A 72,089-nucleotide genomic window follows, 5' to 3' on the forward strand; every position below is an offset into this window, starting at 1 on the left:
GGTTGGTCTTCCAGTTGTACTGTTTCTTTTGTATACATGTGTGTATGTCTATGTAATTTTAGATAATTATAGAGAATAGATTTTGGAGAAGTAATAAGAAAGTAACCAGATTTTCTTTGTAATGAAAAGGAAAATGGTTAACTTTAATTGAAATTTTAGTTGAGCAGTAAAACTGTATAAAGAATTTAACCTGCTAAGGGAAAAGATGTATTGTGTTTTGCAGACTGAAAGAGTTCTTTCCTGAGTAACCCGGTGTTGGTATTTACTGCAGAAATAGATTCATTTTGGTAGGCCCCTGTAGCCAGCTACCTGCAGAGAAGGAAATCCTACTAGAGAGAATTCTAAATCGAATACTTAAATATCATTTCATTTGGGTGAAGCATTCACATATGATATTCTTTTATGTTCAGCATAATTATAAACATTTAGTTTGGATACACTTTCCAAAAGACTAAAGTAATTATTAACATTAACAAGAGAATTGTATATTCCTCATTTAAAATTTTTAGCCTATTCAAATCTAAGAAGTCCATTGTGAAATATGTGAAAATGAGATATGAAATGAATAAGAAAAGAAAATACAGCAGAATGTACCAGATTTTTTATGTGTTGGATGTACATCTATCTGTTAGCTTTTAGTGGCAGACAGAGTGCAGTCTACATAATTCTATTCATAGTAGATACCTATGCATCATATATTCACAGATAAATATTTCTGTGAAACAGAAAGCTAGGAAAATACAACACGGCACATATGCTGAATTATGTTTAAGCAAGTGTGAGTTATATAGTTAAAATGATCTCTTCAAGGGGCTTCTTACGACTCTCTCACTGGGTAGCCTAAGGATTAATTAAAGTTCCTAGGCTCTTTCAATCTGAGAAACACTATATAAGTGCCATGCATTATCATGGTAAAACGAGAATGAGGCATAAGTGATTTGCAGCCTCTTTGACATGTGTGTCTAGCCTGATTCGCAGTTTTTTCTAACAAAGTTTTATGGATTGGAAAGTGCTTATCAGATTTGAAGATGAAATTCGCTCTACTAAAATTTTGCTAATCTGCCAAAGCAATCTTTGTTCTCTATATATGCAGAGTCATGTTTCTCAAAATAGAAGAAAACTTGAGATATGATTTCAAAGGTAATATAACAAAGTATAATTTTGACATCAGTTATCACTTGTCTATTATTGTTTCATCGACTCAACTATTGCTCTCTTAATTAATACACCTGAAGTCTAGTTAATTTGAATAAGGTAGTCATCCCATTTTTATACTTTCAAAGACAGTCAGGAGACTTTTTACTGTTTCTATGAAGCTTATGTAGATTTTATTAGCATACTTAAATTATGTATCACTGCAATAATGTCAATTCTATAATGTAATATATTTTTCCTTTAATAATGTTTTTTGTTTTTATTTCCATCTTTATTACAGATTCAGAGAGTGCATGTGCAGGCTTGTTACATAGGTATATAGCATGATGCTGACATTTAGTCTTCTATTGATCCCTTCACCTAGACAGGGAACCTTGTCCCCAGTAGGAAGATTTTCAGCCCCTGCCCCTCTCCCTTTGTCTCCTCTCTGGAGTCCCCAGAGTCTAATGCTCCTATCTTTATTTCTGTGTGACCCAAGTTTTAGCTCCTATTCATAAGTGAGAATATTCAATATTTGATTTTCTGTTTCCTCATTAGTTTGCTTAGGTTAATGACCTCCAGCTGCATCCATGTTCCTGCAAAGGACATGATTTTGATCTTTTTATGGCTGTGTACTATTCCAGGGTTCATATGTACCACATTTTCCTTATCCTTTCCACTGTGGATGGCCTCCTAGGTTGACTCCATGTCTTCACTATGGTGATGAATATGAGAATTCATGTGTCTTTTTGGTAGCTTTAATGTTTTATTTTCCTTTGAGCATATACCGAGTAATAGGATTGCTGGGTGGAATGGAAGTTCTATTGTTAGTTCTTTTAGAAATCCCCAAAACGCTTTCCACAGTGACTGAACATTCTCATCACCAGTGTATAAGAGTTCCTTTTGCCCTGCCGCCTTGCCCATATTCTTCTTATTATTATTATTTTGGCTTTTTAATAATAATAGTCATTCTGACTGGGTATGAGATAGTATCTTGTTGTGATTTTGATTTTGATTTCTCTGATGATCAGTGATGTTGAGCACTTTTCTTATGTTTCTTGGCCACTAGTATGTCTTAAGAAGATATTTTAAATAAACATAAAATTATTTCCTCTACTGATATGTGCAATTCTGCCTATATCCTTCCTTCTTCTCCTACTACACGATTATGGATAATGAGTCAAAAAATGTGATGTGCTGGTAATATATTTTATTTCATACTTGTAACATGTTTTTCTTTGAAAAATACCACATGTTCTAATTTTTATTTTTTTTCAATTCCTTGGAAGTGGCAATGGGGACAGGGAAATTTTAAAGCAATTACTTCACACGGTGATTCCAACATAAACAGTATATTGTTCACTATAAAGTTAGTTTGTTTTTGAGTAAAATTTAAAAAAAAAATAAACAAATACAAAATAATATAACAAACACCAATTTAACCCCACTTAAAACTATCAGCTATTAATACATTCCATGTTCTATTTACATTACTTCTGGTTGTAATTGGAATATATGCCCTCAAGTTCATTTCTTTTCTTCCATTTTCAGAGGCACCATTATCATGAACTTGATATTACCTTCATGTGTTTTAAATTGATCACAATATTCATTTCTAAATAATGCTGTTGTTTTATAACATTTTAATGTTTACGTGAATAAGCTGTGTATTATTTCGCATATTTTTTTTTCTGTTAACATTCCTGTTGAGAGCTGCCATTATTGATGGCATAGTTCTCAGTCTACTGAATTCTCATATTCCATGATGTGTTTATTGAAATGCTACAATAAAAAACCTTCCCTATGCCTCCCGGTACACATGTGTGAGAGTTTCTAATGAATATATATGAAGAATGGCTGGACTGCATGTGTGTACAGTTTAACTCTGAAGGGATAAAACATTCTCATTAGCTTCCTGGACTACCATTCTATTACTATTGTTGATTCAGGCTAATCGGCTTAGTATATATCTTAGATTTTTCTTAGATTTTTCATTTTTAATGAAGTATTATTGTGAGTTACATTGATTAGAACCAGCATGTGTGTGTTAAATATTCATTCTGTTTAATAATTAGAACTATTGTCAGGCCTCTATCAGTATGTGAGAAAAATAAAATGGTAACAGAATTATGACTTTAGAAGGAGGATAAATCTGAAAATCAACTTTATTTTCCTGACACAGTTCACACAAAATACAGATACTGCTACTTTTCCAAGGGCAGCATGCAGCAGAGTGAGTGATAATAAATAAATATGCACGGAGTCAACAGTGGCTGGGGATGAGTAGTTTCTTCCAATCTTGCCTTTTAATGAGAGAAGTATTTGACGTATTTTTTCCTCTTTCCATGTGGTCCACTTACATGACACCCCCAGGTCATCATATGGTAGGGCTGGGGAAAATGAAGGAAATAATAGGCTAGACATATGTAAAGTATGTGCTGGAGATAGAAGCTTAGCACACAGAGAGTAGATGATTCATCTGGCCACAGTGGTATTGTCATCTCTCATATACCTACAACTACCTATTTATGGGCTATTTGCTAATGACTATTTTTAAAAAAATCTGTTTCAGCAGCAATGACATAAAAATGAAAGTAGATATTTAACTAAAAACTACTGAATTTCCCTTTCAATCAAATTATGGGTGGAAAAGTGCCAATAAACACATGGTGTAATCATAAAGTCTTGGAATCCATGTGAGGACCACAGGCTAAAAGTGATATCCTGAAATCCAGAGGGCTGAGGGGTAAAAGCAGCTGCTATTTCAAAAGGTAATAGTTAGTTACATTAAGAAATCTATGCCTGAAGATGAAATTTTCACAGGTTTAATATGTGAATCTGGAAAAATTAAGCATGTAATTCTGAGATGCCTGGCTTTTTATTTACATCATATTACTATCTTTTAAAATCAATTGCACACATTTTTAATTCTAATTTTTCTGCACTTAAGAAACATGCATCAGTAATTGTTAGTATGTTATCTCCATTAGCTACAGAAGATTCCAAAAGAATTGAATATGCCATTTAGATGTTTCAAACAGAAAATTAAATATAAAATGGTTTTAATTTTTAATCAATCATTGGAAACAAAGTAAAGCTGTTGAAATTTTATTGTGCCAGAAATAAAACATTGAACAATGTGTGATAAATGATTTTTAATGTTCAGATAAAAAGCTAAACATTGGTGACAAATTTTATTGGTGACAAGAAGAATCAGCTTTGGAAAAGCTTGCAAGTAACTGTATTTAAAAATCAATATAAAATTAAAAGAAATGCATTTTCCAGAAAATAACTATGAATAATTATTGTTAAGAAACAGATTAATTCATATAAATTGTTCCAGAATCGTTATTCTGCCTACTATTTCTCATATTTAAATAATAAATGTAAATAAGTTATTTTTCTGTTTTGCTTCAAGATATGTAATTGTGGTTTTACATTTAGGAGGGGATTTCATTTTCTAAAATAGTTTGAGGATAACTATTTTGTAGATCTATCAATACAGTAAAAACAATTTGCCTATAAGGGAATAATATATTAAATAATAAATGATTTTGTATAACAAAAGATTTCAGGATCTTTTGTCATAAAAAAAGTTTCCATTGGAAAAATAAAGGTTTTAGTAACCTGAATTTGACTAAATATCATTAGATAGTCCTGTGGATTGATGGGAAAAAATGTCCATTCCTTACATTCTTGACTACCCTCAGTAGTTATTATTTTAATAGTTGACAAGCTAATGAACAAAAGTTGGAACGTAAGGTGGTTTTGATTTATATCTCCAGATTACTAATAAGCTCAAGTATCTAGTCATTTTTTGTTGGTCATTTGACTTTCTTCTTTTCTAGAAAGGATCTATTTACCTGCACTGCTTTCTTCTACTAGATTGTATATATTTTTTTCTAGTATATTTGTACGAGTTATTTTGATTATTTTAGATACTGATATTTTTATTTATATTTTTCTTAGTGATGTTCTGGAGTTTTATAAACACCCAAGATAATTTTTAAAATTTATGATCTGAAGATTTTCAAAAAGCTAACTGAGAAGTCATCTGTGGCCATAATGCTAACTAACTTCAAATGAAAAAACAATTGTGCCACTTTAGCAAAACATACTTTAAAGATACTAATTAGAAAGTACTGAAGTGCTCAATTCTACCTTTTTAATAAAACGTGCATTTAAATAGTCATTTCAACAAAATCCTTGACCCTTACAGTAAGAACCAATAATCAAATGTTGATGACCTAGCTCCTGCACGGTTTTCTAAATATTTCACAATTGTCATTTTGGTAATAATCACTTAGCATACTTGTTAGAATTACTCCAGGTCTCATTTCAAATGATTGAACCAGGATTTTGAAGGAAAATAGCTAGAAATATCTGTGTATATATTTTGTTTTATGACCCACGTAATTATTTGTGGATGTTTGTGAAACTCTGGTCTGACACAAAAGAGAAAGTTAAACAACAACAACAACAACAACAACAACAAATAAAACCAAAAACAGAACAACAACAACAACCACCCCACCCCCCCACGAAAAAAAATAAGCTACACATAAATAATATTAAGCCAGGAATCAGGAATAAATACCTTATCTTTTCCTAACTCCAGTCTTCTCAAGTCATATGGCCCTATCTTCTTTTTCATTCTTCGTAAATACTACTCCAACTCTCTAGCACTTCACAGTAGTAATTAACCTGCTAGTTTGCAATTTAGCAAAATATATGAAACCTATTTTTGAACATTTTCTTTGGATACTATTTCTAGCTATACACCATGTGTCAGTTGATGCTATGTATGGCTATAAAATAGCAGTATTTAACAAAAATATTTAACCACTGGGCAAAATTACCTTCTGTAAATGATCCACTGCTACCAAGATTACATCAACAATTTGGAGACTGTTCTGATATTTTGAATTTCATGTATTCATGGAAGATTGGAAAGTGACTTCAGATGTCATTGTCTATAATGATAAGAGTTAACACTCGTGTCAACTTCCAAATTTTTCTGTGTTAAAGCAGGTGTGCAGGTATTGGATGAACAGGTATGCCACTGAAGCATAACTGTGGTTACACTTGTAAAAGTTTTAGCGAAATTGCACATAACAACATCTCCACAGAAAACTTAGATTTTGGCTCAGCTAGGAGGTGTTGAAGAAAACGACATTCTTTATTGTTAATGATTCATCAGCTGGTTCTTTTTTTTTTTTTTTTTTTTTTTTTTTTTTTTTTTTTTTTTTTTTGTGAGACAGAGTCTCGCTCTGTCCCCCAGGCTGGAGTGCAGTGGCATGGTCTCGGTTCACTGCAAGCTCTGCCTCCGGGGTTCGTGCCATTCTCCTGCCTCAGCCTCCAGAGCATCAGATGGTTCTTAAAGCTAGATAGCACAATACTGTGGAAACAGGTAGTTTTGTAATCTAGAATTAGACTTTAAGATAAGTTAATGATTTTGAGAGCCAAATTTCAGATGTATGAAGTGGGGTCTAAGATATCTAGTACCTGTGTGTGTAGTTATAAAGATCACATAATAACAATTCATTCTATTTGCCTTGTACTTTTCTGTAAAACAAAGACATCATTTAATTGTGTTATTTAATATAACTTCGTGTGGGTATTTTTAAGGAACATTTATCTCGTAATCAATAAAATAGTAATACTGGTAGAGAATGGTACTTTACTCCAACATTGACATTGCAGAGCTCCAGCTGTTCTGTAAAGAAACTGATATGAATTGAAAAAAAAAGAGTGGATGATTGAAGGTTACTTAAGGGCCAGTCTTTATTTACTAAGACTACATAATTAACGGAGAGGACACAGAACTTGTGAAGGGTGGGAAGCACATGATGAAGAGTCATTGAAAAAAGCCTGCCTCAAGGATCATCCTGTACATTTCTAGCTTGAAATATAGGATACTTGGTGCTGTGAATTTCTGAAATAGTGGAATACTATAGGAAGAAACATGTTTTGGGGATGAAATGGAGGTCTGGTTTTGGTATGTGGAGATGTAAGGCATGCAGTTGGATATGACAAATCTGAAGATCAGAACAAAGATTTGGCCTGAAGTTGGGAATTTCTTACTGGTTAGCATAGAAAGAGTATTTTAGCCTTGACAAAACCCAAGAGAATCCATGACTGAGATGTGAACAACTTCAACACCTGTAGATTTAATAAAGATGTCAACAAAATACACACCAAGTTCATTTTAAAATTAATAGGAAAAGACAAACTACTTAGAGCTATTCAGGCAACTAGCATTTAGCTAGCTATTAGGAAGCAAATTTGGGAAAAAATAAAATGTATAAAGAATATTTGATCAGGTTTCCAAATATACAAAATAAAAACCACTTAGAAGACAATACGAAAAATTATATTATGTTAATGGTACTATTTAATGCTAATAGACAAAAATGAAAGTTATTCTGAATTAAATCAATAGACAGTATATTTTCTATCATTTTCTTTCTTTTCTTCTCAATTTATTTGTTTGTTGTTTTAACTCACTAATCAATGCCTCCTCTTAATCCCATTACTTTTTACTTAACATTGCATTTGTTTTTCATATGTGCAATATTACACTGCCCAATACAGAAGAAATACAGAATTTGGGCTGTTATATCAGAAACATCTTTGCTTTTCAGATTTGGGCTTCTGGAGTGTGGTTAATTTAACTATTATCATCAGGCCTTGATTTTTCTGATTTCTGTAATCACTTCTCCAAAATAATGTCTGAAACTGATGACTACAATAAAATTAAAATTATGCTGACTTTTAAGATAATTATGTTTATGTAAATTTCACGCTTCTTTTTTTTTGGGTGGGGTGGTGGAGACAAAGTTTTGCTCTTGTGACACAGGCTGGAGTGCAGTGGTCAGATCTTGGCTCACTGTGACCTCTGCCTCCTGGGTTCAACCGATTCTCCTGCCTCAGCCTCCCAAGTAGCTAGGATTGTAGGCACCTGCCACCATGCCCAGTTAATTTTTGAATATTTAGTAGAGATGGGGTTTCACCATGTTGACCAGGCTGGTCTTTAATTTCTGACATCTGGTAATGCACCAGCCTTGGCCTCCCAAAGTGTGGGGATTACAGGTGTGAGCCACCCAGCCCGGCCTTCAAATTATATTTTCATACCCACTCACTTCCACAATTTTTTGGAACTATCTGTATGTTCTCCTTGGGGGTGGGGTAGGGGGGAATAGTATCAGAGTTATTGAAGAATTTGTGAAAGAGAGAAAGACAATACTACACAAGGTTTAACCTATTCACAATACTATAATTAGTGAATAAAAACATTACTTTTTAAATTCTATTGAGAAAATATATTACTTTAATAACTCTAAAATATATGTACATGAAAAAATAGAACAAGGTTCAAATACATAAACAAATAAATGAGGCCAGGAATGGTGGCTCATGCCTGTAAGCCCAGCATTTTGGCAGGCAAAAGTAGGTGGATCACTTGAGATCAGGAGTTGGAGACCAGCCTGGCAAATATGGTGAAATCCAGTCTTGATGAAAAATACAAAAATTAGCTGGACATGGTGGCATGCACCTGTAATTCCAGCTCCTTTTAAGGCTGAGGCAGGGAACTGTTTGAAGCTCGGAGGCAGAGGTTGAGGTGAACCAAGACCCTGACACTTCAGTCCAGCCTGGGTGACAGAGCAAGACTCCTTCTCAAAACACACACATACTCCACCAAAGCAAACAAATGAAAATAAAAATTTTGTGCTAAAAAATGTACTCATAGTCAAACTCACATATCTAACAGAAAAAAAAAGTACTCTAAAACAAAGTTTCCACAAGAGGCAAATAAGAAAACAAATTTATCACCTTGCATATAACAAATAATAAACTGAAGAGACCCACAGAGGAAAAAATTTTAAATTTACAAGTAAGTACTCTAAAAGAAGCTGAAAGTCACTCAAAACTTTTCTGGATTCTATGTCTCCACACTGCAAACATGATCACAAAAATGGCCAAGAGTAGATCAAAATGTATCTTAAAACTCAATAAACACGTCAAGTCTCACATAAGAACTGTAATGGAAAATGGACATGTCTGCAGTATTTCCACACAAATCTAAACAAACGGTATTTCTTTGTACTAATTGTTTCACTATTCTAAGAAAATAACTTCCATATTAATATTAGGGGATGTAACAAAGCAGGTCTTCATCATGATAAGTAACATGGGGTGTCTACACCACTACTCAGGTAGTGAGTGCATACCGAAAGTCCCAGCCATTTTGCAATCTCTTCACATTTCCTCCCCTGTTAGCCCAGTGTCTCACAGGGCCCAGTGGTACTCCAGATTCCCTGTGTAGTGGCCTTTCTTGTCTGGGGGAGCAGGGTAGTGTGAGTGATGATGGCACAGGGCAGAAAGTATGGCAGGGAAACCTGGGGTCATTGTAACAGAACATGATGGGCCTGGGACAGCCCATCAGGGAGGATGCAGAGATGGACCTTGGGACGACATCTGCATGGAGGGTGAGAGAGCCCTAGTTGAGCCCAAACTGAGCCCTAAGTGGCAGCTGGCCTCACACCTCAGCTGGTGAGGGATGATGAGACATCTACGCCTTGAGCCTTGCTTCTCACTCACTGACCTTAGACACTTACTCCTCTTAGGCAGCTTAAGATGCCCCAATCCTAAAATGTGGGTGTTACAGTTCCCTGATGGCTATTTCTCCACCAGCCCTTGGATGACCTGGGATTGCTCATTGCAGTCACCTACCTAAGGCTTGGGTTCTCCATGTGGGGCACAACTCCAAGAATCAAAGGCCTCTCAGTTAACAGACCTAGACTGCTTACCTAGCATCCTCTCTATTTACTCTCTAATGGCTTCTCTATTCACTCTCTAATGGCCTCCTTCCCTTGGGAAGTACTGCAGGGGATTGAGCCACAGGCTCTGGCTGATGATCTGGGGGACTGCAGAAGTGGGTACAGGTTAGATCAGGTCATGGCTCAAAGTCAATTCCCCAGAGGTCAAGGAACAACCAGCAAGAGCCTTTCCCATGATGTCCCACTGTGGCACCCACCTCAGCAATCCTGCCAGAACCTAGGCAGTCATGGTCAGCCAACCAGCTGAACAAGCTCAGCTGGCAGCTCTACTGCCTACACCCGGAGGCTTGACCTTCATGATCTGCATGAATCATGAATCCACTGGACTGCAGTGGAATGAGACATCCTGTATCCTGGAGACAGAGAAGTCAGTCAGGAAGGTTCAAGCCAGGCTGACCCTCCCACACACCAGTTCCCCTACCATGCTGGGAAGGCACTCCTTATCAAGGACCCAACACAATACTCCTGAATGGTCATGTCATTGTGGAAGTAAAAGTTGTGATGAAAGGAAAACTTCATCCTGCTGCCGGTACCTGGGATGGCTGAGTTCCTCCCCCTACCTGGTCAAGAAGGAGAAAGAGGATGTACTCAAAGGACCATTTCATGTAGCTGGGGTGAAGTGACCTGCTAGCTGGGGTGAAGCATGCATTTCTCCGTCCCAACTCTCCCACTGGGACGCCCCCAGGTCCCAGGGGTACCTCAACCTGACCCAGACACTGGACCCATCCCACAGACCCAGGCTTCTTAGCCTGACCTGCATATCCACCGTGTAGCTTAGCAGGACTTCATATCATTTGTAATCCTGACCAACATCTGGATGTGCCACACAATCTGCCTCTGCTCAAGGAGCTGCCAGATGATTGGTGGGCATGCAAGGAAACACCCTGCAACTTTGCAAGAGCATGCAGAGTGTGGGGCAGGGTATCCCCCAGGCCTTTGGCCTGGCACCCTCCCTTCCAGGTCCTCTGTCTCTATCTTGCATGGGGGGCACCCTCATGGCTGTGGTGGTCTTGGCAGTGGGTGGAGGCAGGCCCAGACAACCTGCTGTGACTAGGGGCTGGCTCAGAAGTGGGAAGGTGGTTGGGGGCGGGGTGTTGTGCTGTGAGGCGGCTACTTGCTCAGGGTTCCTGAGCTACAGGAGGCCCTCATGTGCTGGATGCTGGACAGGCTGTGCTGCTGTCCAGGTGTCCAGTCTCTCCTTCTCCTGGTCTCCTTCAGGGGTGGGCATATCCACCAGAGGGAATCACTGCAGGTAGAAGTAGCTACAGGGCTGTGACTGACTCTCCCCATAGAGGTTGAGTCATTTCAGTGGGGGTTATATATGCTCAGGCCCTAAACATCTTTCGGTGCAGCGATGGCAAAGGGAAGAAATTGTGTCTGGGGAGATGGTGCCTGTTCCTGAGAACAGCAGCCCCCTGCACAGTGAACCCGTCTTGAGCAACTTGTGTTTCTGGGGTAAGCCTGGTGGACATAGGCATGGGGAGCAGGGAAGTTTCATGGCTGGCATGGACATGCAGACTCCCCTTCCTCATGGGAGTTTCCCAGTGAAACGTGTCCTTCAACTTTCTGCTGTTATGAAGGGTCCTTTGCGCTGCTATTCTCCCTTGTGAGTGCTGTGCTTGGCTTCCTGTCCCTAGCACGTGCCCTCAGGGCACCTGCAATTAAGCTGTCCTCCTATATGCATGAGCCTGTTCTCGGTTCCCCTCATTGTCCCCCATGCCCTGAATCCTGGCTGACCCCCGGTGCCTACCACCTTGTTTCCCCCAACCCTGCTCCAGGGAGCTTGGCATCCACCCTCTGCTGCCTGCCATCCCGAATTGGCACCTGCAAGGATATGGCTCTGGCCCAGAAGCCGGGAATGCCCTACAGCCTGGGACATTCATATAGCCCAGCTCCAAGTGAAGGAGGTCGAGAGTCAGTTGCTGGCCGGTGTGTACTGGGGCTGTGCCTGCAGGTCCTCCTACTGCCACTCCACGTTGGCATCCTCCTTGGCCACCACCTCCATCTCTGCCACGTCATTCCCCACTAGCATGCCTCTTCCCCCAGGGTTGTCTCCCTGCTCTGTGCACAGGCTGCCCTCTTCTGCACAGCCTCCAGCCTTAACTTGGTGCCCTCCTTGAGACTCCCACAGAGCAAAGTCTGTGCAGGCCACCCCACGCCCCCAGCACCCCTCGCCTCTGGGGGCAGCTCCTGGACAGGCCCGCGGGCCTTGTCCTGCTGAGAACCACGTCCCACACGTACGTGGATACAGGGTTCCTGGGGAGCCCCCAGGACCCATAGCCTGTCACCTCGCCAGGGGGCACAGATACCCGGCAGGATTAGCTGCGCACAGTAGCCCTGGAGTCGGAGGCCGAGGCCATGGTCTCCACAGCTCCGCCAGCAGGCACCACGGCCACCGCTGTGCTTGCGAGAGCCTCTGCGCCAGCAAGGCAGTGCACATGGATCGCCGGATTGGCGACCATGGTGGTTGGACTCCCGTGTGCCCACGGCACAGGACGAGAGGCCCTTTGTAATGCCACCATGAGTACAGCATGCTCAGGGAGGAAGCATGGAACTCGGAGTCTGCATTTGCCTAGACCTGAGAGGATCCTTGCAGGGTTTCAGCTTCTGGTGCAGACAAATTCCACCTCAGCAACGTACCAGTAGACTTTAGTCCCACGCACCCGCCCTGTCCCACTCCCCGCCAAGCCACTGCCGCCGCCCTCGCCCCAGCAGGTAGCGCTGGTCCCTCTCTCTCCCCTTTGGATCTGCAGTATTCCGTACCATCAGCCTAACCTGCGTAACGAAGTGAGATGTTTTCATGTGTTCCCTGTGGGTTAATGTCTTGCCACACTCAAGATGTCAGTTAGGGTGTAGGTCTTCCATGCCCACAATTCCAAAGGGCTCACAGTGTACGTATGACTGAATCCACCACCACCTGGCATAAGGCAGACGCAGCTTCTCAGAGGAGCAACAGAGAGAGGATGCAGCTACACAGGCCAGCCAGGAGTGGCGCGCCTCCGGAGATGCCTACAGCCTTCGCAATAATTGGCCGGCGCCCACCGCCCTCCCTATGATTGGCCGGTGGAGGTAGGCGGGATTTCCGGCCGCGGCTTAGGCGTGCTTCTCACGCCGGCCAGCTTTCCTGCAGTTCCTGCAGTTGGCACTGTGGTGTCCCGAAGTCGGAAGCATACGACCTGAGGGCCGGGCGAACCTCAGGCTGTTTGTCCTATTGAAAAGTTCCTGTATTTTCTGTTTCTCTGGACAGGTTGGTCTCTGGGCAACAATTGAAAGCAAAGGTTTGAGATTTTGTCTATAAAAGGGGATGGGTTTTCTATGTGTGGGTGTTGAATTATAGGAGGAGGCAGTGGGGAGAGAACACCTCAGTGCTATTAAGAAACTCATTTTTATTAAACTCACTGATTTTTCTTGAGGATTCTACCTTAACTGCCTAATGTGTCCGACGAGCTGTGGGAGATGGTGCTAAGGCGCCATTGTTTTCATGGGCATGTTTTATTAAAGCGGTTTTTCTCTGTGAATGTGGTCATAATTCAAAATACAGGCAATATACTTAACCCCTAAGGTTAAAAACTTACACTTTTAGTTAGCACATGTCACATGTCTGATTTGCTTGGAAGGAATTATCAAATTTTGACATAAATTGTGTTACTTTAGTGTATGTAGAAATATGGTGACATAAATAACCTCAGTTTAAATGTCCCTCTGTAAAGCCTGTAATTGTCTCCCTCCTTGCATGACAGTATTTGAAACATGTTTCATGTATCTCCGGCACCGTAAATAATTTAAACCGAATAAGTGGGTGTAATCGAGATAAATGGAGTTAGATAGGTAACTGGGACAAAATGGAGGAGCTTAAGTTTTTCAGTTAACCTGACACACTGACTTACTGTTATAATCCTACCATTTGGGAAGCGGAGGTAGGAGGATGGCTTGAGGTGAGGAGTTGGAGACCAGCCTGGGTAACATAATGGGCTCCTTTAGTCTATTGCCATTTTCGCATCAGGGACCGGTTTAGTGGAAGACAATTTTTCCTCAGACAAGGGTTGCGCAGGGGAAGAAGAGGGCGAAGTGGACGCATTTGGGAGGAGGGGCTGGCGGCAGGGCCCCAAGCGGCACGTGGTGGGACTGGGCTTCCGGTAGGGGCAGTGTGACAGAGGACAGGTGGGGCAGCAGGGCTGCCATGGGGACAGGGTGGGGCAGCGGGGGAATAGGGAGGATGGTTTCCGGTTAAAACTGTACCACCTCAGGTCATCCTCAGGTGTTACATTCTCTACAGACAGGTGTTACAGGGCACCCTCAGGCATTATGTTCAGGCCACAGATAGGTACGGGTTGAAGGCCAGGGTTTGGGGATCTTTTACTTATTGTGTATTTCAAATCACCAAAAGATGGTAAAATATTTAAAATGTTCTCCCCCAAGAACATTTGGATTTGCTTGATTTAGTCTTTTATCCAGATACCATGCTGGGCGTGGTGGTTCACCCTTGAAATCCCATCACTTTGGTAGTCCCAAGCTGGCAGATCACTTGAGCCCAGGATTTGGAGACCAGCTTGGGCAATATGGGGAAACCCGTGTCTATTTAAAACAACACAAAAAATTGCCCAGCCCTGGTAGAAAGCCCCTCTAGTAACAGCTACTTGGGAAGCTGAGATGTGAGAAGATCAGTTGAGGCTGGGTGGAGGAGGCTGCACTGAGCAGTGCACTGATACACATCTCAAGTGTGGGAGATATACATCTCAAGAAAGAAAATATACAAACATCACACTGTACCTCATAAATATATAGTTTTCAAATAACACTATTTAAATGGGGGCATTCTTTATATTGCAACTTAGGAAAATTATGATAGCTTTTCTTATCTAATTTTTAGAAATGAGAATTTATCGGGTACATACTAAAATGCAGCATTTGTCCATGAAATTAGTGACCCTTTTGCTCTGTGTGTTACAAATTTTACATATTTGAAGTAAGAAATGCTAGAAAGATGTCAGCCTTGGGAAGGGTTTTACTTGGGTTTTCAATATAGTGTGTAATAAAATTTTATCTTTTTAGCTTATTTATTTTTATCTAAATATAGATAATTTTTTACCATTTGCAGCACAATGGTAGAAGTAGATTGTCCTGGCAAGCTTTACATTGGTGGCCTCAATAGAGAAACCAACGAAAAGATGCTTAAAGCAGTATTTGTGAAACATGGTCCCATATCAGAAGGTAACTCTTAAAGCCGTGTGTGTGTGTGTGTGTGTGTGTGTGTGTGTGTAATTTCATATGTATATTTCAATATGTATGTTTAAAATATGTATGTTTAAATATATATGTATGTTTTGAAAAAATATACTTTTTTCAAAGTTCGTTGTATACCGACATTAAAATGCCTTATTAGTTTTAAACTCTTATTTTGAATTATCTGTTTGATATCTGGAAAATTCTCATAGTACGAGGTTAAGGGTCTGTGGTAAGGATAGCCTACTACTTAGAAAGGAATATGAGGAAAACTAAATATGTTGTGGAGTTAGGGAACAAACTGGAATAAAATAGGCTGACTATAGGGTTGACTTAGTATTAAGAATCATAGTAATGATGTAGAATGCAATTATTTTTTGGTTTGATGTAACTTTCAGATGGTTAGCACCTTGGTGAGTCCATTATATGAATGTAAAAGCTGTTCATATACTTTAGTTCTTTTGATAAAGGATCGAACCAGCAAATCCAGAGGTTTTGCATTTATTACTTTTGAGAACCCTGCAGATGCTAAGAATGCTGCCAAAGATATGAATGGAAAGGTAAGAGTCCCTTATTAATAATATTCTAACTCTGTTCTTCAATTAACAGTATGTATAGGTCTTTCTAATATTACTAAACTTTTGAAGATAATAGAAAGTCATATGAAGCCATCCTCTTCTTTATGTCATATACATGCAAGTGTAGTTTGGAAGGGTATTGGAATTAACATTATATAAATTAATATATAATTTTTCTATGTTTGTATTTCAGTATGAGTGTAAATAGATTTTGAAAGGTTTTGAAGGGCTTTAAAAGTTGGAAGGAACCTTCATGTAAATGAAAGTAATAAGTCAACATTTATTAAATGCTATTAATGGAATTACTTCCAATTCATGGAAATACTTTTAGAGCGTAGACAAACTGTGGATAGACATCTAGACAAACTCACAAGAAGGAAAGATTCTTTCCCATTTTCTGAAAATATATTCTTGAGAAAGTATATTTAAATGTTAAGTCCTTGAAAATAGAAAATACTATGAGAACATTGAAGTCAGATAACAGAAGAAGTACCTGGCATTTTTGCCCCATCCTGGCTCTTTTCTCCTAAGGATGTTTCTTTCCTGTCACTAGAGTGATTTATGTAACATGAATATCCAATTACTCATTTCCCCAGTGTGTTTGGGGACTTGATTTGACCCAACCAATGGTCTCTTGTCCTGCTGAGTTTTAAATCTAGGGATTATTGTGTGTTTACTAAAGCTTTAAAATTTTATGTAATTCTATTAACTATTGAATTCCTGTACACTGTAGTCAAGATCCTTCCATTTTGGGCCCTTTAGCAGTTTTTTTGCTTTATAATAGTATCCTAATGAGGCCCGACATGGTGGCTCACACCACCATGGACGTGGCTGAGGCGGGCAGATCCCCAGGTCAGGAGAACGAAACCAAAATGGCCAACATGGTGAAACCTTGTCTCTACTAAAATACAAAAACATTAGCCATGTGTGATTGTGTGTGCCTGTGGTTCCAGATACTCAGTAGGCTGAGGCAGGGGAATCAGTTGAACCCGGGAGGCAGAAGTTGCAGTGAGCCGAGATCACGCCAATGCTCTCCAGGCTGGTGACAGAGCGAGAATCCATCTCAAAATAAATAAATAAATAAATAAATAAATAAATAACATTATCCCAATCTGGTTATAGCTCCTGCTAGTCTTTATGCTATCCCCAGATGCTTTTTTGGACTTCTTGAGAATTATCTTTCCTGATGCATGTCTCACAAATAACAATTTATGCTTCAAAAACAACTTAGATTTCATATTTTCTTCCTCATTGCATACTGTAGGTATTTTGTACTCACTGTACTATGTGTTAATCTGTTGATTTTGAAATTGTATATAATGCATATTTAAGTCTTCCTAAGTTGCTTTTATTTCTGTTAGATCTAGCATACTTCCAGGCACATAGCAGAGAGTAGGGTTTTATTCACTCTTATAAATTAGTAGATTAAGCTGTGGTAGAAACCGAGAGTAGCTTTTGGTTCGTGGCTTTGTGGTAGTGATGGAGATAATTTTGACTTATGTATTGTAATCTATGATAATTTCTTTCTTCCCCCTATTTTTCAAGCAAAAGAGCAGATAATTTGTGTAGAGTTTTTGTTTGTTTGTTTGTTTAAGATGCAGACTCGCTGTGTTGCTAGACTGGATTGCAGTGGGGGTTATCTTGGCTCACTGCAACCTCCGCCTGCTGGGTTCAAGCGATTCTCGTGCCTCAGCCTCCGACTAGCAGGGACTACAGACATGTGCCACAACACCCAGCTAATTTTTGTACTTTGAATAGAGATGGGGTTTCACCCTGTTGGCCAGGATGGTCTCTAACTCTTCTCCTTGTGATCCGCCTGCCTCGGCCTCCCAAAGTGTTGGGATTACAGGTGTGAGCCACTGTGTCCAGACAATGTTATTTCTAAATTACTTCATCTCACATGTCTTATTGTGTTAAAATAAATATGAATGTTATATGCACATAAATGTTAAGACAGCCAATAAAGGAAGTTCTTAGAGTTTTCAGGGAGAATTAACAGTTAAGGAATTTCGGCTGACTTCAGAATTTGTCTGACTGGGAAGGAAGCAGCCGTGAGCAAATCTGGGGAAAATATTTTCGGCCCAGAAATAACAAAAGTAGTTTCAAGGTAGGAACAACTGGCGATGTGGCTGCAAGAGGTTTTGTAAGGAATTTGAGACTTACTTCCCCCAAATAATAAAAGGCATGGAATTTTTAAATCAAGTTATTAGCTGAACTGTTTCCAAAAATTGCTATGGCCTATAGACAAGATTACAGTGAAAAATGTTATTGTGAAATTAATTAGGATATTTACACATTTTTGAGAAATTATATGAAGTACTATATTAAGAGTCATTTTTTAGGGGCGTATTTAAGGCAATATAAGAAAAGAGTAAGGCAAGAAACCTTAATGAGATCAAACAAGGATCACATTCACAGAAACATTTTTAGAGTAAATATAGCATTGTAAATCATATGGGGATATTTTATGTAAGTATTAGCAAATCAAACGAGAAACAATTCATAATGACTAATGTGAGTAATTACTGAAAAAGTAACCTCACTTTTTTAAATGACACAAGTTTCATTGGGACAGTGAAACTTTTAAATCAGTGATGTGAATACACAGATGAAGTGTATTATATATTGTAAAAAACAGATGTGCCACATTCTTCCATAGAAGGTGTGATGGTTAATCTTTCTTTGTTGTTGTTGTTTGAGTTTTTTTTTTTTTTTTTTTTTTTAAATAAAGGAGAAGTTTTCAAGGTGTTTGAATAATAGAATTTGTGTTTGATCTCTTAATGGAAGGCATATGCTCAGTAAATGTCTCAAATTTGGCATTGTGAAAGATGTATTCATTTTAGGAGAAAAAAAGTTTCCTTTGGGAGAAAATACCTCAAATTGAACTATAGTTGATCTAAAAATGTCTGTAAAATGTGCTTACATTAAATGTGCCAGTGTTGTTGATAGTCCCCTTAATGCTTTTAGTCTTTGGATGGAAAAGCAATAAAAGTAGAACAAGCCAAGAAACCATCATTTCAAAGTGGTGGTAGGCGGAGACCACCACCTTCTTCAAGAAACAGAAGCCCTTCAGGAAGTCTGAGATCTGCAAAAGGAAGTAGTAGAGGAATAAGAGGCTGGCTTCCCTCACATGAAGGACACTTGGGTAATGTTTTAAAACGTAAAGATGGAACCATAGGACTGAAAGAAAGTAAGTTTGAAGATATCAAAATTTCTCAATTTTATGTATTTCCTTTATGAACAGAAGATTAACTTATTGATAAGAAGCAAAATTATTTCTAAGTACTAAAGGTGTATTATAGGAATGACTGAACTAATGTCTAAAATTTGTTTTAAAATTGTAATAACGTTGCATTGAAGTAACACAAATTTCAACCTGAATTGAGTTTATGAATGCTGATTGCCTGTACTCAGCAGGTTTTCTGCAGAACTCATTTATATTCATTATACTTTAGAGTTTTCTACTTTGGGGCACAGAATTTCATATCAGTTATATTATCAAAGTATGGTGGAATATTTAAAAGTTTCCAGTAGGAAAAAAAGTAACTCAGTACTTAAGATTGATTTTGCAATATTTGTTTTCTTGTGTATACATGTGCAAATATCTATGCAAATCTATTGATAATTTTAATGTGGAAAATTTGTGCATTGGCTTGCCATAAAGCATTTTCAATTTAAGTAATGTAGGACTTTAATTTCTGAAAAGTGTCTGTGACTCTGGAAAGGTCTAAAAACCACTGCTTCACAGGTATGTATGTATCTATCTTTGCTGGAGGATGAGTCACTGAAAATGATATTTATGAGTGATTTACTCAAGAGAAAATGAGGGGTCCATTTTTACATATAAAAGAGAAACAAACCATGTATTAAAAAAAAAAAAAAAAGGTAAAACTACTGGATGGGCTGTGCGAGGTGTCCCACGCCTGTCACTTCAGCATTTGGTGAGTACAGGGCAGGGGGACCACAAGGTCAGGAGTTCCAGACCAGCCTGGCCAACATGGTGAAACCCTGTTTCTCCTAAAGATGCAAAAAATTAGCCTGGTGTGGTAGCATGCACCTGTAATCCCAGCTACTTGGGAGGCTGAGGCAGGAGAATCGCTGAACCTGGGAGGCGGAAGTTGCAGTGAGCCAAGGTTATGCCATTGTGCTCCAGCCTGCATGATTTGGGCAAGAGTCCATCTCAATAAATAAATAAACAAATAAGTAAATAAATAACTTGCATTATCTATTAACCAACTTCGAAACTCTAACAATTAATTTGGAGTGTTAACGACCAGATATGTAATTAACTGGAGATGTTTTTTAAAGTTGAAATTGCAGTGTTTGCTTCATTTTAAGATGCATGGCTTCCTGGCTATTTTGTCGCCATTGATCTTGAGGGTGAGGTTCAATTATACCTTGCCATGTATGAGAATGTATATATTCTAACCTGTAACACCACCTGGTAATTGGCATATAGCCACATTTTTGTAGATCTACAAAAATATTTTTATATTAATTAATATGCAATTCTTAAAGACTATTAAAATTCAGCATAGTCTAATCGGAAAATTAATGTCTCATAAGGGAATTTTAAGAATTCTATATTGTGTTAACAAATTTTAGAGGTAATGTATTTTCCTGATATGTCACTTCTTGGTATTGTAAATATTTGAGTTTCTTTGAATGGAATTTAGTTTATCTTTATGATATGCTTTGAAAATTTTTCCTCATAACAGAATGATATAATCAGTCATTTATCATTTTTCTTTTAATTTTTTTGTATATTATACTTAGATATTTTATTGATAGATTTCTGCTCCCTGTTCACTCCCCATTTTCCTGCATCTCTCTCTCACACCAATATATTATGATACTTAAGTTTCTTTCTAGATTTTCTAAATGGACTTTTATTGCTTGAACTGTACTAATTTCATATAGAAATGTTAATTTTATTGGTTTAGACAAATGTGAATTTGTAAGATTATAATATGTAGAAAATCTTTGTAAAGAACTAAAACTTAGCCATTTAAGAAACAGTGATGTTAGTTAACTAAAAAGATTTTGTTTGAAATACAGATGATGGTGGATACACTCTTGATCTCAACATGAGTTCTTCTAGGGGAGCCATTCCAGTTAAAAGAGGTCCATCTTCAAGAAGTGGAGGTCCTCTTCCTAAAATATCTGCTCTTTCTGCTATGGCAAGAAGCAATAGTTGGATCGGGAGCCAAGGTAAATGCTACCTGACAGAAAGACTGTAGTTTTTGTATCACTAAAAATGAGCTATTTTACCTGAATGCTTAGCTTTAAGTTCATTGAAGAAAAGAGAAGTGACATATACATGGATGTAATTACTGATTGATAGCTTTTATTATAGTTTCTATCTCACTAGGTACATTTCAGATTTATGTTGAAGAAATACTTGAACTTCTCACTGCAGATCAAACAAGTGATTAGAGTGAGGCCAACATTCCTTTTAATCCTGTGTTTGCTAAAAAATTCCCCTTAATTTTCCTCTAAGTTCCCAGCAGTATTCTTTGACGGGAGTCTTCTTCATCTAATTAATTCTTCCGTTTACTAGGTCCCCTGGTAGTGGTCCCCTGGTGTCCCAGTCTAAAAGTTGCTTGTTCAGTTTCTTTGTTGGGTTGGAGTCTTGCTCTTACCAGGTCAGAGTACATTGGTGAGATGATGGCTTATGACAGCCTCAAATTCCTCAGCTCAGGCAATTCTCCTATTTCAGCCTCCCACGTTTCTGCAACTACAGGCATGCACCATCATACCGAGCTAAATTTTTTCCTATTTTTTTTAGAGAGAGGATCTCACTACACTGTCAAAACTGATGTTAAAGCCCGGGGCTCAAGCAGTCCAGCTGCCTCCGCCTTCCACACTCATTCAGTGTGAGCCGCTGAGCCTGGCCATCCAACCTCTGACACCTCAGTAATGCATATGTGCAAGGCATTCCCACTGCTTATATGAAGATTCAAAAGAACTAGACGAGCATTTAACAGACAAGGAGTCACTGGACTTAAACATTATTTTAAAATAAATTTAAGGCTTGAAAGGTAGACCTGAAGGAGTCCAATATTCTTAAATTTAGTGGATACCACAGATGTGCAGAGTTGTGAAATATAGGGTGATGTAATTCAATAGTTGAGATTGTACCGGGATGTTTAAACGGTAACACAAGATCCTTGGTGTAAGATTTGAAATTATTTGAGGAGAGAATTTAGAACTAAGTAACATGAGGTGAGCAGTTGGATTGAATAGAAGTAATAGTTTTGAGAAGGAGAATTGTGAGACTGCAGACTGGACAGAAGAAAACAAGACAATAAATAAAAGTTCTTAGCAAAGAAGTTAAGCAGAACAAATTAAAATTCTTACTTAGTCCTCCACCCTAATATGGAGGAAATTGAAAACTGCCATTTTCAATTTTACATTTCATATGTAGAGTATCAGTGAAGGTAGGTATTTATGGGCTTTAGGATCTACAAGCCAACACATTTCCGTTGGAAAATTAGCCAGTGAAGGTATCAGAGGTGAAAGAGTGACCTCTAAGGAATAGCAGGTGAAGAGTATATTAAAGGAGAAACTTTTCTATTTTGAAATAGCAACATTGTTGTAATGACCCCTTTCATAGTATTGCTTATTGCAGTAAAAGTAAATCTTGGCCATCATTAGAAAATCTTCACCAGCACATTTTCATTTGTCAATATTTAAAATAGAGCCAACCAGTTAGTGATAAAGGAGAACTTTTATGTAAACATTTAGCGTGCAGTCATTCAAAGGTAGCCGTATTTGTGTGTGTGAGATGAACTGAACAACATGGGAAAATTTACTTTCTTCAGCTGAGAAGTATGTAAACTTTAAAATCCATGATTAGTTTGATGGTTTTATGTGTTATTCCTGTATTATTAGTAGTCATCAGTAATTCACATGAAAATAAAAATAATAACTAAGTTATTAACCATTACCAATGAACTTTTACCTAAGAATTAATGTTTGGCTTCAGCTTCATTAAAAGAACTGGCCTTGTGGGAGCCATGGGATTATCCAAAGCCATAAGAAATATTCAGTGTCATGACTGCCTAGTAATTTAGGAAATGAAGAACAGAGTCATAGAAGAAATAGAATTGTAGAAGTTGTTTGAGAGAAGAGAAAATAGTGTTTTAGATTTGGTGTTCTTTACAAAATGTTCCATCATTTTAATATTAAAGGTCCCATGTCACGTGGAAGAGAGAATTATGGAAGTCCTCCCTGCAGAGAGCCAACCTCTTCCTGGAGAAATGACCATATGTCACGAAGAGATGATGGTTATGCAACTAAGGAGAGGTAAAGGAAAAATGAAGAAACACAATTAGTTTTTTTTGTTGTGATGATGAAATTCACATAACAAAATTAAATATTAAAAGGTAACTAGTTAAGTGGTGTTTAACATATTCTGTGTCATGCAGCAACTACCTCCATCAAGTTCCAAAACATTTTCATCACTCTAAATTAAAACTCCAACTACCAGTTAAGCAGTCCCTTCCATTTTCTTCCTTTCCTTAGCTGCTAGCAAACACCGACCTGTGTTCTGCCTCTGAACCACCTGTTGTAGGCATTTAATGTTAATGGGGCTCAAACACAACACAACTTCTTTTTTATCCGTGATGTCCTGAAGGTTCATTTACATCATAGCACTTTACTCCTTCCACAAGTTGTTAACCCATTATTTTATCTGGGTTGTTTCTGCACCAATATTTCTATGCACCAATATTTGTTTGAGTACACATATTCAATTCTGGGTGTATATGAGTGGAATTGTGTGGTCCTATGATAGCTATGTTTACTTTCCTGAGGAACCACCACGTTTCCCCATAGTAGCTGCATCATTTTCCATTCCAACTAGCATTGTATCAGGGTTCCAATTTATCTACATCCTCTCAAACACTTGTTATTTCCTCCTTTTTAAAATTTACTGCCATTCCAGGTTGTGTGTGGGATATATGACATCTCATTTTGGATTTGAAATGCATTTTCTGCATCCATTAACTCATCATGCACATGTACCCAAGAACTTAAAGTATAAAAAAACAAAAAAGAAATGCATTTTCTGAATCACTGATTATGAGTATCTGTCCCATGTGCTTTTTGGGCTGTTGCCTATTTTATTTGGAGAAATATCTATTTAGATGTTTAGCTTTTTAATTTTGTTTAAGCCGTAAGTTAGTTATGTTTTGGATACTGGAAGTTGAAAACTTAAAATTTATTGCTTAAACTTATACACACAGAACTCATCAAAGTTCCCGAGACACTAGGGATTATGCTCCACTATCTAGAGTCTATACATACCGTGATTATGGTCGTTCTAGTCCGGATGAAAATTCCTCTAGAGGATATAGGTAATGTCATGATTTTGGATTTGTCAAATAGATTTCTTAAATTGTCCAGTCCAAGTAACATTGTATCGGGGGTCCAATTTATCTGCATCCTCTCAAACACTTGCTATTTCCTGCTTTGTAATTTATTGTGCTTCCAGTGTGTTTGTGAAGTGTGGAATCTCCTTTTGGATTTGGAACGCATTCTCTGAATCACTGATTATGAGTATCGGTTCCATGTGCTTTTTGGGCTTTTGGCTATTTTATTTGGAGTAATATTTATTTAGATGTTTGGCAATTTAATTGTGTTTAAGTTGTAATTTAATTATATTTTGGACATTAGAAGCTGAAAATTTAAAATTTGTTGCTTAAACTTATGCCCACAGAAATCATCCAAGTTCCCGAGAAACCAGGGATTATGCTCCACCACCTAAAGACTATACATACCCTGATTATGGTCGTTGTAGTCCGGATGAACATTCCTCTAGAGGATATAGGTAATGTAATGTGTTCTGGATTTGTCAAATAGATTTCTTAAATTGTCCAGTCCAAGTAACATTGTATAATGGGTCCAATTTATCTGCATCCTCTCAAACACTTGCTATTTCCTGCTTTGTACAATTTATTGTGCTTCCAGTGTGTTTGTGAAGTGTGGAATCTCCTTTTGGATTTGAAATGCATTCTCTGAATCACTGATTATGAATATCGGTTCCATGTGCTTTTTGGGCTTTTGGCTATTTTATTTGGAGTAATATTTATTTAGATGTTTGACAATTTAATTGAGTTTAAGTTGTAATTTAATTATATTTTGGACATTAGAAGCTGAAAATTTAAAATTTGTTACTTAAACTTATGCCCACAGAAATCGTCCAAGTTCACGAGAAACCAGGGATTTTGCTCTACCACCTAAAGACTATACATACCCTGATTATGGTCGTTGTAGTCCGGATGAACATTCCTCTAGAGGATATAGGTAATGTAATGTGTTCTGGATTTGTCAAATAGATTTCTTAAATTGTCCAGTCCAAGTAACATTGTATCATAGGTCCAATTTATCTGCATCCTCTCAAACACTTGCTATTTCCTGCTTTGTACAATTTATTGTGCTTCCAGTGTGTTTGTGAAGTGTGGAATCTCCTTCTGGATTTGAAATGCATTCTCTGAATCACTGATTATGAGTATCGGTTCCATGTGCTTTTTGGGCTTTTGGCTATTTTATTTGGAGTAATATTTATTTAGATGTTTGGCAATTTAATTGAGTTTAAGTTGTAATTTAATTATATTTTGGACATTAGAAGCTGAAAATTTAAAATTTGTTGCTTAAACTTATGCCCACAGAAATCGTCCAAGTTCACGAGAATCCAGGGATTTTGCTCTACCACCTAAAGACTATACATACCCTCATTATGGTCGTTGTAGTCCGGATGAACATTCCTCTAGAGGATATAGGTAATGTCATGTTTTCTGGATTTGTCAAATAGATATCTTAAATTGTCCAGTCCAAGTAACATTGTATCATAGGTCCAATTTATCTGCATCCTCTCAAACACTTGCTATTTCCTGCTTTGTACAATTTATTGTGCTTCCAGTGTGTTTGTGAAGTGTGGAATCTCCTTTTGAATTTGAAATGCATTCTCTGAATCACTGATTATGAATATCGGTTCCATGTGCTTTTTGGGCTTTTGCCTGTTTTATTTGGAGTAATATTTATTTAGATGTTTGGCAATTTAATTGTGTTTAAGTTGTAATTTAATTATATTTTGGACATTAGAAGCTGAAAATTTAAAATTTGTTGCTTAAATTTATGCCCACAGAAATCATCCAAGTTCCCGAGAAACCAGGGATTATGCTCTACCACCTAAAGACTATACATACCCTGCTTATGGTCGTTCTAGTCGGGATGAACATTCCTCTAGAGGATATAGGTAATGTAATGTTTTCTGGATTTGTCAAATAGATTTCTTAAATTGTTCATTCTGACATTAAAAAAAAAGCATTTTTTTTTTCTTTTTTTTCAATTTAGTGATCCTGATGGCTACAGTGCGGCCCGTGGTAGAGATCATTCTGAAGGTCCAAGTGGAAGTTCTTATAGAGATGCATTTCAGGGATATGGTAAGGGTCCAGGATGGATTTGTAAGTTATATAATTGTATTTAATAGAACAGATCATGGTTTTAATGAAATTCTAAGGAAAATTATAAAGGATAAATATAACATGTTTAAATATTGAGTATTCTTAACAGTATAAAGCATAGGGAATGATATGAAGGTGAGAATTTCAGTTCATATTCAGAAAATGTGACTCAACATTTATTTTAGAATTAAATTTGTTAAGCTTCCAAATACTACTCTTACACTTCTTTTAAATAAAACCTGACTATTGAAGGCTTAATTAATATCCTGGCAACAAAGGCAGAGGAAAACAGATATTTCAAAATAGTACTTTAATTCATGCATTAGTGATAGCAGTAAAAATGTTTAAATGCAGTCCAACGTATTGTTTTATCAACCCTGCAGGGACCTCTCATGGTGCACCACCTGCACGAGGGCCTCGGATGTCTTATGGTGGAAGCACCTGCCGTGATTATAATACACGAGATGGATATGGCAGACGTTGGGAGAGTTACTCAAGGAGCTGTGGTGATTCTTATTCTTGTGGTCGTGAGCATGCTGGCAGAAAAGACCAAAGGAATCTGCCTTCTCTGGATAGGTTGCTCCCTGCTCCTCGTGAAGCATATGGTAGCTCAAGTTATGTTTCTTCTACAGTAGATGGTGACGAAAGTAGATCTGAAAAGGAGACTTAAGCAGATGTTAAAGCAAGTATTCAAAGTAATAGTTATTGCATACCAAACCTTGTTTGCACATCGAAAATTGAAATGTTATTTCTGCATATTACTATAAGAAACGTATTGGTTTTGTGGAGAGAGGTAGAGACTAACTTCCTCCATGAATTTTTGAGGTATTCAAAGCAAAAGGAATTTTTTTCAAAGTAATTTCATACTTGTTAATGCTATTTGAAAAGTGTTTAGATGTAATATCTACCTTAAAATTTTCAGAATAAAATTTGAAAGCCTCTGTTCACATCTCTTGTCTGGCTATGGGTCTGCCGTGGCTGACATCATCAGGGCAAGATACCCACTGGGTGGAGAGCTGCGCTTATGCATTTTACCCGTCTTGAAGAGACCCTGCATGCCTGCCTCTCCTGGGACCAGTGATCCTAGGGACCTCCCTCTGGGGCAACTCAAGACCATAAGCTTAGGATCTTGTGTGCCTTGCTTTCTATTCGCCAAGGTGAGGCATCCTGGAGAGGATGCACGGGGCAATGCTTGTGTGCATACATGCAGCACTGGAACAGGATGTCACCAGCCAGTTAGGCCGCTGCTCACTAGGCCCTCTCCTGAACTCCCACCTGGCTAAGTGATAAGTGTCCCATCTACCTGACCCCACAGCCCAGTTTCCCCTCCATCTACCGACCCACGCCCCTTGGGGAGAATGCCAGCCTCCCTGGAGACTCAGGCCCTGCTGGACCCACATGCTGTCCTCCTGTCTCATGGGCCAGACACTGTCTGGTGCACAGGGATTCCTGGATAGCAAATCCCAAAACCCTGCGGGTTCCATTGCTTCTTCCCTGAATACCTGCCTTCCCTGACCAAACACACAGGAAGACACAGACAGCTGCTAGGTTTTATTCATGGTCCATGACATTCAGGTCCATGACATCTCCTCTAGGTAGCTTGTGTCAGCCCTCTTTTTCCTCCTCCGTCTGCCATTTGTGAGAACTGTGAGGACTCTTGGCATCTCTGAAGAGCGCAGGCTTCACAGGTCCTGAAGTTGGATTGCCAAACCAGCGGCACCCTACTTGCCAGCTCAAGAGCTAGGTTGAGGCACACCAGTGGGTGGGAGTGTGCCCCCCCAAACCAAGGTACACAAAGGTACACAGGCACAGGTGTTCACACTCATACACCAGCTCAAACACACAGGCTGGAACATGCTCACACTCACACTGGTACAAGGGAAATTGGATGTTTACACCAGTACTCAGATGGGCCTTAATGCTCAGGATTCCCTTGCTGGACACACACAGAGGGTCCCCTGCCATTTAATTGATCGTCTACAGTGGGGTTTATTTTTACTTTTATACTTTTTTAACTTACTAAAGTATGTTGCATTCTTTCCCCCATCATGAAAAAGACTTTGGTACAAATAAGGAGGAAGAGTATTTTTATAATAAAATCCTGTGTCTGCATCTACATTATTAAGGCATTCTAAAAATTATTTGTCTATTTTTGAATGTCGTAGGAAATGTCTCAGGGGCCGGGGCAACATGAGTGAGGAAGGCAGAGGGGAGAAAGCATGTCAGGGGAGCCTGAGGTCATTGAAACAAAATACGACAGGACTGAGAGAGCCAATTCTTGAAGGATGTAGATCTAGATGCGACTCATGTGCACCTCTTCATGGAGGGTAAGAGGGCCCTAGTGGAACCCAAACTGAGCCCCAGGTGGTAGCAGGCCTCAAGGCATGGAAAGGAGCCAAAGAAGGATGATGAGGCAACTATCCCTTGAGACTTGCTTCTCACCCATTGACCTTGGCCACTTCTGCCTCTTAGGTGACTTCAGGTTCCCCAATTCTGAAATATGAGTGTTACAGTTCCCTGATGGGCTTTTCTCCCCCAGCCCGGGGATGGCCTGAGATTTCTCAATGCTGGCTCTTCCCTGAGCCTTGAGTTCTCCATGTGTGTCCCAGCTCCAGGACCCACAGGCCTCTGAACCCTCAGTCCTGGGCTGCTTACCTGGCCTCCTGTCTGTTCCCACTCTGAGGGCCTAACTCCTTCTGGTAGTGCTGCAGGGGATTGAGACAGAGGCCCTGACTGATGATCTGGGGTACTGGGGAAAGGGGTCCATGGCTGTTCAGGTCATGGTTCAAAGCCAGTTCCCCAGATGCCAAGGAAAGACCAGCAAGGTCCTTCCCCATGACACGCTTCAGCAGCGCCCACCTCAGCAATTCTAGCTGACCCTGAATGGTGATGGTCAGCCAACCAGCTGAAGAAGCTCAGTAAGGCTGTGTCCTGCCTGAAGCTGGGGCCTTCTCCTGCATGGCTCTAGAAACACTGGACTACAAGAGAGCCAGGTGCCATGTATTCTGGAGCAAGAGGAGTCAGGAAGGCTTATGCCAGGTCTAGCCTCCCACCCTCCACACCCTCTATCATGACGGGAGACATTCCTTACCAAGGATGCCAATGTAATACGCCTTAAAGATCACTTCATTGTGGAAATAAAGACTTGTGATGAAAGGAAAACTTCATCCTGCTGCCAGTACCTGGGATGGCTGTGTTCCTGCACCTGCCGGGCTGTGAAGAAGAGGACAGACTCAAAGGGACCATTTCATCTAGCTGGGCTGAGGGCCTACTGACTGGGTTGAAGCATACGTTTCCCCCTACCAGCTCTCCTGCTAAGACACCCCCGTGCCCCAGGAGGACCTCAACCTGAGCAGCACCTTCAACCCCTCCCCCAGACCCAGGGACCCCAGCCTAGTCTGCAAATCCATCATGTAGCTTACTTAGCGGGACTTCCTCATGATTTCTGAACCCTGCCACCATCTCAGTGTGTGCACAATCTGCCTCTGGTCAAGGACCCTCCAAATGATTGGATGGGCATGCCAGGAAACACCCGGCAACTTTGCAAGAGCTGGAAGACTGTTGGGCAGGGCTATACCCCAGACCTTTGGCCTGGCACCGTGCATTGGTGGTCCTGTCTCTGTTCGGCGTGGGGGGCAGGGTAGCAGATGTGTGGTCTTGTGGGCGGGTGGAGGCAGGTCCAGAACGCCTGTGCCAACAGCAAGCAAGGAGCACAAGTAGGCAGAGGATTGGGTCTGGGATGCTGTGCTGTGAGGGGTGGTCATGTCCACTTGAGGGAACCGCTGTGGGTAGAAGGGACTGCAGGGCTTTGCCTGGCACTCCCCACGGGGCTTGCGTGTGTGCAACAGAGGCGTGTGTGCAACGGAGGTTATACATGCTCAGGGCCTATAGTTATTTGGGTGCGGCACAAGCAGCAGAAGAAAGCCTATTTGGGGACCAGGTGCCTGCCTTGCAGAGGACAGCAGACTCCCCTTCCTCCAAGGACATTCCCAGGGAAACATGCCCTTCAACTTCCTCGAGCACTTTGTGTTTCTGGTCTGAGGCCTCTGGACATGGATACGGGGAGGGGGGGTGGTTTCCATCGCTGGCATGAGCACGCAGACTCCCTTTCTCCAAGTATTTTCCCAGGGAAACGCGCCCTTCAACTTTCTGCTGTGCGTGAAGCATCCTTGGTGCTGCCCTTCTCCCTTATGAGGGCTGAGCTTGGCTCTCAGTCCCTACCAGGTATTCTCAGGGCACCCCCAAGGAAGCTGCCCTCCTATTTGCAGGACGGTAGTCTTGGCTCCCCTGCCTTCTGGGTGACCCTGTGTGCCTCTAGCCTGGATCTCTTGTTTCCCATCCCTGGAAGCTGATGCCCACCCCCTGTTGCCAGTAATCCTGAATCGGCAGCTGCAAGGATATAGCTCTGGCCTAGAAGCCAAAGATGCCCTGGCTAATGACCCCTGTGCCCTCCAGGCAGGGCAGGTGCCTCTGCCAAAGCTTCCACCTCAGCCACAGGCAGACCATGCAGCCTAGGGCATTCACGGAGCCCAGATCCAAGTGAAGGACCTTCAGCGAGTCTGTTGCCGACTGGGGCATGCTGGGACCAGGGCCAGGCTGTGTCTGCTGGTCCACCTGCCATCCCATGTCGCCCTTCTCCTCGACCACCACCATGATGTTGTCCACCACGTGCACTTTCTCCTCCCCCAAGGGCTCTTCAGTGCTCCCTGCCCTGGCTGCCCTCTCTTGCCAAGTCTCCAATTTCAATGGGGTACCTCTTTTGGAGGTTCCACTGACCACGACCTGCACTGTCCCCTCCACGTCTGGATAGGTATATCCTTAAAATACACTTTAAAAAAATAACTTAAAAGTGTCCCCATTTATCCACATCCTTTCCAACATCTATTGTTTCCTGAGTTTTTAAAGGTTGCCATTCTAACTGGCGTGAGATGGTATCTCATTGTGGTCGCAGGGTCTTGGATGAAGCTGGAAACCATCATACTGAGCAAACTATCACAAGGACAGAAAACCAGTCACCACATGTTCTCACTGGTAAGTGGCAGTTGAACAATAAGAACACATGGACACAGGGCGGGGAACATCACACACCAGCGGATAGCATTAGGAGAAACACCTAACATCAATGACAAGTTGATAGGGGCAGCAAACAAACATGAAACACGTATTCCTATGTTACAAACCTGCATGTTGTGCACATATACCCTAGAACTTACAGTACAACTAAAAAAAAAAATAAATAAAAAGGTAAAAGGAAAAATAGATCTCCAAACCCAAATACTAAATAGAAAATTAGTATCAAGTGGCCTAGAATGTAACTTAAATGAAAATGTTACAAACATTCAGCAAATCATTTCTGAATGCAGCAGTAAGCCTGGCAGTCTACAAGAAACTCAGAAAAACATGGTTTCCTTGCTCTTCTGAGTGTGCAGCAGTAGTAAGAGGCACAGAGATAAAAGAGAAATAAGTGTGATAATTGCTGTAATAGGCAAATACAGGAAATATAACTGGAAATAAGGGCAACGATTTTGATAAAACATTAATAAATGATGAAATGTTAAAGAAAAAGACTCATGATTTTAATAGACGTTGCCTGCCTTCTTCTTCCCTCTAGAAGAAAACTAATGCCTCTGTTTATTGACTGACATGTTACTAAAGAGATGTAACATCTCTGATTTGTATTACAAAATCACATTTTCCTCATTTAAGAAAGAAATGTTTAAAAACCTTTTTGAAAGTTAAATGAGAATATTTGCTGTTATTGTATAAACTGTCAAGTGCTACACAAGTATTATTTTCTCATGGTGATTTATACTGTGTGTATGCTATATGGCTAGTGTAGCATTCTCATAAAAGAAACCTTGAAGCATTTCTGCTGCTCAGTATTTATTTTTCAACATTTAATTCATTATTATTTATCATACGCTATCTAGGGGTTTTTGAATTTTAAACAGTTACATGTAAACTAAAAAGAGAAGGACAATGAAACTGTGAGATTACAGTCATAATAATTTCATTGATTAATTCAATTGTTTATAAAGCTAGATTAGATTATATTTCTCCCAAAAGATTCTCGGAGAAATTTTAAGATGACACACCCACTGAAATGGCCATAAAGTTGTTGCTGAAGTTAGAGTTAACTATTTTTAAAGTCTGAAGATACAGTAATACTTTAATGCATTAAAACAGGGAAAACACGATTTTCAGTGCTACTTGCTCTCACCAGAGATAATCATAACTTTTAAACCATTCTTTATGTCACATTAAATTTTTCATTTCTACTTCATGTTTTGGATGCGGCCTGTATTTTTTTTTTCTTTTTTCCTGTTTTTTTTTTTTTTTTTTTTTTTTTTTTTTTTTTTTTTTTTTTCCTTTTTTTTTAAATTATACTTTAAGTTCTAGGGTACACGTGCACAATGTGCAGGTTTGTTATATATGTATACATGTGTCATGTTGGTGTGCTGTACCCATTAACTTGTCATTTACATTAGGTATATCTCCTAATGCAATCCCTCCCCCTTCCCCACAACAAGCTCCAGTGTGTGATGTTCCTCTTCCTGTGTCCAAGTGATCGCATTGTTCAATTCCCACCTATGAGTGAGAACATGCGGTGTTTGGTTTTCTGTTCTTGTCGTAGTTTGCTGAGAACGATGGTTTCTAGCTGCATCCATGACCCTACAAAAGACACAACTTCATCCTTTTTTATGGCTGCATGGTATTCCATGGTGTATATGTGCCACATTTTCTTAATCCAGTCTGTCACTGATGGACATTTGGGTTGATTCCAAGTCTTTGCTATTATGCATAGTGCTGCAACAAACACACATCTGCATGTGTCTTTATAGCAGCATGATTTATAATCCTTTGGGCATATACCCAGTAATGGGATGGCTGGATCAAATGGTATGTCTAGTTCCAGATCCTTGAGAAATCGCCATACTGTTTTCTATAATGGTTGAACTAGTTTACAATCCCACCAACAGTGTAAAAGTGTTCCTATTTCTCCACATCCTCTCCAGCTTCTGTTGTTTCCTGACTTTTTAATGATTGCCATTCTAACTGGTGTGAGATGGTATCTCATTGTGGTTTTGATTTGCATTTCTCTGATGGCAAGTGATGATGGGAATTTTTTCATGTGTCTCTTGGCTGTATACATGTCTTATTTTGAGAAATGTCTGTTCATATCCTTTGCCCACCTTTTGATGGGGTTGTTTTTTTCTTGTAAATTGGATTGAGTTCTTTATAGGTTCTGGATATAACTCCTTTGTCAGATGAGTAGATTGAAAAAAGTTTCTCCCATTCTGTAGGTTGCCTGTTCACTCTGATGGTAGTTTCTTTGGCTGTGCAGCAACTCTTTAGTTTAGTTAGATCCCATTTGTCAATTTTGGCTTTTGTTGCCATTGTTTTGGTGTTTTAGACATTAAGTCCTTGCCCATGCCTATGTCTTGAATGTTATTACCTAGGTTTTCTTCTAGGGCTTTTATGGTATTAGGTCTAACGAATGGATAACTAGAATAATCAATGCAGAGAAGACCTTAAAGGAACTGATAGATATGAAAATCATGACACGAGAACCACATGACAAATGCACAAACTTCAGTAACCAACTCAATCAAGTGGAAGAAAGATTATCAGTGACTGATGATCAGATGAATGAAATGAAGTCCAATATGGCTGAATAGGAAGAGCTCCACTCTCCAGCTCCCAGCATGAGTGACACAGAAGACGGGTGACTTCTGTGTTTTCAACTGAGGTACTGGGTTCATCTCACTGGGTCATGTTGGACAGTTGGCACTGGTCCGTGGGTGCAGCCCGACCAGTGAGAACTGAAGCAGGCGGAGGCATCACCTCACCTGGGAAGTGCAAGGGGGAAGGGAATTCCTTTTCTTAGCAAAAGGAAATTGAGACACATAACACCTGGAAAATCGGGTAACTCCCACCCTAATACCGCACTTTACCAATGGTCTTAGCAAACAGCACACCAGGAGATTATATCCCACACATGGCCCAGGGAGTCCCACGCCCACAGAGCCTCCCTCATTGCTATCACAGCAGTCTGAAATCTAACTGCAAGGAGGCAGCGAGACTGAGGGAGGGGTGCCGTCCATTGCTGAGACTTAAGAAGGTAAACAAAGCCACTGGGAAGTTCGAATTGGGTGGAGCCCACCACAGCTCAAGCAGGGCAGCCTGCCTCTATAGACTCCTCCTCTGGGGACAGGTCATAGCTAAACAAAAAGGAGCTGAAACCTCGGTAGAGGTAAATGCCCCCATCTGACAACATTGAAGAGAGTAGTGGCTCTCCCAGCATGGAGGCTGAGACCTGAGAACAGACAGACTGCCTGCTCAAGTGTGTCCCCGACCCGAGTAGCCTAACTAGGAGACATCCCCCAGTAGGTGCAGACCAACACCTCATACATGTGTGGTACATGCCTGTGACAAAGCTTCCAGAGCAAGAATGAGACAGCAACACTTGCTGTTCAGCAATATTCTATATTCTGCAGCCTCCCCTGCTGATACCCAGACAAACAGGGTCTGCATTGGACCTCAAGCAAACTCCAACAGACCTACAGCTGAGTGTCCTGATTGTTTGAAGGAAAACTAACAAACAGAAAAGACACCCACACCAAAACCCCATCAATACGTCGCCATCATCAAAGACCAAAGGCAGATAAAACCACAAATATGTGGAAAAAGCCATGCAGAAAAGCTGGAAATTCAAAAAATCAGAGCCTATCTCCCCCTCCAAAGGAATACAGCTCATCACAAGCAATGGAAAAAAGGTGCATGGAGAATGACTTTGATGAGTTGAGAGAAGAATGCTTCAGTCGATCAAAGTTCTGAGAGCTAAAGGGGGAACTACGTAACCAGTGAAAAGAAATTAAAAACCTTGAAAAAAAAATGGATGAGTGGATAACTAGAATAATCAATGCAGAGAAGACCTTAAAAGAACGGATAGAGATGAAAACCATAAAATGAGAAATACGTGACAAATGCACAAGCTTCAGTAACTGACTTTATCATCTGGAAGAAAGTGTATCAGCGATCGAAGATCAAACGAATGAAATGAAGCTAGAAGAGAAGTGCAGAGAACAAAGAGTGAAAAGAAATGAACAAAACCTCCAAGAAATACGGGATTATGTGAAAAAACCAAATCTACATCTGATCGGTGTGCCTGAAAGTGATGGGGAAAATGGAACCAAGTTGGAAAACACTCCTCAGGATATCATCCAGGAGAACTTCCCCAACTTAGTAAGGCACGCCAACATTCAAATTCAGGAAATACAGAGAATGCCACAAAGATACTCCTTGAGAAGAGCAACTCCAAGACACATAACTGTCACATTCACCAAAGTTGAAATGAAGGAAAAAATGTTAAGGGCAGACTTGGGGCGGAGCAAGATAGCTGAATAGGAACAGCTCCAGTCTCCAACTCCCAGCGCGAGCGACACAGAAGACCGGTGATTTCTGCATTTTCAACTGAGGGTACTGGGTTCATCTCACTAGGGAGTGCCGGACAATCGGTGCTGGTCAGCCGCTGCAGCCCGAACAGCGAGAGCTGAAGCAGGGCAAGGCATCGCCACACCTGGGAAGCGCAAGGGGGAAGGGAATCCCTTTTCCTAGCCGGGGAACTGAGATACACAACATCTGGAAAATCAGGTAACTCCCACCCCAATACTGCACTTTAAGCAAATGGGCACACCAGGAGATTATATCCCATACCTGGCCAGGAGGGTCCCACACCCACGGAGCCTCCCTCATTGCTAGCACAGCAGTCTGTGATCTAACCACAAGACAGCAGCTGGGGGAGGGGCGCCAGCCATTGCTGAGGCTTAAGTAGATAAACAAAGCCACTGGGAAGCTCGAACTGGGGTGGAGCTCACAGCAGCTCAAGGAAGCCTGCCTGTCTCTGTAGACTCCACCTCCGGGGACAGGGCACAGGTAAACAACAACAACAACAATAAGAACAACAAAAAAGCAGGAGAAACCTCTGCAGACAAAAACGACTCTGTCTGACAGCTTCGAAGAGAGCAGTGGATCTCTCAACACAGAGGTTGAGATCTGAGAAGGAACAGACTGCCTGCTCAAGTGGCTCCCTGACCCCTGAGTAGCCTAACTGGGAGACATCCCCCACTCGGGGCAGACTGACACCCTACACCTCACACGGTGGAGTACACCCCTGAGAGGAAGCTTCCAAAGCAAGAATCAGACAGGCACACTCGCTGTTCAGCAGTATTCTATCTTCTGCAGCCTCTGCTGCTGATACCCAGGCAAACAGGGTCTGGAGTGGACTTCAAGCAATCTCCAACAGACCTACAGCAGAGGGTTCTGACTGTTAGAAGGAAAACTATCAAACAGTAAGAACACCTACACCAAAATCCCATCAGTACATCACCATCATCAAAGACCAGAGGCAGATCAAACCACAAAGATGGGGAAAAAGCAGAGCAGAAAAGCTGGAAATTCAAAAAATAAGAGCGCATCTACCCCTGCAAAGGAGCGCAGCGCATCGTCAGCAACAGATCAAAGCTGGATGGAGAATGACTTTGACGAGATGAGAGAAGAAGGCTTCAGTCCATCAAACTTATCAGAGCTAAAGGAGGAATTACGTACCCAGTGCAAAGAAACTAAAAATCTTGAAAAAAGAGTGCAAGAATTGACAGCTAGAATAATTAATGCAGAGAATGTCATAAACAAAACGACAGAGATGAAAACCATGACACGAGAAATACGTGACCAATCCACAAGCTTCAGTAATGGACTCGATCAACTGGAAGAAAGAGTATCAGCGATTGAGGATCAAATGAATGAAATGAAGCGAGAAGAGAAACCAAAAGAAAAAAGAAGAAAAAGAAATGAACAAAGCCTGCAAGAAGTATAGGATTATGTAAAAAGACCAAATCTATGTCTGATTGGGGTGCCTGAAAGTGAGGGGGAAAATGGAACCAAGTTGGAAAACACATTTCAGGATATCATCCAGGAGAACTTCCCCAACCTAGTAGGGCAGGCCAATATTCAAATTCAGGAAATACAGAGAACACCACAAAGATACTCCTTGAGAAGAACAACTCCAAGACACAAAATTGCCAGATTTGCCAAAGTTGAAATGAAGGAAAAATTCTTAAGGGCAGCCAGAGAGAAAGGTCGGGTTACGCACAAAAGGAAGCCCATCAGACTAACAGCAGATCTTTCAGCAGAAGCTCTACAAGCCAGAAGAGAGTGGGGCCAATATTCAACATTCTTATAGAAAATAATTTTCAACCCAGAATTTCATATCCAGGCAAACGAAGTTTCATAAATGAAGGAGAAATAAAATCCTTTACAGATAAGCAAATGCTTAGAGATTTTGTCACCACCAGGCCTGCCTTACAAGCGATCCTGAAGGAAGCACTAAACATGGAAAGGAACAACAAGTACCAGCCATTGCAAAAACATGCCAAAATGTAAAGACCATTGATGCGAGGAAGAAACTGCATCAACTAACGAGCAAAATAACCAGTTAATATCATAATGGCAGGATCAAGTTCACACATAACAATATTAACCTTAAATGTAAATGGACTAAATGCTCCAACTAAAAGACACAGACTGGCAAACTGTATAAAGAGTCAAGACCTATCAGTCTGCTGTATTCAGGAGACCCATCTCATATGCAGAGACATACATAGGCTCAAAATAAAGGGATGGAGGAAGATCTACCAAGGAAATGGAGAACAAAAAAAAGCAGGAGTTGCAATCCTAGTCTCTGATAAAACAGACTTTAAACCATCAAAGATCAAGAGAGACAAAGAAGGCCATTATATAATGGTAAAGGGATCAATTCAACAGGAAGAGCTAACTATCCTAAATATATGTGCACCCAATACAGGAACACGCAGATTCATAAAGCAAGTCCTTAGAGACTTACAAAGAGACTTAGACTCCCATGCAATAATAATGGGAGACTTCAACACCGCACTGTCAATATTAGACAGATCAAAGAGACAGTTAACAAGGATATCCAGGAATTGAACTCATCTCTGCACCAAGCAGACCTAATAGACGTCTGTAGAACTCTCCACCCCAAATCAATAAAATATATATTCTTCTCAGCACCACATCACACTTATTCCAAAATTGACCACATAATTGGAAGTAAAGCACTCCTCAGCAAATGTAAAAGAACAGAAATTATAACAAACTGTCTCTCAGACCACAGTGCAATAAAACTAGAACTCAGGATTAAGAAACTCAGTGAAAACCACTCAACTACCTGGAAACTGAACAACCTGCTCCTGAATGACTACGGGGTACATAGTCATAGAAATGAAGGCAGTAATAAAGACGTTCTTTGACACCAATGAGAACAAATATACAACATACCGGAATCTCTGGGACACATTTAAAGCAGTGTGTAGGGGGAAATTTATATCACTAAATGCCCACAAGAGAAAGCTGGAAAGATCTAAAACTGACACTCTAACATCACAATTAAAAGAACTAGAGGAGCAAGAGCAAACACATTCAAAAGCTAGCAGAAGGCAAGAAATAACTAAGATCAGAGCAGAACTGAAGGAGATAGAGATACAAAAAACCCTCCAAAAAATCAATGAATCCAAGAGTTGGTTTTTTGAAAAGATCAACAAAATTGATAGATGGGTAGCAAGAGTAATAAAGAAGAAAAGAGAGAAGAATCAAATAGATGCAGTAAAAAATGATAAAGGGGATATCACCGCTGACCCCACAGAAATACAAACTACCATCAGAGAATACTATAAACACCTCTATGCAAATAAACTAGAAAGTCTAGAAGAAATGGCTAATTTCCTGGACACTTACACTCTTCCAAGACTAAACCAGGAAGAATTTGAATCTCTGAATACACCAATAGCAGGCTCTGAATTTGAGGCAATAATTAATAGCCTACCAACCAAAAAAATTCCAGGACCAGATGGATTCACAGCTGAGTTCTACCAGAGGTACAAGGAGGAGCTGGTACCGTTCCTTCTGAAGCTATTCCAATGAATAAAAAAAGAGGGAATCCTCCCTAACTCATTTTATGAGGCCAACATCATCCTGATACCAAAGCCTGGCAGAGACACAACAAAAAAAGAAAATTGTAGACCAATATCCCTGATGAAAATTGATGCAAAAATCTTTAATAAAATACTGGCATACCGGATTCAGCAGCACATCAAAAACTTATCCACCATGATCAAGTGGGCTTCATCCCTGGGATGCAAGGCTGGTTCAACATTCGCAAATCAATAAACGTAATCCAGCATATAAACAGAACCAAAGACAAGAACCACATGGTTATCTCAATAGATGCAGAAAAGGCCTTTGACAAAATTCAACAGCCATTCATGCTAAAAGCGATCAATAAATTCGGTATTGATGGAACGTACCTCAAAATAATAAGAGCTATTTATGACAAACCCACAGCCAATATCATACTGAACGGGCAAAAACTGGAAAAAATTCCTTTGAAAACTGGTACAAGACAGGGATGCCCTCTCTCATCACTCCTTTTCAACATACTGTTGGAAGTTCTGGCTAGGGCAATCAGGCAAGAGAAAGAAATCAAGGGTATTCAGTTAGGAAAAGAAGAAGTCAAATTGTCCCTGTTTGCAGATGACATGATTGTATATTTAGAAAACCCCGTTGTCTCAGCCCCAACTCTCTTTAAGCTGATAAGCAACTTCAGCAAAGTCTCAGGATACAAAATTAATGTGCAAAAATCACAAGCATTCTTATACACCAATAACAGACAAACAGAGAGCCAAATCATGAATGAACTTCCATTCACAATTGCTTCAAAGAGAACAAAATACCTAGGAATCCAACTTACAAGGGATGTCAAGGACCTCTTCAAGGAGAACTACAAACCACTGCTCTGTGAAATAAAAGAGGACACAAACAAATGGAAGAACATACCATGCTCATGGATAGGAAGAATCAATATCGTGAAAATGGCCATACTGCCCAAGGTTATTTATAGATTCAATGCCATCCTCATCAAGCTACCAATGAGTTTCTTCACAGAATTGGAAAAAACTGCTTTAAAGTTCATATGGAACCAAAAAAGAGCCCGCATTGCCAAGACAATCCTAAGTCAAAAGGACAAAGCTGGAGGCATCACGCTACCTGACTTCAAACTATACTACAAGGCTACAGTAACCAAAACAGCATGGTACTGGTACCAAAACAGAGATATAGACCAAAGGAACAGAACAGAGTCCTCAGAAATAATACCACACATCTACAGCCATCTGATCTTTGACAAACCTGAGAGAAACAAGAAATGGGGAAAGGATTCCCTATTCAATAGATGGTGCTGGGAAAATTGGCTAGCCATAAGTAGAAAGCTGACACTGAATCCTTTCCTTACTCCTTATACGAAAATTAATTCAAGACGGATTAGAGACTTAAATGTTAGACCTAACACCATAAAAACCCTAGAAGAAAACCTAGGTAGTGCCATTCAGGACATAGGCATGGGCAAGGACTTCATATCTAAAACACCAAAGGCAACAGCAGCAAAAGCCAAAATTGACAAATGGGATCTCATTAAACTGAAGAGCTTCTGCACAGCAAAAGAAACTACCATCAGAGTGAACAGGCAACCTACAGAATGGGAGAAAATTTTTGCAATCTACTCATGTGACAAAGGGCTAATATCCAGAACCTACAAAGAACTCAAACAAACTTACAAGAATAAAACAAACAACCCTATCAAAAAGTGGGTAAAGGATGTGAACAGTCATTTCTCAAAAGAAGACATTCATTCAGCCAACAGACACATGAAAAAATGCTCATCATCACTGGCCATCAGATAAATGCAAATCAAAACCACAATGAGATACCATCTCACACCAGTTAGAATGGCAATCATTTAAAAGTCAGGAAACAACAGGTGCTGGAGAGGATGTGGAGAAATAGAAACACTTTTACACTGTTGGTGGGATTGTAAACTAGTTCAACCATTATGGAAAACAGTATGGCGATTCCTCAAGGATCTAGAACTGGATGTACCATATGACCCAGCCGTCCCATTACTGGGTATATACCCAAAGGATTATAAATCATGCTGCTAAAAAGACACATGCACACGTATGTTTATTGCTGCACAATTCACAATAGCAAAGACTTGGAATCAACTGAAATGTCCATCAATGACAGACTGGATTAAGAAAATGTGGCACATATGCACCATGGAATACTATGCAGCCATAACAAAGGATGAGTTTGTGTCCATTGTAGGGACATGGATGCAGCTGGAAACCATCATTCTTAGCAAACTATCACAAGAACAGAAAACCAAACATCGCATGTTCTCACTCATAGGTGGGAACTGAACAGTGAGATCACTTGGACTCGGGAAAGGGGAACATCACACACCGGGGACTATCATGGGGAGGGGGGAGGAGGTGGGATTGCATTGGGAGGTATACCTGACGTAAATGACGAGTTGATGGGTGCTGACGAGTTGATGGGTGCATCACACCAACATGGCACAACTATACATACATATATAACAAACCTGCACGTTATGCACATGTATCCTAGAACGTAAAGTATAATAATAATAAAATAAAATTTTAAAAAATGTTAAGGGCAGCCAGAGAGAAAGGTCGGGTTACACACAAAGGGAAGCCCATCAGATGAATAGCAGATCTCTAGGCAGAAACTCTACAAGCCAGAAGAGAGTGGGGGTCAATATTCAACATTCTTATAGAAAAGACTTTTCAACCCAGAATTTCATATCCAGCCAAACGAAGTTTCTTAAGTGAAGGAGAAATAAAATCCTTTGCAGACAAGTAAATGCTTAGAGATTTTGTCACCACCAGGCCTGCCCTGCAAGAGATCCTGAAGAAAGCACTAAACATGGAAAGGAACAACCAGTACCAGCCATTGCAAAAATTTGCCAAAATGCAAAGTCCATCAATGCTAGGAAGTCACCAACAATTTTGTCTACATAGGAAAAATTTGAGAAGCCCAAGGTTCTTAACTGTGATCATTTTTTCATTTCACTATGACTACTGAGTTTCTGATATGGTGTTACAAATGTATAGACTTAAAAGCCTGCTTTCTCCTTCTTTGTCTTCTCCCTTTGAACGTGTACATGTGATACCTGCAGTAATGTGCATCATTACCTGAAATGAGGTCGCTGAAAAATACAAGCATAAATGGAATTCTTTATTTCTGTGAACCTTAGACAACCATACCAGCAATGTGAACATACATCATGCCTTTTAGTAAACTGTCAACTGAAGGATTTAAGAAAAATCAAACCATTCTGAATTTAGAGTCTCAGGAAAAAGGCCCTCCATTGTCCAGATTAGCCTGTTATGATGGATGCAACTGACAGTGTTAACTTGATTTGTGCATACCTGGAGACTGAAACTTTATTTTAAAAATGCTTATGAGTGTCCAGAATTCTAAGTTAAAAAATCTAATATTGGTTTACCTGAAAATTACTCTCCATTTATGAGGAAGAACTGAGCACCTGGTCTGTTCCATCCTGTGGCACAGTATACAGGACACATAGGGGATTGAGGCCACTCCTTTAAGGCTGACAGGTAAAAAGTTTTTCAAAAAGAGTGCTAAATAAAAATGGTATACAAACTGCATGCTTTTTGTAAGTGGAAATGGTTACTATGCTAATCCCACTGACAGTGGACTTTCTCCCTTCTATTTAAGTTCCCAGTAAAACTTCATATCTTATTCACTGGTTCTGAGTCTCTTCTTTGACATCTTGAACTTGGTGCCATTTTCATGGGAGTAAAATTTGATGTAACTTATCCTATATTAAGGAAGAATTTTAGACTCTGCTCAGTGTGCTTCGAAGCTCACTAAGGCATCAGCTAAGAAGGATGCAGTTGTTCTCTTTACCACTCTCATTCAGGCCTTCTTTCCTTAGATGAGCAATTATGAGAGTACCAAGAAAGATAACTAAGAAAAGCATCATGTTCAGAAGCCAGATTAATGCCAGAATAAGCAGTGACCTCTTGGAAATCAAAAGGGAGCATTTTTCTTTTTTTTTTTTCTTTTTTTTTTATTTCTTTTTTATTTTTTATTTTTTTTTTAATTATACTTTAAGTTCTAGGGTACATGTGCATAACGTGCAGGTTTGTTACATATGTGTACTTATGCCATGCTGGTGTGCTGCACCCATCAACTCGTCAGCACCCATCAATTCATCATTTATATCATGTATAACTCCCCAATGCAATCCCTCCCTCCTCCCCCCTCCCCCCTCCCCATGATAGGCCCCAGTGCGTGATGTTCCCCTTCCCGAGTCCAAGTGATCTCATTGTTCAGTTCCCACCTATGAGTGAGAACATGCGGTGTTTGGTTTTCTCTTCTTGTGATAGTTTGCTAAGAATGATGGTTTCCAGCTGCATCCATGTCCCTACAAAGGATGCAAACTCATCCTTTTTTATGGCTGCATAGTATTCCATGGTGTATATGTGCCACATTTTCTTAATCCAGTCTGTCACAGATGGACATTTGGGTTGATTCCAAGTCTTTGCTATTGTGAATAGTGCCCCAATAAACATACGTGTACATGTGTCTTTGTAGTAGAATAATTTATAATCCTTTGGGTATATACCCAGTAGTGGGATGGCTGGGTCATATGGTACATCTAGTTCTAGATCCCTGAGGAATTGCCATACTGTTTTCCATAATGGTTGAACTAGTTTACAATCCCACCAACAGTGTAAAAGTGTTCCTATTTCTCCACATCCTCTCCAACACCTGTTGTTTCCTGACTTCTGAATGATTGCCATTCTAACTGGTGTGAGATGGTATCTCATTGTGGTTTTGATTTGCATTTCTCTGATGGCGAGTGACGATGAGCATTTTTTCATGTGTCTGTTGGCTGTATGAATATCTTCTTTTGAGAAATGTCTGTTCATATCCTTTCCCCACTTTTTGATGGGGTTGTTTGTTTTTTTCTCGTATATTTGTTTGAGTTCTTTGTAGATTCTGGATATTAGCCCTTTGTCAGATGAGTAGGTTGCAAAAATTTTCTCCCATTCTGTAGGTTGCCTGTTCACTCTGATGGTAGATTCTTTTGCTGTGCAAAAGCTCTTTAGTTTAATTAGATCCCATTTGTCAATTTTTGCTTTTGCTGCCGTTGCTTTTGGCATTTTAGACATGAAGTCCTTGCCCATGCCTATGTCCTGAATGGTACTACCTAGATTTTCTTCTAGGGTTTTTATGGTATTAGGTCTAACATTTAAGTCTCTAATCCATCTTGAATTAATCTTCGTATAAGGGGTAAGGAAAGGATCCAGTTTCAGCTTTCTACTTATGGCTAGCCAATTTTCCCAGCACCATTTATTAAATAGGGAATCCTTTCCCCATTTCTTGTTTCTCTCAGGTTTGTCAAAGATCAGATGGCTGTAGTTGAGTGGTATTATTTCTGAGGACTCTGTTCTGTTCCTTTGTTCTATATCTCTGTTTTGGTACCAGTACCATACTGTTTTGGTTACTGTAGCCTTGTAGTATAGTTTGAAGTCAGGTAGCGTGACGCCTCCAGCTTTGTCCTTTTGACTTAGGATTGTCTCGGCAATGCGGGCTCTTTTTTGGTTCCATATGAACTTTAAAGCAGTTTTTTCCAATTCTGTGAAGAAACTCATTGGTAGCTTGATGAGGATGGCATTGAATCTATAAATAACCTTGGGCAGTATGGCCATTTTCACGATATTGATTCTTCCTATCCATGAGCATGGTATGTTCTTCCATTTGTTTGTGTCCTCTTTGATTTCACTGAGCAGTGGTTTGTAGTTCTCCTTGAAGAGGTCCTTTACATTCCTCGTAAGCTGGATTCCTAGGTATTTGATTCTCTTTGAAGCAATTGTGAATGGAAGTTCATTCCTCATTTGGCTCTCTGCTTGTCTGTTACTGGTGTATAAGAATGCTTGTGATTTTTGCACATTAATTTTGTATCCTGAGACATTGCTGAAGTTGCTTATCAGCTTAAGGAGATTTTGGGCTGAGACGATGGGGTTTTCTAAATATACAATCATGTCATCTGCAGATAGGGACAATTTGACTTCTTCTTTTCCTAACTGGATACCCTTGATTTCTTTCTCTTGCCTGATTGCCCTAGCCAGAACTTCCAACACTATGTTGAATAGGAGTGGTGAGAGAGGGCATCCCTGTCTTGTGCCAGTTTTCAAAGGGAATTTTTCCAGTTTTTGCCCATTCAGTATGATATTAGCTGTGGGTTTTTCATAAATGGCTCTTATTATTTTGAGATACGTTCCATCAATACCGAATTTATTGAGCGTTTTTAGCATGAATGGCTGTTGAAGTTTGTCAAAAGCCTTTTCTGCATCTATTGAGACAATCATGTGGTTCTTGTCTTTGGTTCTGTTTATATGCTGGATTACGTTTATTGATTTGCGAATGTTGAACCAGCCTTGCATCCCAGGGATGAAGCCCACTTGATCATGGTGGATAAGCTTTTTGATGTGCTGCTGAATCCGGTTTGCCAGTATTTCATTGAGAATTTTTGCATCAATGTTCATCGGGGATATTGGTCTACAATTTTCTTTTTTTGTTGTGTCTCTGCCAGGCTTTGGTATCAGGATGATGTTGGCCTCATAAAATGAGTTAGGGAGGATTCCCTCTTTTTCTATTGATTGGAGTAGTTTCAGAAGGAATGGTACCAGCTCCTCCTTGTACCTCTGGTAGAATTCAGCTGTGAATCCATCTGGTCCTGGACTTTTTTTGGTGGGTAGGCTATTAATTGTTGCCTCAATTTCAGAGCCTGCTATTGGTCTATTCAGGGATTCAACTTCTTCCTGGTTTAGCCTTGGGAGAGTGTAAGTGTCCAGGAAATTATCCATTTCTTCTAGATTTTCTAGTTGATTTGCGTAGAGTCATTTATAGTATTCTCTGATGGCAGTTTGTATTTCTGTGGGGTCAGTGGTGATATCCCCTTTATCATTTTTTATTGCATCTATTTGATTCCTCTCTCTTTTCTTCTTTATTAGCCTTGCTAGCGGTCTGTCAATTTTGTTGATCTTTTCAAAAATCCAACTCCTGGATTCATTGATTTTTTGGAGGGTTTTTTGTGTCTCTATTTCCTTCAGTTCGGCTCTGATCTTAGTTATTTCTTGCCTCCTGCTAGCTTTTGAATGTGTTTGCTCTTGCCTCTCTAGCTCTTTTAATTGTGATGTTAGAGTGTCCATTTTAGATCTTTCCTGCTTTCTCTTGTGGGCATTTAGTACTATAAATTTCCCTCTACACACTGCTTTAAATGTGTCCCAGAGATTCTGGTATGTTGTATCTTTCTTCTCATTGGTTTCAAAGAACATCTTTATTTCCGCTTTCATTTCGTTATGTACCCAGTAGTCATTCAGGAGCAGGTTGTTCAGTTTCCATGTAGTTGAGCGGTTTTGATTGAGTTTCTTAGTCCTGAGTTCTAGTTTGATTGCACTGTGGTCTGAGAGACAGTTTGTTATAATTTCTGTTCTTGTACATTTGCTGAGGAGTGCTTTACTTCCAATTATGTGGTCAATTTTGGAATAAGTGCGATGTGGTGCTGAGAAGAATGTATATTCTGTTGATTTGGGGTGGAGAGTTCTATAGATGTCTATGAGGTCCGCTTGGTGCAGAGATGAGTTCAATTCCTGGATATCCTTGTTAACTTTCTGTCTCGTTGATCTGTCTAATGTTGACAGCGGAGTGTTGAAGTCTCCCATTATTATTGTATGGGAGTCTAAGTCCCTTTGTAAGTCCCTAAGGACTTGCTTTATGAATCTGGGTGCTCCTGTATTGGGTGCATATATATTTAGGAGAGTTAGCTCTTCCTGTTGAATTGATCCCTTTACCATTATGTAATGGCCTTCTTTGTCTCTTTTGATCTTTGATGGTTTAAAGTCTGTTTTATCAGAGACAAGGATTGCAACCCCTGCTTTTTTTTGTTCTCCATTTGCTTGGTAGATCTTCCTCCATCCCTTTATTTTGAGCCTATGTATGTCTCTGCATGTGAGATGGGTCTCCTGAATACAGCAGACTGATGGGTCTTGACTCTTTATCCAGTTTGGCAGTCTGTGTCTTTTAATTGGAGCATTTAGTCCATTAACATTTAAGGTTATATTGTTATGTGTGAACTTGATCTTGCCATTAGATATTAACTGGTTATTTTGCTCGTTAGTTGATGCAGTTTCCTCCTAGCCTCGATGGTCTTTACATTTTGGCATGTTTTTGCGATGGCTGGTACCAGTTGTTCCTTTCCATGTTTAGGGCTTCCTTCAGGGTCTCTTGTAAGGCAGGCCTGGTGGTGACAAAATCTCTAAGCATTTGCTTATCTGTAAAGGATTTTATTTCTCCTTCACTTATGAAACTTAGTTTGGCTGGATATGAAATTCTGGGTTGAAAATTCTTTTCTTTAAGAATGTTGAATATTAGCCCCCGCTCTCTTCTGGCTTGTAGAGTTTCTGCCGAGAGATCTGCTGTTAGTCTGATGGGCTTCCCTTTGTGGGTAACCCGACCTTTCTCTCTGGCTGCCCTTAAGATTTTTTCCTTCATTTCAACTTTGGTGAATCTGGCAATTATGTGTCTTGGAGTTGCTCTTCTGGAGGAGTATCTTTGTGGCGTTCTCTGTATTTCCTGAATTTGAATGTTGGCCTGCCCTACTAGGTTGGGGAAGTTCTCCTGGATGATTTCCTGAAGAGTGTTTTCCAACTTGGTTCCATTTTCCCCCTCACTTTCAGGCACCCCAATCAGGCGTAGATTTGGTCTTTTTACGTAATCCCATACTTCTTGCAGGCTTTGCTCATTTCTTTTTCTTCTTTTTTCTTTTGGTTTCTCTTCTCGCTTCATTTCATTCATTTGATCTTCAATCGCTGATACTCTTTCTTCCAGTTGATCGAGTCGGTTACTGAAGCTTGTGCATTTGTCATGTATTTCTCGTGTCATGGTTTTCATCTCTGTCATTTCGTTTATGATCTTCTCTGCATTAATTAGTCTAGCTGTCAATTCTTCCACTCTTTTTTCAAGATTTTTAGTTTCTTTGCGCTGGGTACGTAATTCCTCCTTTAGCTCTGATAAGTTTGATGGACTGAAGCCTTCTTCTCTCCTCTCGTCCAAGTCATTCTCTGACCAGCTTTGATCCGTTGCTGGCGATGGGCTGCGCTTCTTTGCAGGTGGAGATGCGCTCTTATTTTTTGAATTTCCAGCTTTTCTGCCCTGCTTCTTCCCCATCTTTGTGGTTTTATCTGTCTCTGGTCTTTGATGGTGGTGACGTACTGATGAGGTTTTGGTATAGGTGTCTTTACTGTTTGATAGTTTTCCTTCTGACAGTCAGAAGGACTGTCTGTTGGTCTGTTGGAGATTGCTTGAGGTCCACTCCAGACCCTGTTTGCTTGGGTATCAGCAGCAGAGGTTGCCGAAGATAGAATATTGCTGAACAGCGAGTGTACCTGTCTGATTCTTCCTTTGGAAGTTTCCTCTCAGGGGTGTACTCCACCCTGTGAGGTGTGGGGTGTCAGACTGCCCCTAGTGGGGGATTTCTCCCAGCTAGGCTACTCAGGGGTCAGGGACACACCTGAGCAGGCAGTCTGTCCGTTCTCAGATCTCAACCTCCGGGTTGGGAGATCCATGGCTCTCCCCAAAGCTGTCAGACAGAGTCGTTCGCATCTGCACCGGCTCCTGCTACTTCCCCTGTTGGTCTTCAGCTGTGCGCTGTCCCCAGAGGTGGAGACTACAGAGACAGGCAGGCTTCCTTGAGCTGCTGTGAGCTCCACCCAGTTCGAGCTTCCCAGCGGCTTTGTTTACCTACTTAAGCCTCAGCAATGGCGGCGCCCCTCCCCCAGCCTCGCTGCTGCCTTGCGGATAGATCGCGGCAGACTGCTGTGTTAGCAGTGAGGGAGGCTTCGTGGGCGTGGGACCCTCCCGGCCAGGTGTGGGATATATTCTGGTGTGCCTGTATGCTTACAGCGCAGTATTGGGGTGGGAGTTACCCGATTTTCCAGGTGTTGTGTGTCTCAGTTCCCCTGGCTAGGAAAACGGATCCCCTTCCCCCTTGCGCTTCCAGGTGAGGCGATGCCTCGCCCTGCTTCAGCTCTCACTGGTCAGGCTGCAGCAGCTGACCAGTACCGATTGTCTGGCACTCCCTAGTGAGATGACCCCAGTACCTCAGTTGAAAATGCAGAAATCACCGGTCTTCTGTGTCGCTCGCGCTGGGAGTTGGAGACTGGAGCTGTTCCTATTCGGCCATCTTGCTCCGCCCCCCTCAAAAGGGAGCATTTTTCAATGCTTGCAAATTTTGTCATCAGTTGTGGATTCAGTAATTGTTTTGAAGCTTCATCCAAACTCTGGAGGAACCATGGGCCCTGGGAATTAAATACCTACACTTAATCCTAGTTCAACAAAGCTTTCTCTTGACAAATATGACCTCTGTGATCATGAGCTTCTGAACAATCTGGACAATGCACAAACTGAAAATCTATAAAAGGTAGATGAGTAAGTCTGAGGGAAACAATTATTTTCACATTTTTTTTTCTTGGCAAGTTCAAAAAATTGTGATGGTAGACAAATGTGCAGAAGACAGTATATGATAACTACTCATTATGTGATTTTACCACCAAGTAATGGGATTTTTAATCCCAGCTATGAGAGCTCCAAATGAAAACCAGAAGTTACTTCACTGTATCTATCAATGATTTATTGCACAATATTTTGTCTATCATAGTGAGGAGTCTTCAGTGAGGATATACCCATTGAACATATAAAAATAAAGACAGGAAAAGGTAAAATAGCAACTCCTTGACATCATCAGATAAAATGTAGAAATGTTCATCTTCTTACATCAATTGCATTTTTTCATATATTTGTATGTATATCTACTCATAAAACTAATATATTCAAAATAAATCGGTTATATGTGAAGTTAAAATTCAAAAAAAAAAAAAAAAAAAAAAAAAAACTTTTTTTGTGGACTGGGTACAGTCGTCCACACTTGTAATCCCAGCACTTTGAGAGGCTGAGGAGGGTTGATCATTGAGGTCAGGTGTTTTAAACCAGCCTGGCCAACATGGTGAAATCCCATCTCTACTAAAAATACAAAACAAAAAAATTGCTGGCATCTGTAATCCCAGCTACTTTGGAGGTTGAGGCAGGAGAATCACTTGAAACTGAGAGGCAGAGGTTGCAGTGAGCTGAAATTGCATCACTGCACTCAAGCCTGGGTGACACAGCAAGACTCTGTCTCAAAATTTTATTTTATTTTTTAACAACAAAGAGATTCACATATGCTCCAAACATTACCGGATGGAGTGGAGTGGGTGTGGTTCTGTCCTTGTAAAGTAGTAAGAGCAATCAGTGCCCTAGATTATCTGTGGGGAATCCATTGGTACACAAAAAAAAGAGTCAGTCATGGCTTCAGTCTAGCAACACTGAGGCTTACAGGGGGCTTCTGAAAGCAGCAGAATTATCCGAAGAAAATGAATGATAGATGGGCTTATAACAATAAAAGATCTGTCGAACAATAACAGCAATTCTGCTAGGATCACCTGACTATATCCTTCCTAAGCAAAATACAGACAAATAAAGCAAATAAATAAAAAAATAAAAATAAAAATAAAATCAAGAGAAATAAAATTTAAAAATAAATTTAAAGTAATCAGAAAATAGGACAAATAAAACAAAGTGAGACAAAATTAAGAAAAATAAAGAGAAATATAATTAAGATCAGTGAAAATACAATTAAGATGAAGATAATAAATACAATAAAATTAAGAGAAATAAAATAAGAAAATTTTAAGAGAAAGTAGAAAAAATGAAAATAAGAAATATGGAGAAAAAGCCGGGCGTGGTGGCTCAAGCCTGTAATCCCAGCACTGGGAGGCCGAGACGGGCGGATCATGAGGTCAGGAGATCGAGACCATCCTGGCTAACACGGTGAAACCCCGTCTCCACTCAAAATGCAAAAACTAGCCGGGCGAGGTGGCGGGCGCCTGTAGTAACCGCTACTCGGGAGACTGAGGCAGGAGAATGGCGTAAACCCAGGAGGTGGAGCTTGCAGTGAGCTGAGATCTGGCCACTGCACTCCAGCCTGGGGGCGAGACTCCGTCTCAAAAAAAAAAAAAAAAAAAAAAAAGGAGAAAAAATAAAAATATGAAGAGATATTAATGGAAATAAAATAACCAAAAATAAATTAAATAAAATGTTACAAACATGACAAATATCTAAAGTGAAATTAAGAAAATATAAAGAGAAAAGAAGTAAAAAATAGCAATAAAATTAAATTAAAAAAAAAATGAAAGTAAAAAAATAAAGAGAAACAAAATAAAATGAAAAACAAATGTACAGAAAAATAAAAAGTAAAAAAGAAAAATAAGATTGGGGATAATCTACACAACAATAGTATAATATATAATATTTCTAATCATAGTTGTCTTATTTCCTAAGGTAGGCAAACTTGTAAGCTAGCATGCAAGTCTTACCACATTTAAACAAATAGTAATTAACAAAACATATTATTTCTCACTACAATAAAATATGACTAGAAGTTAAAAACAGAAAAAAAAAACTAACATGTCTGTATAAATATGAAAACTAGACAAATTCTTCCACAATTTTTAAAGAGTTAGAACATGCAAGTTTCTTTAGATGATATGGTATTCAAAATGATCTTCAAATCAATGAAATCTCTTTCAAAAAACAAATGGTACTTTTTCCAGCAGTATTAAAACACTCTGAAATGTTTGAGGCAATATTTAGCTGTGTCACCCAAGCTAGAGTGCAGTGTCTTAATCATGGCTCACTGTAGCCTCAAACTCTGAAGCTCAGTTGATCCTCCCACCTCACCCTCATAAGTAGCTTGGCTGGCAGGTTCATGCTACCATGCTCAGCAAGTTTCTGGGTTTTCTTTAGAGATAAGATTTCACTATATTGCCCAGGATGATCTCAAAATTTTGGGCTTAAGTAGTCTACTTGACTTGACTTCCCAAAGTTCTGGGATCACAGGAGTGAGCTACCGAATATTGCCCTACAATATTTATAAACAACAAAAAATCACAAATAGACAAGCAACCTGGGAAAATACAATAAACTCAGAGCCATAATTCTTTTTATTTTGAAACGTACTGCAAAATTACAGTAATCAAACTGTGGTGCTGGCATAAAGACAGAAAAATAAATGTTGAAACAGATAATAAAAGCTATAAAGAAACCGAAATGCATATACTCAGCTTATCTTAAATGAGGGTTTCAAATCCTCATATTGCAAACTTTCTTCTTACTTCAAAAAAATTAGATTCTGGTCACATGACTAGAAAATATTAGGTCAGGGACACTCTGAAGGATGAGGAGTAGGGTTGATTGAGTAAAATGAAGAAAAAAAAAAAAAAAAAAAAACTTAACAAAGTGAGTTGGAATCCTATTTACAGGCCCCCACTTCCCAGACTGATAAACACAGGACCATCACAGAAAACTGAAGAGTCCAGTCTTCTCCTCCTTGCACAAGAGGTGAATTTACCATGGCTCCACCCTCTTCCACCATTGTGCAGGTGGACTTCACTGAGAAAAAATTCAGTTGGAAAAGGGAAGACCTTATCTGGGACCACCAGTCTGATTTTTCAGACTTCATGCTGTTTTAGGCTTGAAGGTGTGGTTTTGCCAAGAACCACTGGCTCTTTTCTAACTCATTGTTTCCCTCCTCTAAATGTGTACATCTGACTGACATTGGAATAAGGATAAGGATTAGGACAAAAACCTCTTTTAAGTGCTTCCTACTGATAGATGGCACTTTTTTGGAAAAATGGCAGTCATACCTCATTAAGAGGCCTATCTAAGTGTCCCCAGTGAAAGGGGCCATAGTGTGAGGCTCTGGTTGCTTGACTTTTTGAACTTTGATAACTTAAAAATAAAAAGAATCAAACTAGGCTGTTAAAAAACATGTATTAAAATAAAACAAGGGGAAGATGGCAAGGTCAGCTCAAAATGTCCAAGGTCTTTTACCAGTTTGCATGGAAAAAGAAAAGACAAAAGCACCAATGGAAAAAAAAAATGTATGTATTATTTTGCCAGCATGTCAGACTTCTTAGTTCTTTTGCCTTGAGTTCAATCCTAAGGCAACCAGTGTAAGTTTAAGGAAATTATCTCTTCAAGGCCTGGAGGATGCATCTGAGGGAAGTGTCCTGTAGTATGAAGAAGTGATGACCTGTCTTTAAATAGATGATAGAGGAGTAAAAAAGAAAAAAACATTTTTTTTCAGAGGAGTCCCAAGGGTTCAGGTGGCATTCAAAAGGGACATAGGGTGAAGATGATTGGCTACTCATCTAGAAAGAGGGAAGCAGTTGTCCCTGGTTCCCTTCTCTTTCTTGCTAATACCCAGGGTAATGTTGAAGGCTAGGAGAAGGAAAGTTCTCTTTCCTTCTATCTTTGTATTCCCAAGTCCCAATGATTGTGACAAGGTCCATATATGTGTGTTAAAGCAGCTTTCACCCATGTTAACAGAGAGAGTGGTTGAAATATCTGCTCTTGCCCACATATGTCCTATCTACTCTAATGTCAGTAGTTCTGGAGTTCACTAGACTTCATTTATGCCAAGGATACTAGCATAATCTTTATCCATTAAATGGGAGGCTGGGCTTAATCAGCTGGAATTTCTCATGCTTGACTACACTGTGCCTTTATCCTCCAACATCATCTCCTTCTGGATTTCTCAGATTCTGTATTATTCCCTAGGGCTTCCACCTGAACCTTGAAATTGGAGTTGGGACAAAAATGTGTCTCAGGGGTTTGCATGGACTCTATATAATTAGCTGAATGCTGAGATGGAGCTGTGGAATTGAGTACTCTTTCCACAAGAGAGATAAAGAATGTCTTGTAACACACCCAGATAATTAGTGACTGTAGTTATGCTACTAAGGTGTGGGTGGGCACCCTATTTATTCCCATAACTTTGCAGGGTTTGCAGGATAATTGCCCAGAACTAGAATATTAATCCAGATTTTTACATTCCAAATTCATTTTTATTTCTTCTGAGCTGCAGTGGAATATCACCAGTTGGTTTATAAGAATAAGCAGGTTTGTTGTAAAACATAGGAAAAATGCAAAACTAATGAGTTTATGATTTCATGACAAATATACAACTAGTTTTGACAAATAATCTTTTCCATTTAGTTCTCATTTTTGTTAAAAACAAAAACAACACTGAGTTATTTGTGAAATGAAGTTTAGTCATCCTCTTGGGCTCATTATTTGCACAAAGTGCAGCAAGAATAATTATTTCCACATAATTATTTTACATTGGCTTTGATACAACTCTGTTCCACAAGTAATTTCACATAGGACTTTCTGAAGTCAAGCCCAGCTATGGTTTTGTAGCATCAATTACTTATGAGTTGGGTGGTCCTCTTAGAGTTTTAAAATAAACTTGGAGCTCCTGGGCCCATCCCAAAATGTCATTCCTTACTTAAAACAGATCAGGAACCCTGCACAAAGACTGTGTGGATGAGATATAAGTCCAGTTTATTCAAGGGGCTTTTATCGGCTCTGCAAGTTGAGCTTAACTACTTAAAGGGAAGCAGACCTTGTCAGTCAAGGCCTTGATGAAACAACCGGTTTCCATAAACTGTGTCCTGTTGCAAATAAAATAGACTATTACACACTGATGCAAACAGATATATTACCATAAGTTAAGAATACTCATAACTATTTTTTTGAAATACGAAGAAACTAGGAAGAGAGAGACAAATATGCTTCAAAGTTTCCTCATGGCAGTACAGCTTACTCAAATAGTAAAGGCCGTAAGTAGCTCAAAATAAGTTTCTTTGGCTGTGTTAAACAATATAAGAATCAGTAATATTACAAGCTGAAGTCAGAAAGATTACTTCAGATTTATATCAGTTCTGTCCATTCAGTTAACTCTTGTTTTGTTTGATATTTGGAAACATTTTAGTTCTTCTTGAGTCCTGTAGGTTTTTTCCTGTATTCCAATGTCACAAGCTCCAAAGTTTTCAGAAGCCTGCATTTGTGAGCATCAAAGTTTTATAGCTGATTAAAACCCATTTAAAAAAAAAATCAAAACCAGATGACAATTGTCTGCGTTTAACAAAATGTTCACAGTAGTTATAGTCAGAAAGATGATTGACAAAAATTTTGGTTATTTCTATGGTTTACAAAAACTTAAAATAACAACATTAATTGCAGTTGATAACATATCCTTCAGACATTAGAATTTTAGAAATCCCATACAATTTAGGAACATGTATTAGCATTATTCACCCAATTACCATCTAAAGAATAATGAACACTATTTTGACAATGCCTTGTAACTAAGCATGTCACATGATCCTGTATAAGTCTTTTGCGCATACTCCAGGCACCCGCTTTAGCATCCAAAAGCCAGGAATTAGGAAAGACAGTTTTGTAACTAAAGCTTGATTTTGAGAAGGATGTTACATTTTAGGGGTTTAAAACGCTTGATGTTATAAAATAAAATTCTAGATTACCATAAATTAGTTATTGCCATAAGTTAGTTACTTAACAGAAATGATGACCCAGAAATGAAAAAGCAAAAACTTTTTAATTCCTTACAAATTTTGCTACAGCACAGATTAGTGGCTTAAGAGTACCTTTTTGTGCTTTCATTTCAATGCTCAACTTATAAAAAATCCATATAATACCTTTGTGGATTTAATTGAGGTTCACACACAGAATTTTTGAAAAAAAAATATTTTTACAATTCTTCTACAAATTGTTTGAACTTTTAGCTTTATGTTTGGTAACTCAAAACAATTGCTTGACCCTAGGCAAGATTTTATATTTCCATGCCTTTTTATAATCTCTTATTATAAATACATTTTACTGTTCTTACACAGCTTGTATGTTAATCTACTTCCAATGGTTTCAATTACATGTTATCATGGTAACTTTTAGCAATTTTAACCTTAATGTAAAATGAGGGAAATTGTTCTAATTATGTGCTAGGTGCAGCCATAATTAAGGATGTGCTTAGTTCCATTTGTCCTCAGGCTTGACCAATTGTGAAGCAAAGTTGAACTGTTCTTAAAAACCAAAAAAGCATTAATAACATGAAAACATTTAGCAAACCGAGTATCTCATCTGTATAATTTAGTCCACCTACTCTTATATATATGACATGTGTGTTTTGCTAATAATCTTTAAGGCTGTTTTTATTTTTCAAATATTAAAGTCATATAAACCAAAGCATACACAGCTTTTGTCTTTCCTTCAAAAATATTTGACCTAAGTGCTTATCTTTTTCTTTTTTTCAGGAATTTATTAGAGCTCTTTTACACACAGACAGGCAGAAGAAAACCCAGTAGCTGTTTTATTTGCTAACTTCCTAAGTGAATTACTGGACTCTCATGCATCCATTAGAATAGCAAGTAAAAATGAAGGAAAAGAATTCACTTAGCTAAGAAAAAAATGTTTCCCAGCAAAACAAGAAAGCAAAAGAGAAAAACACAAAGGTCTCTTAAATGTACCTATAAGTAATAGAATTGAGCACTCTTTAAGAAAATCTTTTAAAATTCCTTTTTAGCTGACTATCAGAGCCACAAGCAGTCAGGAGTTCTGGCTTTCAAATTTACTGAAGGCAACTTACCAGGTGTTCAGAGAAAAATGAATTAAGGCAGTTTGTGAAGGGAAAGAGAATCAGCAAATGGCAAAAGTTACCTTCTGATATGAAACTAGAAAGGACTCATTCTATAAGCCAGGATTAAAGGTGTGCCACCATTGTGAAATGGCAAAGGGTGAAACAAAACATTGCCATGTTGTTATAGATCATGTTCCTATAAACATAAAACAAGATGGAGGCCTGCAACAAAATTTTGTAACAAGCACAGAGAATGACATAGAAAGCCCAGGAAATTGGCCACAGCTCAAGACCAACATTACAAATACTGTTGCATAATTAAAAATCTACAAAGAATATAAACTGATTTTTCGGTTCTGAACCCCGCAAAACATTTTCTATGAAAAAGAAAAAAAAAAAAAAGAGGCTTTTGCTTAAAATTGAACTGCTGGCAGAGTGAAAAAAAAAATGGCTTAAGTGTAGGACAGAGAAAAAAATTTTATTCTTATGCAAATAGTTTCCTTCAACAGAGAGATAAACTTAATTGATGTTGGATGAGGGTGGATTCCTTGAACTATGAAGGGAAAGACACCATGAATGTCTGGCATTTTCCAGTCCAGAGGAGATGGAGTTGGGAGCTGCTATTCACCTGTCCATTTTGCCTGTTCCTCGGCCTTGTCAGGGTGGGGTTGTGCAGTTTCCTCTACCCGAAGGAGAAGTCCAATGATGAAAAGATTTACAAACAAAAGAGAAAAAAATATTTTTTTCTTTACTTATTCCCCTTTCTGAAGCTGCACAACTAGACAATGAAATGTTGTAGAACTTTTTCCTTAGTTCAGCTAAAACCAGGATCTTGTCACACAAGCAGGAAAATATAGGTTAATGAATACATTGAAGATTGAGGAGTAAAGTTTATTGCACAAAAAGAAAATAGACAACTATCAGCAAAGTGAGAGGTACACCTTTTAACAGGCCCCCACCTCAGAGACAGATGAACATCATCAGGTCACCACACAGAAACTGAACAGTCCAGGCTCTCCCCTCTCAAAAGGTGTGAATTTCCATGTCTCCACCTCCTTTTCCCAGTGCACATTGTGAGCATTATTCACAGAGAAACAGTCAGCAAGGTGCCGACTTCATCTGAAATCAGCAGTTCAATTTACCAGCCTTCAGACTGTTTTAGGCATAAAGGCAGAGATCTGGATAGGACTCTTGACTGTCTCCTGTCTCTATTACTCAAAATGAGAAAAGGTCCCTTATCTATCTCCTGTCTTTATCACTTACATGAGAAAAGAACAGTCTTTTTGACAAATGAGGTAGAAAACACTGCATATTCAAACAAGCCAACAAACAAATAAACAGAAAAAAAATTTGAACCTTATCCCAAGGATGAACTTAAAATGAAAGAGGTTTATTTTTACAGCTGTTGTAAACAAGTGTTTTCTTGAATTTTTTTTCAGATGGCTTATTCTTGGCATGTAAAAATCCCCAAATTTTGTATGTGAATTTGATATACAGCCACTTTACTGAATTTCTTTATTAATTCTCAAGATTTTTAGTGTAATATTTAGTTTTGCTATATAGAAAATTATGTGGGGGTGCACCCAAGATGGCCTAATGGGAACAGCTCCAGCCTCTAGCTCGTAGCGTGAGTGACACAGAAGATGGATGATTTCTGTATTTTCAACTGAGGTACCAGGTTCATCTCACTGAGTCATGTCAGACAGTTGGCGCTGGTCAGTGGGTGCAGCCTAACCAGCAAGAGCTGAAGCAGGGTGAGGCATCACCTCACCTGGGAAGCACAAGGGGGAAGCAAATTCCTTTTCCCAGCCAAACGAAAGTGAGACACACAACACATGGAAAATTTGGTAAATCCCACCTTAATACTGCCCTTTACCAAGAGTCTTAGCAAATGGCACACCAGGAGATTATATCCCACACTTGGCCCACACCAAAGAGCCTCACTCTTTGGTAGCACAGCAGTCTTAGATCTAACTGTAAGGTGGCAGCAAGGCTGGGGGAGGGGCGCCCACCATTGCTGAGGCTTAAGTAGGTAAAAAAAGCTGCCTGGAAACTCGAATTGGGTGGAGCCTACCACAGCTCAAGGAGGCCCACCTGCCTCTTGAGGAGGGCCTCCCAGAGGAGGTAGACTCCTCCTCTGGGAACAGGGCATAGCTAAACAAAAGGAGCAGAAACCTCCACAGAGGTAAATGTCCCAGTCTGACAGCTTTGAAGAGAGCAGTGGATCTCCCAGCATGGAGGTTGAGATCTGAGAAGAGACAGACTGCCTGCTTAAGTGGGTTTCTGATCCCTGAGTAGCCTAACTGAGAGAAATCCACCACTAGATGCAGACTGGCACCTCAGACATCACACAGTGAGGTACACCCCTGAGGCAAAGCTTCCAGAGCAAGAATCACACAGCAGCACTAGCTGCTCAGCAATATTCTATCTTCTGCAGTCTCTGCTGCTGATACCCAGGAAAAAGGTCTAGAGAGGACCTCAGGCAAACTCCAACAGACCTACAGCTGAGGGTCCTGACTGTTAGAAGGAAAACTAACAAACAGAAAGGACACCCACACCAAAACCCCATCAGTACATACCATCATCAAAGAACAAAGGCCGAGAAAAGCACAAATATGGGGAAAAAGCAATGCAGAAAAGCTGGATATCCAAAAAATCAGAGCGCATCTCCCCGTCCAAAAGAATGCACCTCATTGCAAGCAACAGAACGAAGCTGGATGGAGAATGACTTTGACAAGTTGAGAGAAGAAGGCTTCAGTCAATCAAAATTCTCAGATCTAAAAGAGGAACTACGTAACCAGTGCAAAGAAACTAAAAACCTTGAAAAAAGAATGGATGAATGGATAACTAGAATAATCAATGCAGAGACCTTAAAAGAACTGAGAGAGATGAAAACCATAACATGAGAACTACGTGAGAAATGCACAAGCTTCAGTAACTGACTCCATCAACTGGAAGAAAGAGTATCAGCGATTGAAGATAAAATGAATGAAATGAAGTGAGAAGTGTAGAGAAAGAAGAGTAAAAAGAAATGAACAAAGCCTCCAAGAAGTATGGGATTATGTGAAAAGACCAAATCTACGTCTGATTGGTGTGCCTGAAAGTGACGGGGAAAATGGAACCAAGCTGGAAAACACTCTGCAGGATATCATCCAGGAGAACATCCCCAACCTAATAAGGCAGGCTGATATTCAAATTCAGGAAATACAGAGAATGCCACAAAGATACTCCAGGAGAAGAGTAACTCCAAGTCAAGTAATTGTCAGATTCACCAAAGTTGAAATGAAGGAAAAAATGTTAAGGGCAGGGCAGCCAGAGAAAAAGGTCGGGATACACACAAAGGAAAGCCCATTAGACTAACAGCAGATCTCTTGGCAGAAACTCTGCAAGCTGGAAGAGAGTGGGGACCAATACTCAACATTCTTAAAGAAAAGAATTTTCAACCCAGAATTTCATATCCAGCCAAACGAAGTTTCATAAGTGAAGGAGAAATAAAATCCTTTACAGACAAGCAAACGCTTAGAGATTTTATCACCACCAGGCCTACCCTAAAAGAGATCCTGAAGGAAGCACTAAACATGGAAAGGAACAACAGGTACTAGCCATTGCAAAAACATGTCAAAATGTAAAGTCCACCGATGCTAGGAAGAAACTGTATCAACTAGCGAGAAAAATAACCAGCTAATATCAGACTGACAGGATCAAGTTCACACATAACAATATTAATCTTAAATGTAAATGGACTAAATGGTACAATCAAAAGACACAGCCTGGCAAATTGGATAAAGATTCAAGAACCATCAGTTTGCTGTATTCAGGAGACCCATCTCACATGCAGAGACACACATAGGCTCAAAACAAAGGGGTGGTGGAAGACCTACCAAGCAAATGGAAAACAAAAAAAGCAGGAGTGCAATCCTAGTCTCTGATAAAACAGATTTTAACCATCAAAGATCAAAAGAGACAAAGAAGGCCATTGCATAATGGTAATGGGATCAATTCATCAGGAAGAGCTAACTATTCTAAATATATATATGCACTCAATACAGGAGCACTCAGATTCATAAAGCATGTCCTTAGAGACTTACAAAGAGACTTAGACTCCCACACAATAATAATGGGAGACTTTAACACCCCACTGTCAACATTAGACAGATCAACAGCCAAAAGTTAACAAGGATATCCAGGAATTGAACTCAACTCTGCACCAAGTGGACCGAATAGATATCTACAGAACTCTCCACCCCAAATCAACAGAATATACATTCTTCTCAGCACTACATCGCACTTATTCAAAAATTGACCACATAGTTGGAAGTAAAGCACTCCTCAGCAAATATAAAAGAACAGAAATTACAACAAACTGTCTCTCATATTACAGTGCTATCAAACGAGAACTTGGGACTAAGAAACTCAATCAAAACCACTCTACTACATGGAAACTGAACAACCTGCTCCTGAATGACTACTGGGTACATAATGAAATGAAATCAGAAATAATGATGTTCTTTGAAACCAATGAGAACAAAGATACAACATGCCAGAATTTCTGTGTCACATTTAAAGCAGTGTGTAGAGGGAAATTTATAGCACTAAATGCCCAAGAGGGAAGGCAGGAAAGACATAAAATTGACACCCTAACATGACAATTAAAGGAACTAAAGAAGCAAGAGCAAACACATTCAAAATCTAGCAGAAGGCAAGAAATAACTAAGATTAGAGCAGAAATGAAGGGGATAGAGACCAAAAAGTCTCCAAAAAATCAATGAATCCAGGAGCTGGTGTTTTGAAATGATCAACAAAATTGATAGGCTGCTAGCAAGACTAATAAAGAAGAAAAGAGAGAAGAATCAAATAGATGCAATAAAAAATGATAAAGGGGATATCACCACTGATCCTATAGAAATACAAACTACCATCAGAGAATACTATAAACACCTCCATGCAAATAAACTAGAAAACCTAGAAGAAATGAATAGTTTCCTGAAAACTTACACTTTCCCAAGACTAAACCAGGAAGAAGCTGAATCCCTGAATAGACCAATAGCAGGCTCTGAAATCGAGGCAATAATTAATAGCCTACCAACCAAAAAAAAAGAGTCCAGGACCAAACGGATTCACAGCCAAATTCTACAACAGGTACAAGGAGGAGTTGGTACCAATCCTTCTGAAACAATTCGAATCATCAGAAAAAGAGGGATTCCGGCCGGGCGCGGTGGCTCAAGCCTGTAATCCCAGCACTTTGGGAGGCCGAGACGGGCGGATCACGAGGTCAGGAGATCAAGACCATCCTGGCTAACATGGTGAAACCCCATCTCTACTAAAAATACAAAAAACTAGCCGGGAGACCTGGCGGGCGCCTGTAGTCCCAGCTACTCGGGAGGCTGAGGCAGGAGAATGGCGTGAACCTGGGAGGCGGAGCTTGCAGTGAGCTGAGATCCCGCCACTGCACTCCAGCCTGGGCGACAGAGCGAGACCCCGTCAAAAAAAAAAAAAAAAAAAGAAAAAGAGGGATTCCTCTCTAACTCATTTTACGGGGCCAACATCATTCTGATACCAAAACCTGACAGATATACCACAATAAAAAAGAATTTTAGACCAATATCCCTGATGAACATTGATGCAGAAATCCTCAATAAAATCCTGGCAAACAGAATGCAGCAGCACATCAAAAAGCTTATCCACCGTGATCAAGTGGACTTCATCCCTGGGATGCAAGGCTGGTTCAACATATACAAATCAATAAATGTAATCCAGCATATAAACAGAACCAAAAACAAAAACCACATGATTATTTCAATAGATACAGAAAAGGCCTCTGACAAAATTCAACAGTCCTTCATGCTAGAAACTCTCAATAAATTCGGTATTGATGGAATGTATCTCAAAATAATAGGAGCTATTTATGAAAAACTCACAGCCAGTATCATACTGAATGGGCAAAAACTGGAAGCATTCTCATTGAAAACTGGCACAAGACAGGGATGCCCTCACCACTCCTATTCAACATAGTGTTGGAAGTTCTCACTAGGGCAATCAGGCAAGAGAAAGAAATCAAGGGTATTCAGTTAGGAAAAGAAGAAGTCAAATTGTCCCTGTTTGCAGATGACATGATTGCATATTTAGAAAACCCCAAAAATCTCAAAAAAAAAAAAAACCTCAAAATCTCTTTAAGCTGATAATCAACCTCAGCAAAGTCTCAAGATACAAAATCAATGTGCAGATATCCCAAGTATTCTTATACACTAGTAACAGACAAACAGAGAGCCAAATCATGAATGAACTCGCATTCACAATAGCTTCAAAGAGAATAAAATATCTAGGAATCCAACTTACAAGGGATGTAAAGGACCTCTTCAAGGAGAACTACAAACCATTGCTCAGTGAAATAAAAGAGGACACAAACAAATGGAAGAACATACCATCCTCATGGATAGGAAGAATCAATATTGTGAAAATGGCCATACTGCCCAAGGTTATTTATAGATTCAATACCATCCCCATTAAGCTACCAATGACTTTCTTCACAGATTTGGAAAAAAACTGCTTTAAAGTTCATATGGAACCAAAAAAGACCTCGCATTGCCAAGACAATCCTAAGCCAAAAGAACAAAGCTGGAGACATCACACTACCTGACTTCCAACTATACTACAAGGCTACAGTAACCAAAACAGCTTGGTACTGGTACCAAAACAGGGATGTTGACCAATGGAATAGAACAGAGCCCTCAGAAATAAGACCACACATCTATAGCCATCTGATCTTTGACAAACCTGACAAAAACAAGAAATGGCAAAAGGATTCCCTATTTAATAAATGATGCTGGGACAATTGGCTATCCATAAGTAGAAAGCTGAAACTGGATCCTTTCCTTACTGCTTATACAAAAATTAATTCAAGATGGATTAGAGACTTAAATGTTTGACCTAAAACCATAAAAACTCTAGAAGAAAACCTAGGTAATACCATTCAGGACATAGGCATGGGCAAGGACTTCATGTCTAAAACACCAAAAGCAATGGCAACAAAAGCCAAAATTGACAAATGGAATCTAATTATACTAAAGAGCTTCTGCACAGCAAAAGAAACTACTATCAGAGTGAATAGGCAACCTACAGAATGGGAGAAATTTTTTGCAATCTACTCATCTGACAAAGGGCTAATATCCAAAACCTATAAAGAACTCAATCAAATTTACAAGAAAAAAACAACAACCACATCAAAAAGGGGGCAAAGGATATGAACAGATATTTCTCAAAAGAAGACATTCCTACAGCCAATAGACACAGAGAAAAATGGTCATCATCACTCACCATCAGAGAAATGAGAATCAAAATCACAATGAGATACCGTCTGGCACCAGTTAGAATGGCAATCATTAAAAAATCAGAAAACAACAGGTGCTGGGGAGGATGTGGAGAAATAGGAACACTTTTACACTGTTGTTGGGACTGTAAACTAGTTCAAGCATTGTGGAAAACAGTGTGGCGATTCCTCAAGGATGTAGAATTAGAATTACCATCTGACGCAGCCATCCCATTACTGGGGTATACCCAAAGGATTATAAATCATGCTGCTATAAAGACACATGCACACGTATGTTTACTGTGGCACTATTCACAATAGCAAAGACTTGGAGTCAACCCAAATGGCCATCAGTGACAGACTGGATTACGAAAATGTGGCATATATACACCATGGAATACTATGCAGCCATTAAAAAGAATGAATTAGTGTCCTTTTCAAGGACATGGATGCAGCTGGAAACCATCATTCTCAGCAAACTATCACAAGAACAGAGAATGAAATAACGCATATTCTCACACATAGGTGGGAATTGAACAATGAGATCACTTGGACACAGGAAGGGTATCATCACATACCAGCTTCTATTGTGGGGTAGGGGGAAGGATAGCATTAGGAGATATACCTAATATAAATGACAAGTTAATGGGTGCAGCACACCAACATGGCACATGTATACATATGTAAGAAATCTGCATGTTGTGCACATGTACTCTAGAACTTAAATAAAAAATCAAAAAGAAAAAGAAAAAGAAAAGAAAATTATGTGATCTGCAGTCAGAGACAATCTGATTTTGATTTTCTCCTTTTTTATTTGGATGTCTTCTATTTCTTTATCTTGCAAAATGATCAGGCTGAGACTCCAGTAGTCTATTGAATGAAAGCGGTAAAATTAGACATCATTGTGTTGTTCCAGATCTTAAATAAAAAGCTTTCTTATCTTCCTGTTCAGTGTGATATCAACTAATGAATTTCATAGTTTGACTTAAGTGTGTTCAGGTCGATACCATCTCTATTGAGTTTGTTCTGTTGTTTTAATCACAAAGGCACGTTAGATTTTTCCAAAAAATTTTTTTGCATCTACAATAAAAAATAAAAGTGCCCAGCAGTAAAACTAATTAAAAAGATAAACAGTATTTAATGTTTAGTTAACTATTAAACATAATTTAATGTTAAAGATAAACTATAAATCATGAAACATTTATAAAGAGACTAAAACATACAAAATTTGTGATAGATTTTTGGTCATGAGTGATAAAAAAGATTGTTAAAATGGCTTTGCTACTCAAGGTAATCTACAGATTCAATCCAAGTTCTATGAATCACCAAAGGAAATTTTTTCACAGAAATGGAAAAAGCAGACCTAAAGTTTATAGAAAACAAAAGAAAACCTCCCCAAATAGTCAAAGTAATTCTATCAAGAAAGAACAAATTACAAAGCATCAAACTACGTGACTCTAAAATATAATGCAAAGCTATTATATATTTGTATATAATCAAAACAGTATGATACTGGCATAGAAAACAGACACATAGACCAAAGTATCCAGTGATCCCAATAATAAATTCATAAACCTAGTGCCAAGTAATTTTTAAGTTGTTTAGGACACACATTTAAGAAAAGATAATCTTTTCAATGAATGATGCTAGGAAAACTGATTATTTCAATAATACAACTAGGTGTCAGACTTTACCTACAATATTAGAAGATTTAAATGTACACCTCAATCTTAAAAACTGTTTGAATAAAACAGAGAAATTCTTTACCAAATAGAACAGGGAAAAAATTTTTAAATAAGACCTTAAAAGTATGGGCAGAAAAAGCAAAAGGAGACAAGTGAATTTAACAGAATATAAAAAAAAAAATTACATAGCAAAAATAAATTAACAGAGTAGTGTCAACTTACAGTGTGGAAGAATATGTTTGCAAAATATACACACGGCAAGGGATAATCATACAAAATATGTAACAAATGTAAAAGCAAAAATAACATGCACTTTAATAATACATAAGTGACCTTAAGTGAAATTTTTCCACAGTAGACATACAAATGGCCAAGTACATGCAAAGATGGTCAACACCATTAATTATTAGAAAAATGCAAATTAAAGCCATAATATGATACCAAATGACTCCAGTGAAGATGAATAAAATCAGAATTTATATGTTCCTGCCCCTTTCAACAGGAGGCATTCTGACATATCTCTGGGCCTATTATTTAGGTGATACGACTCTCATCTTCTGCCTAGACACTGCCCACAAGGGCCATTGTACCATACAGATAGGCTTAGTCCCGAAGTTATGCTACTTCTCTGCCAGGAACTTGCCTAAAAGGAGAATATTGGAACACTCTTCCTCAGCATTTAGGTTATGTGGCTGTCATTCCTGTTTCATTACCACAGAGTAAATTTTGACATATACCTTGGCACAGCTCACAGACATGATAATGACTCTCATATGTGGACCCCACAAACACAAATTATTTTGACTTTTGTAACTTAATTTAGAAACACTAGTGATATCTTAGATCTCTTTCTGGTAAAAAGGTCACAGAAAATTCTAACAGCCTCTGATATTTTATACAGCCCATGACTTGCACAGAGAATGTCATAACATAACCCAGCAAAGGGATGGAATTGTAAGTCTCACATGCACACCCAGCTTAAAGTAAGAACCGTAACATCTCACATATATGAAGCCAACTGTCACTTAACGAAAACAGGACATGTGTGGTCTTGTAAATCTCATCTCTAATATATTCTACCAGGGTGAATATGATACAGATAGTTGCCAAGCATCTGTCAGATTTCACTCTCTAAACTGGTTTCAGCCCACATATGGGATTGTGATCTTTATACGGGCCAACTTGTAAATGATGTGACTTTCCTCCATTGGATGTTGTCTCAGGATTTTGACATATCACTGGATTTAAAAAGCAGGTGATGTTACATCTTAAAGATGATGTGACCATTCTGCCTTGGCGATTGTCTAAGGATTTTGAAATATCACCAGATCTAACACCCAGGTGATTCTTGCTTGGGCCATTTCCACAGACATCATTATGACATATCACTATGTCCACCGTTTAGGAAATATAGCTCTTCTCTCTGGAAAGGGCCCTGAACACAGCAGTTGGTAGTAATATATTTCTAGGGCCAGGTACACCAGTGTTGGTATTCTTTTGTCAGGGCTATGTTTCAAACAGGGCATTGTGATATATCTTCGCGCATATTACCTAGGTGATGTGACTCAATACATGGGCCTCACCCACATAAGGCATTGTGACATAAAAGTTGAACATACACCAAGGTGATGTAACTCTTTCACCTTGGTTCTGTCCTAAGGGAGCCTTGCAACATATTTCAGGACCCAAAACCCGGGTGATGTGGTTCTTCCACCTGGTTTCTGCCCATGTCTTATACTGTGATGCAAACCTAAAGAAGAACCTATGTGATAAGACTCTCCTTTTCTGCCTGAGTCCTGTCTAATGGGGAAATTGGGACATATCTCTGAACCCATGACCTAACTGATATTACTCTCTTTCCGTCTGGGTCTTTAAAATGGTGGAATTGTGACATATTGCTGAGCGCAGCATTTCGGTAATGTGACTCTCCTGTTTTTATGTGAACCATGCCAACAAAAGAAAATTTTGACCTTTTGCACACAGATGATGTTACACTTCTGCTACAATACTGATAAAGAGGAAATTATTGCATACTGGTGGGCCCAGCACCCTGATGATGCTACTGTTTTGCCTCTGCCAGAGCCATAGAGAGTATTTTGACATATCTTCATTCCGTTCTGCAGGTGTCTTAGCTCTTTTCTCTTGGCTAAGTTTTTCTACATGTGGAATTGAGTCATACTGCTGGGTGCAGCACCCAGTTAAGGTGACCCTCCTTCCTAGGTTCTACCTAGAAAGGGCAGTGTGACATGTTGCTTCCTACATCAGCTAATGAATGTTACTTTTTTTTCTAATTTTTTGCCCACAAATGGGTTGATGACACATACGTTGCTTCAGTTCACAGGATGATGGTTAAACTTATATTGGGAATCACCCAATAGAAGATATTTGACTCTTATTGCTAGGCTTAGGGCAATAGAAAGATTATTGGAATGCATATTTGTACAGAGCTCACTAACATTTACAACACTAATTTATATTGTATAAACTGCTTTGGTGATACAGAGAGTTGCATATAAAGGCCCAAGAAGAAGTTAAGATTGGAACTCTGAATTATGCACCAAGGTGAAATTGAAAATTTTCACCATCCTATGTTTATAAAGCCCACTGCTGAGATACTGAGTCTAACTAGTGAAAGCAGTACAAATATGGAATTGTGACTCTCATATGTGGATCTGGCCAGAGATGCGATCTTGATTCATTTTTGGACTCAGCTCACAGGCATAAAAATGAGTCTCATTCCTGAACTCAACCTAAATGAGAGATGTTGACTATTATACCTAAGTTTTAGGCAATATATAAGATTGTGTGTTCATATGAGCATGTGGGCCTCAGAGTAGTTTGAAACTCTCATGCAATCCACATAAGGCCTCAGAGTAGTTTGAAACTCTCATGCATTCCACATAAAGCCGTTGGATATTACAGAGGGTTCTACACAATGGCCCAACACATGTGAAATTGTGACTCATATACACACCAAGATAAAAGTTAAAGGTCTTACCATCAAAGAGGAGGAGATTGTATCATATAACTGGACCTAGTATTAAGGTGAAAACTTTTGCTTAAATTGTTTCCCATGTGAGCATTGTGATATGTCATTGGGTCAGAATCATAATTATGTGACTCTTCTGTCTGGGCCCTGCCAAAAAGAAATATTGTAATATATCTCTAAGACTATCAGTTAGGTGCTTTGACTACTTTGCTTGTGCTTTGCCCACAGAGAACATTATGACAACACGAGATGTAGCATTTAGAAAATGTGACTCTTCTCTCCTGCCTAGGTCCTGCCCCCTACAGAAATTGTGACATATTGCTGAGTGCAAAACCTAGGTAATGTAACTCTACTCTTTATTCTGGAATCTTCAAAGGAGTGGATTATTACATATTGCTGAGCCGAGCATGGTTGGTGTTATAGTGGGACAATCAGAGACAGGAGAGACAGAGCAGAGTTCAGAAGAGTCCTTTATTATCAAGATGATCACCAGCTCAGGAGGACTAGCGTTCAGAAAGTCTGAACACTGGACAAAGAAAGCAGCCACCTTTTAAGCAGTCAGTGGCTGGGAGCTAAGTGATCCAGGAAACATTCTTACAGAAGTGAGAACAAAGGCAGTTGATCAATCTTTTACATTTATCTATACTACATGTTCTATATCCCTGGGGAACCATGTTTCTGTATCAACTTTGTAACTTTGCAGTTGCACTAGGAAAGTGAAACAGGAATTCTCTGAGGCTCAAGGAATATGAAACTAGTGAGAAGAGGTAAGACTCGCTGAGTACAGAAGGAAAAACAGGCAGTTAGTATTCTTCTCTAACCTAGACTATGGAGGCACTACATCATACTAAGCCCTGAGTGTGAAGTTAATTTTCTGGCTTTACATATTGTAAATTTCATTAATTTCCTCTTCATCCCCCCACTTTGGTGCTCATCATAAACATAGATTAATAAAGAGCTACATAATTGTTTATTTCTTCCTGTGTAGGCAGATATTCTTCCTGGGGCAGTGGTTAGTATTTTTGTAGCACCATCATTTTGGTAGTAGTTGTTCCGTCTACTATTGCTTTAGTAGTAGACTGGATACTTTTGACAAGAAGAGGTAAAAGACAAGGCAGTATTAGACATTCTCCAATTATAGCTACAAAATCAATTATCAGGGTTTTAAAACCTCCAATCCATGAGTACCATCCTGCAAAAAGTGAGTTTGGGCTGCACCTGGAATTAGTTTGGACTGTGACATGGGTTAACTGACTCATTCTGACAGTAATTTCCATAACAACTGTTTCATTATAATCAATCTCTAAGCAACAGTTGGACAAATTAAGTGTGCCACAGACTCCTTCTTCTGAGGCTAAGGGGCAGTTTAATACTAGCTTATTTTGGTACATAGCATCTCTCCTTTGAGTGGTTTTTATGATTACAGATCCAAGGCTTAGACTCTCTCATTGACTATAATTCCTAGTACTGCTTGCAATCTTATAGTTCAGTTTAACATGTTCATAGGGGTGTGGTAGCCTTATGATTCATCTTAGGCCTGTATAGCTGGCCTATAGTATTTGGTAATTCTTTTAGGAGGCCATTTGTTATCTTTCCAATTAGTTTCCTTAATTTCTTTCTTTATGTTTTTGTTTATCATTTTTACAGGACTTATCTGAGTAAAGATGCTTCTTCTGGTCCTTTTTCTTTTTTCATTATAGATTGGGTAACTTAAATTTTCCTCTTGTTTCAGTGGGAGCAAGAAGAATAACAGTCTCTTTGTTCCTAACACACAGGCTCCAGTCCACTTCTCTGGCAATAGTAGATAGACTTTTGTCCTACTGATCCAGTATATCCTTGCCAGTGCTTTTCAAACATCTGGAGGATCTAGTTGATACGATGACTGATTTAGCACTGGAAACTAAGAAAGAGGCTTAAAATCTGGTACAGAGGAAATGTCTATGAAGCTACTCCACTGTGTCTTGCTCTTAGACTCTTTAAAATATTGTTGACTTAGACAGGTTCTGTCTCTTACTGGAGTCTCAAAGTCTTTTTCCTATCCTACTTTTCAGTATCTTGCAGTGATAGGAGTTTTTAATAGCCAGACACTTGGATGTGCATTGAACTTTGTAGCAACATTCGGTACAGTAAAGTTATCTTCTGGCATTAGTTTTCTTGCCTAATAGGGCTATTGATCACCTATACTGGTACCTCTATATACATAACATGAGATGAATCCAAAATTAGTAGTAATACTTTCAGCTAGTGGAGTGAACAGGGTCTTGGCTGACATTGGTGAAATCTGAACTTTTGCCTCCTTGGGGTTAAAATATTTATTGAAAGATTTGGAAAATCTGAACTGTGTCATTGGATAGACTTGAATTTTTGCTTGTTTAGTCTTTTTAATAAAGACAAATGGAAAACCTAGGTTTGATCTTTCTCGATTAAAGCTTAGCTCTCTTGAGGTCTTTTAGCCCAAAAAGGCACAATTGGCTTTAATATCATCAGATTAAGGTGGTTGCATGTTTTGGTCGCACAACCAATTTTTGCTTCTTGAGTGGCAAGCAGAACTCCTTGTATAGAGTCTTGATTGAACTCATGTTTGTTCTTATTGAGTGTTACAATCAGGACATTCTTCTTCTAGTTCTCCTATTATGATCTTAGAAGCCTTTCTGCTCACTCTTTTTTGTCTTAAGTTCTTGCAGACTTCTCCTAGATTGTTTAGGTTACTGAGGTGTGCAGCCTGACAGGCATCAACATATAGAAAGAGATCCTTTATGTGAATAAGGGAATACTTGTGTTTTGCTTGCAAGTTTCTTAGTTCTAACATCTTTAGGATTGATATATGAGGGTAACAAAGGTTTCTTTATTTGAAATTTCAAACCAGAAGTTATAGGGTAGGAAGCCTGGATCATAACATACTTGAAGTTGCCTATTTCCTGGGTCACAGAGAGAGTAGCTGGTTTGATTATAAACACATGTTCCCAGGGGAGTTTCTCTACACTCAGTTAGTTTGATATAACAGGATTGTAGTTATATTTTCACTAGACTAAACTTCTATCATGCGGTGATGGCAACTGTCTTGGTTTCCCTGGAGAGCTGTTAGCATTTTTACTACTAGTACAGTCAGGTTTAGACTATGCATGGGTGTTCTACTGAGCAGCAAGTTTTACAGCAATTGCAAAGGCAACATGACAATAAGACAATTATTACAAGCAAAAGAATTAACTACACTGGCAAATTCTGTCTACATTTACTTATCTGACCCCAGCTTCCTCAGGCTTTGGCCATGTGTAGACTAGTCGGCTTCCCACTGTGTGA

General features: G+C 39.3%; 1 protein-coding gene across 2 annotated transcripts; it reads left to right on the forward strand.

Moving 5' to 3' along the window:
* Window positions 1–15,076: 15,076 nt before the first annotated feature.
* Window positions 15,077–26,924, forward strand: LOC115895642 (RNA-binding motif protein, Y chromosome, family 1 member F/J-like). 2 transcript variants are annotated; one of them, XM_030926275.1, is made up of 11 exons: window positions 15,077–15,185; window positions 15,654–15,757; window positions 18,743–18,920; window positions 20,834–20,986; window positions 22,969–23,083; window positions 24,025–24,135; window positions 24,498–24,608; window positions 24,974–25,084; window positions 25,926–26,036; window positions 26,135–26,223; window positions 26,628–26,924. In XM_030926275.1, the coding sequence occupies exons 1-11, from the start codon at window positions 15,077–15,079 to the stop codon at window positions 26,912–26,914; spliced, it is 1,479 nt and encodes a 492-aa protein (XP_030782135.1). In that variant the 3' UTR covers window positions 26,915–26,924. The 2 variants fall into 2 exon arrangements, with proteins under 2 accessions (XP_030782135.1, XP_030782136.1); XM_030926276.1 differs by having other exon boundaries at window positions 26,135–26,216; window positions 26,626–26,694.
* The last annotated feature ends 45,165 nt before the right edge of the window (window positions 26,925–72,089 follow it).

This window comes from Rhinopithecus roxellana, chromosome 22 (genome assembly GCF_007565055.1).
Source record: "Rhinopithecus roxellana isolate Shanxi Qingling chromosome 22, ASM756505v1, whole genome shotgun sequence".
NCBI classification, from domain to species: domain Eukaryota; kingdom Metazoa; phylum Chordata; class Mammalia; order Primates; family Cercopithecidae; genus Rhinopithecus; species Rhinopithecus roxellana.

What these genes read in the sequence shown, in the direction of transcription:
- LOC115895642 (XM_030926275.1), top strand. Translation starts at nt 15,077, where the DNA reads ATGGTAGAAGTAGATTGTCCTGGCAAGCTTTACATTGGTGGCCTCAAT. An exon ending in ACATGGTCCCATATCAGAAG is followed by an intron (nt 15,186 to 15,653) that starts GTAACTCTTAAA and finishes CATATACTTTAG; the next exon opens with TTCTTTTGATAAAGGATCGA. An exon ending in AGATGCATTTCAGGGATATG is followed by an intron (nt 26,224 to 26,627) that starts GTAAGGGTCCAG and finishes TCAACCCTGCAG; the next exon opens with GGACCTCTCATGGTGCACCA.